Here is a 71,198-nt window from a genome sequence, read left to right as displayed (position 1 = left end):
TTACTCAGATTTTTTTTTATAGGCTTTTATTTTTTAAGATGAAGACTCAGAATATTTTATGAAATTTTTTTTTTTAATATTTATATGCATTTACATGTTGATTATATAGCAATACGTAATAATAAGCAGCAGTATTCTATTCATGTACAGTAGTCAACATTTGAAGTGGATCAAAAAAGTTCATCAAAGTTGTCCTAAGACAATTGTATAACTTTGATGTAAGGTTTTGATCCACTTCTGTTTAAAATAACTGATTCACAAAAATGAATGGAAATCTTCTATTGATTCTGGATAAAATGAGAAAAAAATATATATATCACGATTCTAAACAAAATAACATGTAATTTACTACTTACTTAAAAAGACTTCATTGTTTAATTACTGTATGAATCAGTTTTTGAAACATGAATGAATGATTAAATTATAAATATTTAACGGTCACTTGTCGCCACCTACTGGTGTAATTGATACCACCTTTATTTGAAGCGTCAAGTTACTTTCAAAGATGATTTGCTCTATTTTGATCGCTACCGTAGACATCAATGTTTATATCCGAACTTTCATCCCATTACTTCTGTTATAATCTGGGAAAACAGAAAAAATTATACTGTGTGGTTGAAAAGACTGTTTGTGAAGCTGTTTCATACCTATACATGACAACTGCTCTCTCTTGATCAGCGGCAGCGCCAACGCAGATCTGAATGTTCGCTGTGATCATATCCTAGGCTGCTTGTCAAAGGTTTAATAGACAAAGTCAAACAAAATCATATTCAATATATTTTACATTCAGTAAATTTACCGAGGGCTTCCAGACCTCAGCTTTAATGTTATAGCTGTGTGATTGCAAATTATAGTTGTGTTGCATGGAAATGTAGCTTGATGGAGTTTAAAAATATCATTTTTGGTCTCAGATCGTGCAGTACATTGGCGAGATCTGCCGCTATTTGCTGAACCAGCCAAAGAAGGACATGGAGCACCAACACATGGTCCGCATGGCCCTCGGAAACGGCCTTCGCCGGTCCATCTGGGAGGAGTTCACCAACCGCTTCAACATACCACAGATCGCAGAGTTCTACGGCGCCACCGAGTGCAACTGTAGCCTGGGCAACTTCGACAACCAGGTCTGTCCCAACAAAAGCACACCTTAGACTAAGTGTCTGTAAACAGCCTTTTTGAGTAGCACACACTTGCAAACCCACACAATAGTGAATAATGCATGTGGAGAAGGATATATAGGGTTTTAAGGGTTGCAGCAGTTAGTGTTGTGCATTACCATACCATTACCATTTTACAAGGCCATCTACAATATGTTCAGTAATCAAGCACAGGTGGTTATGGGCCATTTATGGTGCTGATTGAAAATGCACCTAGCTGTTTATTTTGCTCGACACAGTATTTCGTTTTGAAGAGTGTGAGGTGATTGTAACAAACATATGATGTTTTGACTGCAGACGGGGGCCTGTGGATTCAATAGCCGGATCCTTCCCTACATCTACCCCATCCGCTTAGTCAAAGTGGACGAGGAGACCATGGAGCTTATCAGAGGACCCGATGGAGTCTGTATCCCATGTGGTCCAGGTACAGTACTTGCTCACATTCGTGCTTAGTACACAGGGGAGCAGACAGAAAGTTAGCGGTTGATGATAAGGATTTTTTTGATGGCCAATTCTGATATTTACAACTTATTTACAACTTATTTACACACATATCGCACTATTCAATTTAAAGATAGTAAATAACATGCTGCAATGAAATGAATTAATTTGACTTAATATTTACAAAATCAGAAAAAAATTAAAATAACTTCATATGGATATTTATATAAAAAAATGATTTCACCTTAAAAAAATAAACCTGTAAAATAAACAGATTTATATTTATTAATATTTAGACAACACAGTCAGCATTCGTCGCCGCTAGTTCTTTGACGTCAGCTTGGTATGTCCCGGCACTGACATTCAGGCACTGACCTTCTTAGCGCTGTCAAAATAAAAGTCCCGCTTCTTACAGTTGTCCGCCAATATTGTGAATGCCAAATATTGACTGATATACAGCTCTTAATATGAAGTTATTTCACTTAAGGATTTATTTAGTAAGATTATGCCTGAAAAGGTTTTGGATTTTTTATCATATGTTAATTTAAAAAAAAAAGTATAATATGACTTGTTTGCTTGGTTTTATTGTATTTACAGTGAGGAAAATAAGTATTTGAACACCCTGCTTTTTTGCAAGTTCTCCCACTTATAAATCATGGAGGGGTCTGAAATTGTCATCGTAGGTGCATGTCCACTGTGAGAGACATAATCTAAAAAAAAAAAATCCAGAAATCACAATGTATGATTTTTTAACTATTTATTTGTATGATACAGCTGCAAATAAGTATTTGAACACCTGAGAAAATCAATGTTAATATTTGGTACAGTAGCCTTTGTTTGCAATTACAGAGGTCAAACGTTTCCTGTAGTTTTTCACCAGGTTTGCACACACTGCAGGAGGGATTTTGGCCCACTCCTCCACACAGATCTTCTCTAGATCAGTCAGGTTTCTGGGCTGTCGCTGAGAAACACGGAGTTTGAGCTCCCTCCAAAGATTCTCTATTGGGTTTAGGTCTGGAGACTGGCTAGGCCACGCCAGAACCTCTATTTGCTTCTTACAGAGCCACTCCTTGGTTATCCTGGCTGTGTGCTTCGGGTCATTGTCATGTTGGAAGACCCAGCCTCGACCCATCTTCAATGCTCTAACTGAGGGAAGGAGGTTGTTCCCCAAAATCTCGCAATACATGGCCCCGGTCATCCTCTCCTTAATACAGTGCAGTCGCCCTGTCCCATGTGCAGAAAAACACCCCCAAAGCATGATGCTACCACCCCCATGCTTCACAGTAGGGATGGTGTTCTTGGGATGGTACTCATCATTCTTCTTCCTCCAAACACGTTTAGTGGAATTATGACCAAAAAGTTCTATTTTGGTCTCATCTGACCACATGACTTTCTCCCATGACTCCTCTGGATCATCCAAATGGTCATTGGCAAACTTAAGACGGGCCTTGACATGTGCTGGTTTAAGCAGGGGAACCTTCCGTGCCATGCATGATTTCAAACCATGACGTCTTAGTGTATTACCAACAGTAACCTTGGAAACGGTGGTCCCAGCTCTTTTCAGGTCATTGACCAGCTCCTCCCGTGTAGTTCTGGGCTGATTTCTCACCTTTCTTAGGATCATTGAGACCCCACGAGGTGAGATCTTGCATGGAGCCCCAGTCCGAGGGAGATTGACAGTCATGTTTAGCTTCCTCCATTTTCTAATGATTGCTCCAACAGTGGACCTTTTTTCACCAAGCTGCTTGGCAATTTCCCCGTAGCCCTTTCCAGCCTTGTGGAGGTGTACAATTTTGTCTCTAGTGTCTTTGGACAGCTCTTTGGTCTTGGCCATGTTAGTAGTTGGATTCTTACTGATTGTATGAGGTGGACAGGTGTCTTTATGCAGCTAACAACCTCAAACAGGTGCATCTAATTTAGGATAATAAATGGAGTGGAGGTGGACATTTTAAAGGCAGACTAACAGGTCTTTGAGGGTCAGAATTCTAGCTGATAGACAGGTGTTCAAATACTTATTTGCAGCTGTATCATACAAATAAATAGTTAAAAAATCATATATTGTGATTTCTGGATTTTTTTTTTTAGATTATGTCTCTCACAGTGGACATGCACCTACGATGACAATTTCAGACCCCTCCATGATTTCCAAGTGGGAGAACTTGCAAAATAGCAGGGTGTTCAAATACTAATTTTCCTCACTGTATATGATATTTGTCTTTTTGTAATTGAATTTTTGCCATGAAAATAGCCTTAGATCAGGGGTGGGCAAACTTTTTGGCTCAAGGGCCACACTGGGTTTTAAAATTTGACAGAGGGCCGGCCCAGTAGCAGATTATGAAACACGATCTCATGAAAGTGCGTATCTATACCACGAATTTTATTTCTCGTGCCATTTATACGCCAAAAATGTTTTTTTGCGTGCATATGCTACGCACTGTAAACCCCTTGGTTAGGATTAGGGGTGCGGAGTGCGTGCCTATTACACGCCATAAAGTGCGTATCATATGCACGCGAAAACTGCGTATCATAAGCACTATAATTCGTGGTTATTCGCACTTTCATGAGATCGGGCTGAGCAAACACATTCACGTTGTGTCAACATCTGCGCGAAATCTAACTGAGAGACGACATTCTGACAATACATTTTTTATGCTAGATATCCCCCATTTAGCATGTTATGTTTTGAGGTTAATTTTTAATTAGTCAGATGTTAGATAATTATACCCTATACTTTTTAAATATTGTTTATCCTTATTATTATTTAATGGGCCTAACAGTAAATTAGAAACAAAACACCTGCAAGTGTACACTTAGAAGAGTAAAAATGACAGAAGGTTACGTTAATTCAACTTTATTAAAACTGCATATGGCAATCAACTTGCACTTCCAAAAGTCATACATTTGTGGAAAAAAAACGAAATAAACGAATATACAAATTTATTTTAAGAATAATAAAATAAAACATAAAAAGCAAAGGCAGATCAGAACATTTAATGAACAAAACCGGGTTCTGTACATGGCAGACAGGGGAGCGTAGTCGAAAGCTGGACGATAAAGGTCGGTAAACGGAATCAGTCAGGATACATCCACAAATCAAGAGGAGCAAAGAAACTAAATAGCAGACAAATCAAAGGAAAAACTAAACAGGTGTGCAAGCGGTTACCAAACTTTTTTTTTTTTTCTGTGAGTTTCCAAAAAAGGAAAAAACATTAACGTGCAACAAGTCTATGCGCTGGCGCTGTCTGTTTGGTTTCCATGGTGACGCGTCATTGCTTGTTACATGACACACCGCAGCCACAACAGCGCTGAATGAATGATGATCTGCTTTCATGTCATTTTTCCTTTTTTACATTTGTTAGCTATGGCATGAAATATCTGATATTCCGATTGTCAAATATATGCAACGCTATATATAAATATAAATATATATATGCAAAGTATTGCAAGAAAAAGGCAAAATGAATGCGATTTTAAGACAATTTTTTAAATACTTGACGGGCCGGATTAAACAGCCTAACGGGCCGTATGTGGCCCGCGGGCCGTAGTTTGCCCACCCCTGCCTTAGATGCTGACATGGCATTAAATAAAACAATCTTATCTATCTATATCAGTCGACCACTACAGAAAATGCAAAAATATAATTTATCGTCCATTTCCTTACTGTGTTTCTCAGGAGAACCTGGTCAGTTGGTTGGCCGAATCATTCAGAACGACCCCCTCAGACGATTCGACGGCTACGTCAATCAGTCAGCCACTAATAAGAAGGTTGCTCACGATGTCTTCAAAAAGGGAGACAGTGCATATCTGTCAGGTATTGTATTTTGAAACACTTTACACAACCGCACTCTTGCTTGCATACACTCAGCTAGATAATAGAAGTTGTTTGCTTCTCCTCTCTCAGGGGACGTGCTGGAGATGGACGACTATGGCTACATGTATTTCAAAGACCGCACAGGAGACACGTACCGCTGGAAAGGAGAGAACGTGTCCACCACCGAGGTGGAGGGAACTCTGAGCCGTCTGCTGGACATGAAAGATGTGGTGGTGTATGGAGTTGAGGTGCCAGGTAACGGCACATTTCTCCACCTTTTCTGTTTGGTTTTATCCTGTCTTTCTCTCTCGTTGTCTTTCCACAAATGACATTTCACCCTGTTTAAGAAAATCTTGGCTAAAATAGGCAAATCGATCTGCAGCACGCATAGAGTTTACTCATCAGGGACTATATCTTCAAGTGGAAGGAAAAAAAGAGGTTTATTTTTTATTTTTTATATAGCGCGTTTAACCAAGGCGCTGAACAATTTTTAAACTAAGCGGTACATTGAAAAGAAAAGAAAAAAAATTGCGACGATCTTAATTACACGGGTTTTTAAAAAAGTCTTAAATTATTTTATTATTTTTAAATCTTTAATATTATAATATTATTTTTAGGTTTGACTCATCTCTTTTCTTAAAAAAATGGTTTAAATTATGAAATCATTTATCATTTTATAATCTTAACGTTAAGTTTCAATCGTGGTCATTTTCCAGTTTTGGTTGTTACCCATAGACTACCCCACCCCACTCATATGGTTTTAATTGTATTATTAGTATTAGTTTATATATTGTTATTAGTTTTATAAACCCTGCAGATACCCTGATTGCACGACTAATTGGCAAAGAAATAAATGCACATGATACGATTTAAGATTCAAGTTAAAATGATCTTGTAACAATAAAGAGAGCCTCTCTAAAGACAGTGTTTTGCAGTGAACTGTTCCTTTTAAGTGTTTTGAAGTAACATGAATCACCGGGTGCCAAGCCAGTCTGTGGAGAGGAGAATAATTAATTTCAACAAAGCTGACTACAGCAGCTCCTGAAGGATTCTGGGAATACACAGCCAAACAAAGTCTTCTCTTGGCCTGGCTCTGGTTTTGCTTACACTAGATCTATAAAGATATGGCGGCAGAGTGCTGAATAATAGCTCACTACATTTGAGCCTGCCAGCTGAAAAATACACTCTCACCTTCAAAACAAAGTCATCAGCAGATCTGGAATTGTGGGTCTACAACACGTAGGTGTACGTGTACATCATACGCTGATAACCATCAAAATGTTTCAAGAGTCTAAATGCAAATCACTAAACCAATGACTCAAGAAAAACTTTTATGTGAGATTTTGAAATCATAAGGGTTTTCTTTAGCCTTGACTTTAGCATGAACAGACACACCCAAGACTGCAATGTTGAAAAAGCAGAACAACAATTAAAGTGTTCAATGGGCAAAAACCTTGCTGTGTTAATCTGGTTTTACTTAAACTGTGTTTTTATCTGGGAAAGGTCGTTTTTAAGAAATTTGGCTAATGTGATCCCACCTTTGTTTTCAAACATCTGTGCCTCCATTAAGCCTGATGTTATTATTCAGATAGTTTTTTAACTTTTACCAACTTGCTAAATTACTGTAATTGACCTCAAAGAGAAAACTAACTGCAGAAGAGATAAAGAGCAGTTTTTACAAATGGATGGTATAGCGCCTCTTGTGGCAGTGCTGAGAATGCATCGCATGAGGTTGCCTTTGTGTGATTCATATGGACGTTTTTTTTTTTATTTTTTTTTCAGGAGCTGAAGGCAAGGCAGGGATGGCGGCCATAGCAGACCCGGACCACAGCTCAGACCTGGCGAAGTTTAGCAGGGACCTGGAGAAAGCCCTGCCGCCCTATGCCCGGCCCGTGTTTCTGCGCTTCCTGCCAGAAGTGAACAAAACAGGTGAGATATGGCATGTCTAATCTCAGCCTCAGACAGCCCACAGACTGCCAACTGACCCCTGTCTGATGAATATTGTTGATAATAAATGGATAAATGGATTTAAAGTGCTGATTTTCCTTTAAATATATAACTAGGATTCCTATGGGTCCTTAAAATGTCTCAAATTCAATTTGATCAAAGGTAATGTCATAAAAAGTCTTAAATATCTTAAATAGTATAGCATAAGTCTTAAATATTATTTTAGGATATCTTAAATTGCGGACAGAAAAAAACGGGTATTGCGATATTATCTAATGTAATCATTAAACTTTAAAAGGCTGTGATTTAAAGTCCCCCTGTGGTGAAAAATCAAGTTATGTCTTTGTGGTGTTTTTAATTGCAAATTCATAAGTCGACACCATTGCTGAGTATTTTCTCCTTAAAACTGCAGTGACCCAAAGACAGTCTCAAAAATGCGGTTGTTTCTGATCACAAACTACCTTATAAGTTGTTGTAAGTGGATTTCTGAGCTGGTGTGAGTGATTGGAGGCGGGGCTAATTTGCATATTTATAGAGCCACGTATACTAAATGAAGGAAGGGTGTAGAGTTATATTCAAGCTATTTTAAGTCATGAAGAATTTTTTTCAAGGAAAAACGTTTAAATGTGTAATTTTGTTGATCAGTTAAGGGATAAAATTGACTACAGGGGGACTTTAATGAAATAAATGTGAGCGCTGCACGTTCAAAGTAAAATCGCAGCAGTGTTGCACGTTCTACAGGCTCACGGTTTCAGGTCAGTTCGCCATCAATGAATACTGCATATTTATGTTAAGCAATTGCTTATGATCTACTACTGATTAATTATGACACTTTTTGTTGTGGTGTTTATATTGTAATATGTTGTAGATGGTTATAAGAGTGCATATTAGTAGGAAAGCATAGAGTTCTGGTGTATTTTAGGCTTATTTAAAATGAAAAGAACTGCTTTTTCATTTTTTCTGGATATTATTGGTATTTTAGTCACAAAACAAACTGTATCTGGTGTTTAATTCCACCATGTCATAGGAAGGAAAGATTAATAACATTATTCTGTATATAGATTATTATTATTTTTCTCAGTGCTGTTTTTTTAGTTTTCGTGAACACACAATTAACAATGTACATTAATTAAAAAAACACAACACAAGGGACTACACAGCCTAAATCATAATAACAAACCAGCAAAGGGTTACAACAATATGTACTTTGGTAGTGCAAGTTAACAAAAAAGCAGTTTGATCCTCCTCTGTTATATTTTTAATATCACCATGTTCAATAAATATTAAGAAGGGGCTCCAGACTCTAAATTTGGCTTCTTTACCCTTAAGAATATGCAGTGCATTATATAGGTTTTACTGGTATTAGCTTGTGTGTTTTTTTTTGCCTGACGTTCAATTTTTTATTATTATTATTATTATTATTATTATTATATCAGAAAAATCAATTATCTATCAACATCTAATTCGTATGTATTGATATACTGATTGATATATTATTGATATATCCTGTTTATATATCATATACATCCTGTTTAATTAGGTAAAATAATCTGAGATGCATTATTTATTTGAGATTGTATTTATATTGGTTTGTTCTGCCTGGACATGCAGTATTCATTTTATTTGTGCAGGTTTTAAAGTTTCATTTTAAAAACTCTGCAGATACTCTAAACCCAAAGGGTGAACATTTTGTACTGTACTGTACTGTACAAAATCTAAAGTTTGAACATTTTTTACTATACAAAAAATGACTTATGGACCCTTGAACTTGATATATGGGGCAATACAGATAATTGAGCCAAAAGATGTGCAGTGTGCCATTGCATAGTATAAAATGCTAAGCATGTGGTTTTCTTTCAGGGACTTTCAAATTCCAGAAGACAGACATGCGACGGGAGGGATTCGACCCCAGTGTCGTCTCTGACAAACTCTACTTCCTGGACTGCACTAAGGGACAATATGTGGAGCTGAACGTAGAGCTCCATCGCAGCATCGTCTCAGGAAAGCAGAAATTATGAGACTACTGCCAACCTCCACGCATTCCCTCACCACCCCCGCCTTCAACAGCCCTCAAACCCCACCCCCCTCATCACCCCGCCCCTCGTTACCTCAACAAACACAGTGAGGGGCCGCAGGAACGCATTCTGGACACTTATTCAAGCCCCATATTCATTCTCATAGCCCACCTCTCTTACAACTGAGATGGGACTGAGGTGGTGTTCAGCCATCTTGAAAACAAAACAAAAAATTAAGCAATTTAGCAGACAAGAATACAAAAAACCAACAGCAAGGAAAGGCACAAGGACCAACTACACGTCTGTCAAATGGTAAAGCTTTCCCTTTGCCTCAGCTGCACAATGCTCGCCTGGCTACAGGATTCGGGACTGACACGCGTTCATTTTGACGGATCTGACTAGCGACTGCCATCGTAAATGCGCCACCAAACCATGCGGATCGACGTGCAATACAAACCCAGCACTGGCTGCGCACTTGTCAGCTGCCATGACTTGATCAATGCTGTTTATTTAAATGTGCACCAAATATATTTAAGTTGTAGAATAGCTCATCATCTATTTTCAAGTTCTGAATCTATATGCTGCATTGAAGACATCCATGATCGCACTGCTACTGTGTCTATTTTACCTCGCCGGACGTTAATGTGCAGCGTCAATCACGAAAGCTGATTTTTCACTAATGTCTATAGACCGAACAGCCCGGTGCGACATTGTGCAGAGTGGGCTTCATGGGTTCGCTTCGATTTGCTAGACGTGACGACCGTTCAGATCCGGGCGAGGACCTCCTGGACTCTACAGGACACTATAGTGGACTTTGCATAGAGGTGAATGAAAGTAGTAAACTACTCTGGTGCTAAAGAGTGAACATCCTCCCCATCTGCAAAGTGGCGCCAGACCTAAAAAAAAACGTCTTTGCTTCTTGACGTGAAGAGAACGGAAGCAGAGTAGAATGAAGGGAAAGTGATGTAGGCTATCTGTCACCTGGGTTTTAGTTTTTCTTTCAGCAGCATGAATGATTGATGCAAACAGAGCACTGTGCCTTACTGTCAGGTCACCACGTACGTAGTGTTATCGCTCTTGCCCTGTATCATTACTCTAACTGACCCTGGACGTCTCTTAAACGGCTAGTTTATTTTCTAGACCTAGCTTGTACTCCCCTCCCATTAAAAATTCCCATCATGCAAAGTGAGTCCGGCACTACATCTATGGGCATCCTTTCCCTTCCATGTGTATTTTGCACCATCTTCTCTTGCAAACTTTCCTGTTCTCCTTCGCCCACTGACAGCGGATTATTTATTTATATCGTAGCAAGTATTTAAGTGTGTGTGCACGTGTGATGAGATGATTTTGTGTGACAGCACTTGATTTTCTCCAGTCACTTTTTTGGCCACTATAAATTAACGTACGGCACATGTGTGGGAAAACATAGAACTTTGTTGACATTATATGGACGAGTATCATGAGGAACATACTTTACCAAAAAATAAATGTAAAAAAAGATTTATACTTTGCATAAAAATAATGAAGCCTATTTTGCAATGTTTTTCCATTATTTTCATTAAAAATAAGGATTTGTCATTACTGTAATGCAAAAAATCTCATTCTCATTACCATAATGCCAAAAAATGTATTCACATTAAAAATTTCATTCTAATTACATTACAAAAAATGTTAGTTCATTACCATAATGACAAAAAAAATCTCATTCTCACTACCATAACACAATTAATGCTCATTACCATAATAATACAAATCTCATTCTCATTACCATAACACAACAATTAATGCTCATTACCATAATGACAATAAAAATCTCATTACCGTGACAAAAGTCTAATTAACATTACCATAATGACAATAAAAAAATCTCATTCTCATTACCGTAACAACAACAAAAAATCATTTTCATTACCATAATGACACTAAAATGCTAATTTCCATTACTATAATGACAATAACATCTCGTTCTGATTACCGTAATGGCAATAATTACATTCTTATTATTGTAATGACAATAAAGTCTCATTCTTATTACTATTAATGACAAAAAAATTAATAATTCACATTACTGTGAATTACAGACAAAAAAAAAAAAAACATTTCTTATCAGAATGACAGTAAGATCTCATTCTAATTACCGTAATGACAAAAAAATTGAATTTACTTAAAAAATATGCTTGTGTATGTAATGACAAGAAATATTGTTCTTGTCAGGACATTTTTTCATTAGAATTAGCATAAATGAAATTCAGTACAACAATGTAAATAGGACTTCATTTTTTTTATTCATTCACAATATATGTTTCTTTTGGAATGAAGTGTCTGCCACACAGCTGTACACGTCATTCTTCAACTGATACTTCTAGCCAAGGGTGCAGCAGTGATGTCATTGGTTAGTCAGCCAATCAGATGCAGTTGTCTCCATCAAGATTCTTTTCCTGTTTTTATTGTTGTTTGTCCTTTCCTTGGGTTTTTTTAAATAATTTTGTAAAAGAATGGTGTAATGATTTGTTATGGGTTGAGCTTTATTTCTCTGTTAAGCTTGTTTTCTTTTTTCTTTTGCTCTGTGTGTGTGTGTGTGTGTGTGTGAGAGAAAGAGAGGGAAATTATATAGAGAAGTTATATTTTAGACACACTATGATGTCAAATCTTCTCTACAAACATTTCTTTCTCTCATGATATACTATGTGTTAGTGTTTGTGTCCTATGACCGCAAGAATCCTCACCGGGAATCTTTTGCCGAGGCCTCTCTTTATTATTTCTGTTGGATAAAGGAACCGTTCACCCCAAAAATGGAAATTCTGTGAGCATTTACTCACTCTCATGTCGTTCCAAACCTCCAAAAAGGACAAAAAAAAAATTCCAAATGACTTATTCCAAGTCTTCTGAAGCCATATGATACTTTTATGTGAGAAAACTGATAATCTACCTCCACTTCAGCTTTCAAATGTCCTTTCCATTTTGCATTTTAAAAATGCAAATCACCTTGACATCATCCTGGTGCATTAACAAGCCATTTTTTGAGTTTCAACAGAGAAGATTATCAGTAAATTACAACTACTTATATCGTGCTTTGTCTTTTTTAGAATGTGAATGAAGATTGTTTTATGTGTTCCAGAAAATAAATAAAGTCACATGTTTGGAACAACATAAAAGGGAGTGAATGATGACGGAATTTAAATTTTTTGATGGTAACGTCCCTTTAAAGTGTCATACAAAGACACACAATTGCAGACACACACAGACAACATTCAATTTCAGTCATTTCCACGTTAATGATGTCTGTTATGTTTTAATGACTTTTTTCATATATTGTAAAGGCATTAGCAATGTGAAATGCAAAAGCCAGTGCTGTGAATAATTTTGTATTTATTTATTTTTTTTAAATACATGTTTTTTTCCCCCACTGCACTATATAAACAGTCAGTCTGTTTTCACTCCGAACATGTTTTAAAGGATCTGTTAGTGTGTCGCTTTAATTTCCAGATGATGTTGTGCATGAAATGCGATGTTGTTCTCATGTCTGTCCACTAGGTTGTGGTGCTCGTTCACTTTCCTTCCATTTGCCATCCAAAATCTTGTTAATGCACCAGTATGTTTTCATTGATAATAAGGGATATTTAATGTTTAACCTAATTATGTACTGTGGATTTTGTTCTGTCAATGGCTTTAAAGCTACAAAGGACCATTAAGCATCATAAGTTATATTGTTTTTATCTTGTTTTATTGAGCACCAAAGCCAATGAAGATCTTGCATTTTGTTAGTTAGGGATTTCCCTAAAACAGTTTTGTTTATAAACTGTACAGATTTGTCACCCTTCTCAAAAGACTGATCATAAATGCACTTTTGTTTTGTCTATTTCTGTTCGGTACTCAGGAACAACATGCAGAGGCGGGAACTATGAGTGAGCTGGTGGCGTGTGTGTGTGTGTTTATGTAGAGGAGGTGTGTGAGGTGTGCCGCGTCACACTGAAGTCCTCTTGTCTTAAAGACTAGCTGTAAATCATGCTCTTTCAAAACAATGGCATCCAAGAATCCATATTAATAAAAAATATATTAATTCTCTGCAGTTGCTCCTGTTTGTTTACTTTGTATATGAAGCCGTGTTACTTTGAGGTTGTTGTTTTTTAGTTGCCGTTTTAGTCATTTTAAGTAAGATTCATAAAGGGACATTTATTTGACTTTGTGGGCTGGAAATCTTAATATTTTTAAGTTTCAAGCATGGCCTTCAATGAATGGTCCCTCTGTTAGGTGTGTGTTCTTGCGTGGGATTGGCTGGATTGTTGAGGGGGCGGAGCTAATGTGGTTGGCACACTGGATAGTCCACAATCTCTGGCTGTGTTCCTCTCTACAACGTAACCATGAAGATCGCCTTGGTGACCATTTCTTTGCTGATGCTCCTGACAGGCATCAACGCCGGAGTCCAGCCGCAGAAGAACTTTGACCTTCAGAGGGTGAGAACTTTAGCCTTACGTTTTTGGAGACGTGCCTTTATCTGTAGGACAGTTTCTGGACTAGTATCAAAACTTGAAAAGTGAGAGCAGGCTGGTGTTGTCTTGGAGTTAAACAGCTGGCTATATGAGGTTTGTTTGAGTTGTTGTTTTAAAGGCTGAAACACTGACATGGACAAGCTGTGGATGAGTTGAGGAGGGTAACGCTCGACAGGGCCAGCGATTGCATTAACAGCAGAGACAGTGCAGACAAACAGTCCTCAGGGCAAAGGTCACTCGCTCAGTGTTGCAACCAGAAACATCTGACTTCTGCCAAGTTCTTCAGGCATCTTCATGGGACTTTATGAAGAAGAGTGTTGGTTCTTGAGACACTGAGACAAATGTTTTGGTAGTTAATGAACAGACAGACTACACACGCTGTCCGATACTGATTGGACATTAGTAATCAGGGTTAATATTTCTGCTCTTTTTCCAACACATCCTTGTGAAATGATGCGTATTCTCTTGTGTTTGCTCAGTTTGCAGGGAAGTGGTATCGGGTGGGTCTGGCCTACGACTCTCCAGGCTTTGTGCCGTACAGAAACAGACTCACTGTCTCTATGGGCGTAGTGGAGCCAAAGGAGAATGGGGACGTCAACATGACCATGTGGAGTCTGAAGTGAGGGACACTCGTGTTCTCCTATGACTGTTCAGACAATAATATAATATCATTCATTCATTCTTTATTTTACCAGGTTAAAAGAATAATAATAATAATAATAATAATAATAATAATAATTACACATAATTTGTATTTTACATTCACCCAATTAAGAATTGAATATACTCAGAACAACAGCACTATTAGACTGTGATATTGCTTTTATACATTATTATTACAAGTTCATATTGAGAAACTGACATTTCAGACACAGCGTGGCCATTTATTTTGTTTTAGTTTTGATTCACAATTAAGTTATAATAGTTCTTACACAGCACACACTGTGATGATTCGTGTCTCATATTTCATAGTTAGAATAATTCCTAATAATTTATTTTGTTTTATTCTTTTATTTTATTATTCACTGTAATAATCCTTGTCTCATATCTCATAGTAAGTTCCAAATATTTTATTTTTTATTTATTTTATTTTATTCACACTGTGATAATTCTTGTCTCATATCTCATGGTTAGAATAATTCGTAATATTTTATTTTATTTTTATTTATTTTATTGTATTCACACACTGTAATCATTTCGGTCTCATATCTCACAGTGAGAATAGTTCTTAATATTTTATTTATTTATTTTATTTTATTATTCAGACACTGTGATAATTCTTGTCTCATATCTCATAGTTAGAATAGTTCCTAATATTTATTTGATTTTTGATTTCTTTATTTTAATTTATTCACACACTGTGATGATTCTTGTCTCATATCTCAAAGTTGTTAATAGTATCTAAAATTATATTAAAATATATAATATTATATTATATTGTATTCATTATATTATATTATATTCATTATATTATTATACTCAGACATTGTGTGATGATTGCATGTGATTATATGCAGGTCTTCTGGTTGTCAGCGTAAGGTCTACGTTTATGAGAAGACGTCAGTGCCCGGCGTATTCAACTATTACAGCACTCGTGAGTCAACAGTAAATATGAGACATTAGCATAATCAGATCAGACACAGAGAAAACGATACTCCAGTTCAGATTTGTACTGTCATCTGCAGGTCATAGAAGGGTGAAGGATGTTACTGTGGTGGAGACGAACTATACTGAATATGCGCTGGTCCTCAAACACAAGAAGATCAACAAGGAGTTCACACAAGTGTCTCTTTACGGTGAGCCTGAGATTAACAACAGCATGAACTTCTCACTTAAAGCATTTTGGGAGGGTGTTTGTGTTCTTCTGATTTGTTCTCACAGCCTGTAATTTGGCTGTAGGTCGTACTAAGAGGTTGAGGGCGGATGTGCTGGAGAAGTTCAGAGCGTACGCCACAGCTCGAGGATTCTCCAAAGAGTCCATCCTGACTCCACCAGCCGCTGGTAAAACAGGTAAATCACTCACACCTACAAGCTTTACTTTACCTGGACATGCATCAAACAACACGATATCAAACCATTTATTTTAAAGAAAGACAGAATACGAACACTTTTCTAACAAAACATTTCAAAAAGAGGTTCTTTAAGGTTAAAGAATAAAATAATACTGTTCAAATTGACGACAAAAGGTATTTGGAAATTTGTAGTTGTCAAATGGTGGCTCATGTTCACTAACAGGACACTTGGTTTGACATAGTTTGATATTTGATCTAATGCCCGGTACACATTGTATGACGGTACAAAATGTGTATTGATCGACACGACATGGCACTAAAACTTAAAACTACTCACCCAAGGTCCATTTGCAAGATTGGCAAGCCAAGTTGGCCTCTTTCCCTATCCATGACTGCGTCCATATCTCTTTCGTTCCTTCTCTTTTTTCACCGCACATTAAAAACACAATTGCCAAAGTGTGATTCATCTTGCTCTACTTGTTTACCTCTAGCACATGCTGAGGACGTTTTATTCTTCTATACTAACTTGTGTCGTAGCCTATGATTCGATCGGTGCCATCGTACAGTCTACATACATGTCAGGTTTATTAGGCTAGATCAATGTCGTGATTGGAATTAATGAAATTACATATAACTCGGTGAGACATATTGAGACAAGTGTGGCCGAAGTGTCCAAATACTTTTTCTTTTAAGACTATACATGTATGACAGTGGACACACAAATATCTGCTATACAACAAGCGATCATCAATGACTTAACTTTTCTTCACAAACCATTTAAATGTTTATTTATTGTCTAAACTAGTACTATTTTCAGCAAAATTCTCACAAAATTTCTCATTTTTGTTTCTTTTCATTTTAGAAGACTGTCCATATGGAAATTAGGTAAGCAAGAGCTTTGAATCTAGTTTATCAAACCCCTTTTTCTCATCCGTAACAACCTGACTAGTATTCATTCAGTTTGGAAATGTTTCATAGTGTTTCTCATCACAGTTGATGTGTCTCTGTTTCAGTTCCTAATCCCATTTAGAGCTGGACTGGAGGCCACACGACACACATTACCTTAATGTGCCAAAATGATGTCCGTTTGTGACAGTTTGTAAAATTGTAACTGAAGTCATTTGTTTGCTGTGCTATAAAGCTGACAAAACATTCAACCTAGAGGAGTGGAAATACAGAAATAGGTCAAAAAAATAAAACACTCTTGTTTTTGTTCACGTTGTGTTATTCCCATTTGCCATTATAGTTTAAGTTTAGCATAAGAAATGAAAGTTAATGTGTAAATATGTGGGAATTTTAATGTGTGTGTAGTGTACAGTTACAGTAGCCAACATCTCTTGTGCTAAAGATTGTCTCAATATAGGCTACCGTGTCTAACGTTACTCCAGACGTGAGCGGCGCGACGCGAAAAAAGCAAACAGAACCCATTAGTGACGCCGTTATATTTCTGACGTACTTCAAATGCTCGCGCTACTTCTGAGACGAAGAACATGAGCGGTCCAGTGTACACCATAGATATATATACATAAATGCCTCATTAGCGGCTGTTTCTATACACCTCTATATATAAGCCGTCCGCCATATTGGAACGGTCAAAGCCGGTCCGTGAACATTCGAGAGCAAGACGTGGACTGTGCGTCTACCGTAGTTAATGCATGTATGAATATTTATATCTGATGTTGTGATGTGATCTGAGCTGTGATGGTGTGGCATCATTGATTCTCACTGTGAGCGACGACATGCTGACCATTCCAAGATGGCGGGAGCGCCGACGTGTCTGGAGCCATCGAATATGGATTTATAGCCTCTATATATGTATATATATGTGGTATATCAACGGCCTCAAGCTGTCAAACATGGCAATTTTTGTGACAGATGTTTGGTAATAGTAAATAAAAATCTAATTATGTGAGGGTATGTTATTTGTTGCAGAGCAGACAATATTTATATATTTATTTCATTCTACAAAGTCACTCAACAAAAAAAACCTGAAAATTAAACCTTTTTGACTCTTACATAGGCTACTGAATTGTAGTAATAATCTATTATTCAATTATTTAACATAATCATGTGATTTGTCAGAGTTTCAGCCAAAACAAAAAGGCACAAGTTGGAGTCAATAGACTGATAAGAAGAACTTTGTTCTATTTGTTTTGTTGGAATGGTTTTGGGGGTGGTGTTGCACACATGGCCTGCAGGTCGATGTCCTGTGGATGGAGTGGTAGTGGTTCTCTGGCTTTGGGATCAGAACTTCATTCGGATCACAGACAGACAGAATGATGCGTGTTGTTCTGGTGTTCCTGCTGCCCCTCCTGGGACTGTTGCATGCTGGGCCTTTGCCCGATGAGCCCGTCCTCGAGACCCAGGAGAACTTTGATGTAAAACGGGTAAGTGTTTCCTTTTGGAAGTTTAAGAGACTTTTTATGCATAGGAGACCAGGATAAGTTTTCATAATTTTTTACAGTTTCGATAAAGCTGATTTCTATCTAGACACAAAAATTCAAATGCATTGATTACATATATATTATGTATTGAACACTTCAACCATTATTGGTTGGGGAAAAAGGACTTTTGACCTTTTGTGACAACATGCCCCAATGGTCACACTGTATGTCACAATGGGAACTTATTGTTTATTGACACTAATTTTAGAACACCACTTTTCAAATTGAAAAAATATATGTATTTAAAAGGTTTCGTTGCACTTTACTAATATTTTATATTGTAATATAAAATATTATTTGAGAAAAAATGTATATAAAACAAAAAAGTACATACAACCTTTTAAACATGAAACAAATATGAAACAAAAAGTTATGAATCAGTTTAAAATTAGGCTTGTTATTTGCATTTTAGCAATCTTTCATTTTGTAATTATTAAAATACAATATTTTGAGAAAAAATATATATTATAACATGAAACAAATAGAAGCTAAGCAAATCATGAAATAACCAAAATAATAATTCATTTTAGTAATATAATTATTGTATACAATTTTTACATGTAAAACATTTGTGCTGCCGACTAACCTAACATTATGCAAAATGTTCAGTTGAAATCTATTGCTAACAAAACAAACAAACAAAAAATATTATATTGTAATATTACTTTATAGGTCTTAGTTAATTTGGTTGCTTTATACACATTTCAATAACCTTTTATTTTCTTCCATATACCACCAGTGTTAAGATGAAATCTGCATTAAATGACTTTCTGGCTATTGCACAACATGTAAATAACTATGCAATATTTTGCCCTGTTGCACCACCAACCAGGGAGACAGACTAGTGGCGGGAAACTGAACAAAGGAACATGAGACAAATGACAACTAACTGAAAAGTCCATGAATACAGTGGTGACAACCACGTTTTGTTGCCATTACACTTGGCTGACACTTTTCTTTTCATTCCTGTTATGAATATGCAGATCATTTTATTATTATTTCTCAACAAAAATCCATATGACAAAACAAGCATGAAAATTGTTACGGTTACACTTTATTTTACGGTACTTGTACTTACAGTGTAGTTAGGCCTACTCAAGAAAGTAGGTAACCTGAAGTCAAAAGGTTTGAGATCCACTGATCTAACTGACCTCTAATTGACCCTCTTCCGAATCTGACACCTCCGCTCCACCTCTGGAAGTTCATGGGAAAATGGTATGATATTGCGATAGCGTCCACGTGCCCTTGGCTCAAGCGTCATAAGGGAGAGGCATCCATCGGCTCGATGGAGCTCCAGCAGTCCAGTGGCTCGACTCAGACCATCAGCATGACCCGCATCGGCCTCAGGTAACACACACTCATGCAACTAACAATAGAATAATATTACACCAAGGGAACAATGCAGCCAGTGTGTGAAACTCTTTCTTTTCATACCCTCAAAAGCAGTTTGTGTGTCTTGAGACCCAGTATGACGGTATTATTGGTTTATTTTGCAGACATGACACCTGTAAATCCATCAGTGGAGAATATCAGCTGACCAAAACACCTGGAAGATTTCACTACCACAGTGCCAGTGGGTACAACACCACAGCTGTCAATCACTCGGTTCATGTCACTGTTATCTGACTGTGGTTCGGGTGTCTTTCGAACTGTAGAGTGGAACTCCGATGTGGACACGTATGTGGTTGACACGAACTACGATGAGTATGCGCTGGTGGTGACGTATAAACAAAAAACGGGCGGGGAAAAATCCACAGCTGTGAAACTCTACGGTAAAACAACCCTTTTCTTCTTGGGAAACATTTCAACTTTTTTTCACAATTTCCATAATTTCTTGATGAGCTTTGACCTCAAATCAAGTACTTTAAAAAATAACATGCCAAATATGGGCATGCATTATCGATTATTTCTGGGGATTTTACTTTTTTTTTGCCGCTAATATTACCCACACCGGATGATAAGGAGTTTGTGATGGTTTGATGACTCGCCCTAAGAAAATAGCAAGGAATGTGAGGCAAAGTTGCCACCACAAGTTTTAAATGTATGGAAACAAACAATTAATTTAGCTAAATGCTAATGCTAACATGCAAATGAAAACAGTATGAGACAAAGAAGTGTGTGGTAAGACACCCTTCTATGATTTTCATCTTTTGTTTCTACTCAAACTCTCTCTTAATGACTTTAGTTCAATGACTATGTTCAAAATAGAATGGACTACTACATAGTGTGTGTGTTTAGTCTATGTTTAGAGCTTATATGAGCCTACTGTATGTTTAAATTACATCACATTGAACTAAATGCTGTTTAAATAAAAAAACCTTTAGTATTTTTAAATAAATGAATGCCATTCACATGCAATATGTGGTCATGTGACTACAACATGGGGTAGGCTACTGCTGTTTTAATGGGCTGCACCCGAAATTGCATAAATCCGTACTATATAATAGCCCAGACAGCAAAATAGTGTCGGCCCAGATCCACATGTAGCCTACCAGATGTGGCCCGGATCTGGGCCGACAATATGTTGCTGTCTGGGAGGCGAAAAGCAGTATAAGAAAAGAGTAGTGTCCGAATTCACAGTGTCCCATGAGGCCATGAGAAGGGATTTGTGAATGGCTGTGAAGTGACGCAACTGACGCTGGTAAGGTCACATGACAATGACGGATGTAGTACATTACATTCATACTACATAGAACTTTTTAATTGTTGTGAAGTAATTACTTATTCAGAAGAACTACCGTTCATTATTTTCTATATAATAATATCAGGCAGAATACAGTATTCAGTAAGTAATCAGCGTTCAGTTCTGAACATAGACAGCATGAACACATGTTTGTGCTTGTGAACTATAATGATCTTGTTATACTCCCCCCGTAGGACGTAGCATGCAACTGCGGTCCACTCTCATCGAAGACTTCAAGACTCTGGTGGCTAAACAGGGAATGAGTGACGACACTATAATTATCAAAAAGAACAAAGGTATCCTCATGACACGGACCAGTACCAAACACTCCTTTTATTCCGACCATATGTCATTATTGTTGCCTTTCTGTCCTTCTCTGTGTCATCAGGGGAGTGTGTTCCAGGCGAGCCGGTCACACCAGAGCCACAGATCCAGGTGAAGAGCTCGCCATCATCACAAGACATCTAAACAATACTCACAGCATAAACAATCAATATTGTTTATTTCATTTTCAAGTAGTAATTACTCTTAATTAAAAAAAATTCAATCCTGATAACATTTGAACAATTTACTGGTCGCTATAAAAGTGCTTATGTGAACTCTACTGAAGCCATTCATTAACTAACAAACAAGCAAACCATGAGGGTGAGTAAATGACAGAAATGTAGTTTTGATTGAATTATTTGTTTAACTCGTAGAAGCTTCATTAATAATCCGGTAGCATTTTATTTTACAGTCCTGTTCCGCATGTAAATACTATGTACTTCCCAGACTGCAACATAGTGTCGCCCAGATCCGGCCCACATCTGGGACGCGTGGAATCCACATGTACCTGATGTGGCCCGGATCTGGGCCGACACTAGTATGCACTAACCCTAGATTTAACCTCAACCCATGTAGTTACCTTATATTACCAGTACTTTCTTGGGTAACTACACTGCAAGTACACGTACTCTAAAATAAAGTGTAACCAGTGATGCTGTTATCTGATTGGCTCATAACAGAGGGCGAGGAGGAATGTGGTTGTGGTGCCCCCTGAGGAGGGATCGGGCGACGACACGCCCATGTTCAGAGGACCTGGTGAGTAACACTGCCACTAATGGGCGTTTGACAATTTTTTTTTAGCAATGTATAAGAGAAAGTTTATATATTTTGGGGTATATTTGTAGGTTTTGTGACTGGATGGTAACCATTTTATTTAATATGTAAGTAGTAAATATGTCAGTAGTAATCACAAAATTTTTGAGGCCATAAAAAGACATGTTAAATAATTAATTAATAATTAAACAAATAATTTAAAAAATGCAGTTTAAAATACTTTTTTGGAATATATTTCCTGTTTGGATGGTTATTGAGGAAATGTGTCTTGCTTATTTGGGCAGGCTTCAAAATATATATATAAAACTATGAAAAATAAAAAGATTCCCTTTCTATGTGCATTTTTTTTTTTTTTCACTATTAGTTTTTAAAGGCTGCATTTATTTGATCAAAAATACAGTAAAAATTTTAATATTGTGAAATATTATTACAATTTAATAAAAGCTGTTTTCTATTGTAATATATGTTCAAATGTAATTTATTCCTGAACAAAGCTGAATTTTCAGCATCATTACTCCAGTCTTCAGTGTCACATGATCCTTCAGAAATCATTCTAATATGATGATTTGATGCTCAAGAAACATTTATTATTATTATCAATGTTAAAAACAGTTTTGCTGAAATATATTGCTGATTTTTGTGGAAACTGTGATGCATTTCTTTCAAGATTGATGAATAGAACATTCAAAAGAACAGCTTTTATTTGAAATATCTACTTTATAAATGTCTTTACTGTCATTTTTTAGCTATTTAATGCTTCCTTGCTGAATAAAAGTATTAATTTCTTTCAAACCAAAAATCTTACTGACTCCAAACTTTTGAACAGTAGTGTATCTTACATTGTTTTTACATTATTTTATTACGCGAGAAAGAGAACGCAGAGTGAGGAATGATGAAAGTCAATGATCATTGATTTGATATAGAAAAATATAGTTTCTTGTATAATTACATTATGATTAAAGACTAGAGTTTGATATTGCTTTGATTACAGTACAGTGACCTGTGTGTGTGTGTGTGTGTGTGTGTGTGTGTGTGTGTGTGTGTGTGTGTGTGTGTGTGTGTGTCTGTAGAAGCATGCAAGTCCGAGCCAGATTCCGGTCCGTGCTTCGGGATGATACAGCGCTTCCATTACAACTCGTCCATCATGACCTGTCAGATGTTCACCTATGGAGGCTGTATGGGGAACCAGAACAACTTTGTGACAGAAAAGGAGTGTCTGCAGAGCTGTCGCACTGAGGGTGTGTGTGTGTGTGTGTGTGTGTGTGTGTGTGTGTGTGTGTGTGTGTGTGTGTGTGCTTTATATGATTGATGAGGACACAAATTTGCATAATGACATGGATATTACACTGGTATTACAGCATAAACATGGTTAAAGAGGACATTTCCTGAGTCCTTGTAATTAAAGTGGCTTAAAAAACATACTAAACGTTTTAACAAAAATGTAAAAATGCAGATAGTTTTCTGAGATGAGTAGGGTGAGGTTTCATTACGCCTATGGAAAGTCCTCATAATGATAGGTGCCAACATATGTGTGTGTGTGTGTGTGTGTGTGTTTATGAGACCGTTGTTTTTGTGTGTGTGATTCAAAGATGGATTACGGCCCAGCTGAGTGGCCCATAGTGACCCAGCACACACTTCATCTTGGTGTGGTCTTAATATATAGTGTATTTTGTCCATCTAGCTGCCTGTAGACTGCCTATGGATGCTGGTCCTTGTAAATTATCCATAGACCTGTGGGCCTTCGATTCTTCTGCGGGAAAGTGTGTGTCCTTCACATATGGAGGCTGCAAGGGCAATGGCAACAAGTTCTACAGCCAGAAGGAGTGTGAGGAATATTGCGGAGTCATGATGAGAAGCGGTAGGACACACACATTAAACTGGGGGGAAAAAACAACACATTTTTTTTGTTGTGTAATTTTTTGTTTTTGGATTTGCAGGAGATGACGAGTTTCTCACGGTGAACTGAGAATGGTGTGAATAAGAAAGGAGCATTACTTCGTTTTTAAAACAGAAAAGTGCAACATGGATCTGTTTCCAAAAGGCATTTACTTCAACATTAACACAATAAATAGAAACCTGTTAAATTGTCTGGTTGTGCAGTTTATTTTTATTTACATTTACATTATTTTACATTTTAAGATGCTGTGGTTGTTGTTGTTGTTGTTGTTGTTTTAATTAATCTGCTGGAGCCAAGTGAGCCCATTTCTTTACTGACTGCCACTGGTTCTGAACAGAAGCCTACACAAGTCCATGATCTTTTAATGATTATGCAGAGCATCAAGATGATAAGTTTTAAACATAAAGCAAATGTAATAAAGTAGGCCTGTATTTTTAATTGTAGGCTAATTTTAAACTGTATAATAGCTGTTTTAACTTGTAAAATAAGTTTGAAGTTTCAATTTAGAGTTAAAATAAATACATGTGTACAACTCTTTTTAGCAAAAGCAATTTTTAAAAGCAATGTAGACGAAAACTATTCAACGTTTATTTAAAATTACATGGGGTACTTTTACTTTAAGTTCAAGTACACGCATTTGACCAGCCAATGGGATTGTAGCCCGCGCAGTGAGTGCACTTTATGCGCGAGAAGAAGTTGGGAGGGACTGTGCAGTGCGCACAAAAATTATTCCATGATGGCTTTCTCACTCCTGACGCTGTCGACGGAGAATCTTCTTCAGAAATTGAAAGAATCCGGAATAAATATCACCGAAGCACAGAAATTCAGAGGTATGTTTAGTTTTAAGTATTGTGAAAATCCGTTGGTTCCCTTTCGAGTTGAGCACTTGACATAGCGTCTGTAATTAGGCCTACTGACGCGTGAGGGAAAACCTTTCTTCGAAAATACTGACCTGACAAAACCAACGTACTGTTATTACGTTTTAAACTTATTGTTATTACAATTATTTGTATTTTTTAGCCATAAATTAAGATATATCTTTTAGCATAACTTATAAGGTTAACTACTATACCGCGAGACCGCGGCCATAGAAACCCACTGTATTCCGGACATCACGGTAGGGCTCGACATTAAGCCTTTTTATGTGCTTGTCCTTTGGACAAGTAAATCTGTCATTCACTTGTCCGAGTAAAAAAGTTGCTTGTCCGGAATTTTTGTGCGTGCGTGCGTGTGTGTGTGTGTGTGTGTGTGCGAATTAAATTAGAATAGCCTAATAAGATAATATAGGGCTGTTGTTATACCCTAGGTAACGTTAGGGCTGATCAAATTAAATCATTTACATTGAAAATTTACAACTGTATTAAATAATGTTATGAGATTGTTTTAAATATTTTTGAATATACAAATATGAAACGTTGGAAAGAATGATACTTTTAAACATGAAAGTAAACCGCCAGTAGGAGGCGGCAGGCGACCGTCTTAATGAGCGAGTCATTGAGTCATTCATTCAAATGATTCGTTCAAACAACTGATTCATTCAAGAATGAGACAGATGTTTATGAACGGGTCATTGAATCTTTGACTGAGCCAATTCGTTCAAAACGCTGAATCATTCAGTAATGAAACACGGTTAAGTGTTGCTGTGAGATGCGTTACGGTTCTGCTGTGATCTTTGTTTGGAACTATTTTCGCGGCTGAAACAGAACAAAAACCAATATTCAAAAAGTCAATATTGTGTCTAAAATGTAAGTGACTTAATTTGAACTGTTTATTGAACTGTTGTTATGAAAGCAATGTCACATTTTCAGTCGTGATGGTAGTCAGGAAAACGACACTCGTCATGTGAGGTTGCTAAACTGTATGTTAAAAATATTCAAACACATTTTGAATTTTGGCACTGGCAGTATGTTGTTAACTGTGTTTAAACTGAGTTTACAGTTGTTTGGACTTCTCCTCGAGAGGCTGCACGAGCCTCAACAGCGCAACCTTGTTACCGTCAGTAATACATTTATTATCCACTATCAATTGCAACTTACAATAAATATAATACAATCAGAATCATTCTCTCATTTTAGTGATTCCCTAGTTATTTTTTTGTTATTGACGTTTAATCGGGCTACTTGTCCGGTCGGGCAAGTAAAATTCTCTTTTACTTGTCCCTTCAAAAAATCCACTTGTCCCGGACAAGCGGACAAGCGTTAATGTCGAGCCCTGCACGGTATTCCGGACACTTGACCATTCCCCGCAAATTCTATAAATAAACACTTTCAGGTCACGGCATCTATATATATCCGTGTCATCTTTGCCTCCTCCTCTTTCGATTCCGATCAACCCTATGTTTCCAGAGCCAGTCGTTTCTAAGAAATCAACGTGAGTTTCTAACGTACACCAATGACTGTTCAGAAAATGGCAGGGGGAGGGTTTTCCGGCAGGACAAAAGGAAGAGGGTCTCGAGAATACCTTGGCTCTTAAAACATGATCACCCACCAGAAAATGACAAAAAAACATTCTTATGTTCTTATAAAATAATTATGAGTTACAATTTGCAAATATTTGTACTTTTTTAAGGGATATACACGTTCAATTAATCTCCGTTAATAATCTGTTAGACAGAACTTTATTATATTAAATATTAATCAAAAATGATTCACACCTTCACAAAATCCAAATATTCAGTGTAAGAGTAAAAATGACATAACATTATTTATAGTAAGTTTATTGATTCACAGCTTATTTAGAGTTTTGACCTCGACAACCCAACTGCATTTACCGCAAACAGTAAACTAAAAGATTGTTTTGGTTGAATCGGTTCAAAGGAGTCATTAGTTCGCGAATCGGACGTGTCATTAGCGGACTTGTACACGTTGTGTGATTATCCCGGCAGTTAGGACATCGCACAAGATTTGTCAACACAGAAAACATTTCATCATAGTTTTGTTTTGTTTATTGAAAGTGTTTTTCATGTCAGCTGAATGAGCGGAACGCTTTTCAGAGAAGATAAGGCAACGTAATTTTTTTTTTTTTTTTTTTTTTTTAGCACAACACCCAGCAGTAATTCAGGAAAAAAATACCCGAATGCTCCACATGAAACTGGTCTTCCGATCTATTATCATCGTGTCAATTCTCAATTGATTTTGATTAATATGCGCAAGGGAGCGAGAGAGAGCAAGATAGTTTGAAGACGGTGAGGGTGCGCGCGCGCGACCGGGCCTCTCTCTCTCTCTGCTCGTTATTTCAGTAATACTGTCACCCTGTCACAAGCGCAGCAGTCATCTACATCACTCACCGATCAAATAAGGCTTTGGCGAGACAAAAAAAATCGCTTGTGAGAGAGATGCGTGAGTGACAGAGAGACTGAGGGAGAGCAGGGAAAGGAAATGCCGCTGAATGAACACGCTGCGTGTTTTAAATAGCGTAAAACATTTTTTTATAACGAAACGCAATTTGGCGGCTGGTGTTGATTCTGTGGCGCACCGCCACGAATTAGTCTATGTGTGGGAAACACTGCTTTAAGCAACAGCCTCTGGTGGAACTGCAACGGAATTCTGGCGTTGTATTGCGCATGCGCGAATTTAACTGCTACTTTGCGACGTTCTACTGTAACGGTCTACTACGGGAGAACAGCTGATTTGCCGGAGTCGCTACAACGTGAGAGATTAAGTATTGCTTACACGGTAAATCCAAGGTTTTTAGACTTAGTTACATCATACAATAGTAAAAACTACTCTTCTGACAAAAGATTGTCATGTAATGCCAAAAGTAATCCTTCTCTTGCTTTTTTAAATGACATTTTTTTGTATCTCAAGAAATGAATTAATGCCGCGTTGCGCTGTCCTGTTTACGGTTGCTTAGTGATTTTTACGTTCTTGGCTACGGCGGTGTGACAGCATACTTCCGGTCGCCGTAGCCGTTCCATTCGCAGCTGTTGCTTAAAGTCCCCATTAAGTTACAGAAAAGCTTACAAATGCATGTCTTCTTTTGTTAACGTTATGTTAGGGAAGAATGTCAGGGAAAAAGAGATACAGCAGGGAAATGCTAGACGTAGCATTAAATGCTGTAAAGTCAGGAGAAAGTGTGAGGAGTGTCTCACAGAAATTTGGGATACCAAAGTCTACCCTGTCAGACCACAAGCTGGGGAAATCTGAATGTGGGCCTCATCCAAATAGGGCCCTTACCCTGGAGGAAGAAGAATCTTTAGTCAATTATATTGTTTGGATGGCAGATCATGGTTTTCCCCTAACAAGAACCATTGTCAAGTGTCTTGGCCTGGAAATAATTAAAGAAAGCAGCCAGAAGACTCTGGTCAACCTGGAGACGGGGTTGAGTGACAACTGGTGGGTCCGTTTCAAAGCTCGCCACCCAGAGCTGACCACCCGGACACCGGACTCCCTTGATAGGGCCAGGGTCCTTTCTGCAACACCTGAGGGAATAGATAATTTTTTCATGTTACTTGTAAAAATTATCAACCTCAACAGTCAGCTGTGAAACTGTGATGAGACGGGCTTTGGAGATGAGCCAAAGTCGAAGGAGAAGGTGATCTGCCAGAAGGGAAAGCGCCACATCTACCGGCAGCAGACGACCACCAGGGAGCACATCACTGTGCATGTAGCAGTTAGTGCAGCTGGTGAAAGTGTCCCTCCCTTCATAATATATCCCCGTTGCCTTCCCAGTGTGGCGTATGCCTTGGGTGGGCCAGAAAATAGCCTTTACGGCTATGCAGACAAAGGCTACATGAAGGCAGAGCTGTTTTTGAAATGGTTGGACCATTTCATTAAGTATGCCCCTCCTGCACGGCCTCTATTCCTTATAATGGACCAGCACGAAACCCACTGTGGCCGTCAAATAATAGACGTCTGCAGGGAAAACCAAATTGACATTCTCCTCCTACCCCCCCACACAACTCACATGCTGCAGCCACTGGACATTAGTGTTTTCAACCCCCTGAAAGGGAGTGTTCAGCACCCTGGCCAGTCGCATGGGCCTGGTGAGAGGAGACATGGTGGTGGGCAAGAAGCACTTGTCCTCTGTGCTGAAACATGCCTATGAAAAGGCCGTCACAGCAGCCAACGTCAAGGCAGGATTCCGGAAGGCAGGCATCTATCCTCTGTCAAGAGAAGTAGTGGACATGACACAGGTTAGGTTCTTCATTGTATTCCCTAAAAATATTCCTATTAATTGTGTTATGCAACTTAAATCTAACATAATGTGAAGAATACCAGTTTTTAACTTGAGCACTCTATCTAGATTGTAAAGCTCGTGCCCACTGCAGCTGCTGTGCCCATCTCCTTCATTGCAGCCGATGCTCCCACCTCCTCCACGGCAGTAGCTGCTCCCTCATCTGCTGTGCCCAGCTCCACCACAGCAGTGGCTTCTTCCTCCTCTGCTGTGCCCACCTGCTCCACTTCACCTGTCTGTCCTACTTGCAACAAAAGTACAAAAAATTACTTGGTGGAAACTGGCCTCATTCCACAATATTTAGCGGACATCCTGGTCACACCCACCTTTGGCCAGAGAGCGGAAGGGATACGGCGTTGGGTGCCACTGCAAGCCTTGACAACCTGGAGGCCAAAGAAAAAGAAGAACAGAAGAAGAAAAGGAAGGAGGAACAGGAGAAGAATAGGGAAGCAAAAAGGGATACACAGGCTAAGGCAGCAAGAAGAGGAGCGCCTGCAATGGATGATGGCAGCTACTGTTCAATCTGCAAAAGCACCTTGCCACCAGGGTCCAACGCAGAGGTGGATGAGTGGATCCAGTGCGACCTCTGCGAGCTGTGGTTCCACATGGCGTGTGTGGACGCAGACACTGTCCCTGACGGAGAGTGGCTGTGTCACAAGTGTGGTGTTGTAAGAATTGAGAAATTAGGAAATGCCGGACAGTCTGGTTGGGGAGCACCCAGACCCTGAGAGGACAAAGGACCTCTCTGGAAATTACCATTTGAACTCACCATTTGAGAGGCAAAGTCTCACCTCAGAACACATCTCTCCCCCTCTTCCTCACGCCCCCTCTCACATGCTCTTCCTCACTCCCCCTCTCACATGCTGAGACCATATGTAAATCACCTAAGAAAATGTATAGTCTGATGTGAATGATTATCACAGAGTATTTTTCATGTTTGGTATCATTTAAAATGTCTCATTGCGACTGGTACAAATGTCTCATTTCCAAATAAGTAAAACAAAAGGTAATAAGGTTTTTAAGAGTTTATGGATAACTGGCACACAGGGAGGGGATGGCCTCTAGACCAATGGTCTCCCTACACCCAATGGTGTAACCTCTTGAATGCAAATTTATTTTGTTAGTACATGCGTCCAAGTGAAAAGGGTCTTGACTGTATAATGAAATGTAGCAAAGGGTTCGGGCCCTTTCTGTAACTCAGATTCGCCCGTGAGGCTGAGAGGGAGACCTCTCTGCCTCATGTATTTCTTAATGTTGGGTTGCATCTCTTTTCTTTATTCCAGAGAATTTGATGTTTTGTATCGATTATCTTTGAATTGCTTATGAAATTGGCATGATACATTTACCTGACATAATAAATTGTTACATTTGATTATTCTAACTGACTTTTACATTATTTTCATTAAAGAGTTAAAAGGAATAGTCAAACATTCGCTCACAATTAATGATCCACAGATATCATTAAAACCTTTTCATTTATGGAGTCAGATGAAATAACGAGAGAATACATATTCAAATGTATTGCATTTAATCAAAAAATACTTTGCCTCGAGAAAAGGACAGTAACACGTTAAGACCTTCCGTGCTGGTCGGATGCCTCCATTGGGCCGATCGAGCGCGAGCTTACAGTGTCACTATGTAAATAGATGTAAATAGATATAGATAGATAAACAGATAGAATAGATAGATAGATAGATAACGTTAGATATGGACATAGAAGTCAGCAATAATATAAATAGTTTCAGATAAAATAATGTAAAAAATAGTTTATACACACATTATTATTATTAACGTTATCCATCATAATCATCATCATACATTCACACAACACTATAATTTCTATATGTACATATCAGTCATTATAAATTGTTATTGTTAAAATTAAGTTATGTGTTAATGGGTTAATTTAATGTTATTTGTGTTCATTCTGTTTTTGTGTTTTTTTAACGTTAATGATCAATTTTATGTGGGGAAATTAGTTCTCTTTTATAATAATTAAATGCGTTCAATAATTCACCAAATTGGCAGAATTGTGTTTATTTACGGTAAATTAATCCTCCACATGGCTTTACATGAGCAGTATTTCTAGCTATAACAATATACTAAGATGATTTAAAATTCTTAAATATAACGTTAACGTTAGAATATAATGGTATCGACGTCAGTTTTCAGTTGTGCACCACCATTTTAGACTGCCATGTGCTTCACATGAGCAATCGTCGATTAAAAGAGTGTATAGACGCTTATAAATAATAAATATACAACATATGAAGATTAATATCATTATTTTACAAACTTATAGTTGTTAAAATGTATGTGTTTTATATTAGAAATGACTTCTTCTTACCTGTCCAAAACACAGTGAGTAGAAATTTTCAGCCGTCCGGTACACCGTGAGTCCTCACGGTAATCCGGACACTGCGTCTCCCAGCAGTTTTTTCAAGATTTCTCCAAAATAATTACTCCAAAATGTGTCAATCAAACTTTGGAACGTGTGGAAGGCATGTCCCCAGAGACAGACGAGCCAATCAGGTTTATCTTTCCGCGGATTGATATCTTACGGGACTTTTTACTGTGCAAAGTGTCTGGAATACAGTGAGTCTACGTTACTCTACCGCGAGACTGTGGCCATAGAAACAGTTCAAACCCATCGCGTTTTGTGTAAAAAAAAAAGTCAATGTAAGCCAACAGATTTATAAATTCAGTTTCCCAGAATTTTCGAACAACTCTTACTTAACGTTAAAGGGGCTATATGTAGTTTTCAGCGGCCTCTAGCGGTGATGTTTCAGATTGGAACCAATACAAATGACTCAATTCTCCATGACATTTGTTCTTCTTTTTTAGAACCTTTGGTTTTGTTTTCAAAGAAAAGATATAGAAAGAGAAACACATTTGTGTCTGTCTGCCGCAAAAGTACTAAAATCGTTCCAAGACAATTTTTGCGAAGGCAGCCAGAAATCATCTCTCTGCTTGCAGTGCGTCAATCCCGCTTTTCGTCAAGGTAAGTGTATACACACACGCACGCACCACATTATACGTCATCAATAGCGGTTCACTTCCGCGATTTGGTACGATTGCGTTCATATCAGCAGTGAACCATACTGGAGTTCACATGAACCGTACCCCAGACCACCCTTTTTAAGCGGACTCGAGTTCGGAAGACAGCGTTCACATCATCCAAACGAACCGAACTCTGACGTCATTCGAACCTGAGTGCACACCAAAAGTGCTAGTGTGAAAGCACCCTTAGTGTTAGCAGACTCCATGTCATAAGTTGCAGTGTCGTCACTGTTGAGTGCAAAGTCAGTAGACGAGGCGAGAGGCTGCGGAGCGCGCATGCAGGTCTCAGTCACGTCACTGAGCCTTCACATAGAAATAGGAATACTTGCTTTCAGAGGTAATAGCAAAACCCGCCAAGCGGATCATTTTAATGTGAGATTACAACCCCTTCACACACAGGCAATAAAAAAAGGATTAATTTTAGTAGAAAAACTAGCCCCTTTAACTTACCCGTGTTCATCCCGGAGGCGAGCGAACGCTTGGCCTGTTTCTATTTTAACGCTTCTAGTCGGTCTGGAATTAAATAATTTACGAATATCATCCGTGTGAGTTGATTTTATTTATATCAGTTTTATTTGGTAACGTTAAATATTTAAATAACGTTCTAAACGTTAGTCCATGAGAGTAATAATTTAGTCCTGTCAGTCATCACAAGCGAACTATGTGAGCAGCAGTCAACCGAGGCGAGGGCTCGGAGATCGAGGCGTCCGTCAGCATCGAGCCCCTCCTAAAAAAAATGGAAAGTGAAGTTTGTTAATCATTTATCAAAACTGGTAAATTTGTGAAATAATTTCTAATCTTTGAGCTGCTCATTTAAATAAGTTTGCTTCTAATCATACACTCAGAAAAAAGGTAACGTTAACCGTTACTCTCTGTACATATTAGGCCTATTACTTCAAGTGTACATATTGGTACCTTTTGACTTTTGTACCTTAGGGTACTGCCCCAGTGACAGCTTTGTACCTTTTTTCTGAGAGTGTATATGTACAGTTATTATAGTGTGTTTTTCTAAATTAAAGTCATATTTTATACTGATGATTTTCCATTGAAAGTTTAAAAATTATTTTTAAAAAGACATTGATTTTATTGTTGTTAACCTCAAGCTCACATTGATCATTCTTTCTTTTCTTTTTTTCAGAAAATTAGGTGGACGGGGAAACAGATTGTGGCCTCACAGAGAACATTATCTCATTTATTTCAAGGCTCCTTTAAAAAACAGTCCAAGTTCAAAAAATTGGACATGAGATGAAGGAGGTGATAACACCAACACTAGAGCCAGTGCCAGCAGAATCCCACCAACAGACTTCGACTACAGAAATGCAAGTATAACATTGATTATTGTGTATTATATTTGTCTCATGTTTAGTGGTCTTAGGTGAAAATGGTCATTTTGACCCTCCTCCACAAAATAGTGGATTACTCAGTCAATATTCATTACATTTAATATTTAGGTTTTCATCAATATTTAAGTTTGTCTTTTTTCAGAATTTTTTTTTTTAACAAAATCACAAATATGAGCCAGGGAAGTTTCTGAAATTTGGTCAATTTGACACGGATTGACTCATTTGCATAATACCTTTTTTAAGGAATTAATTGTGCACAATGTTGCAGCTTTAAATTTAATATCTCTCTTTGTGATCATAAAAATGTAAGGTAAGGAAATAGTGAATGACATATGGTTTTGAGGTTTAACTTTTACTATTATTATTATTTTAATTATTATTGTTCTGTACTTTTAAATTTGATCCAATAGGAGATTGCTGTCTGTGGCGAGGGGGGCGTGGTTCTGCAGAGTCTGTAGCGGGAGAGAGAGGAAGGAAGCGAGCGGTGAGTAAGTGGGTCAAGTGCAGATGATGAACACCTGTGTCTGATTTCAGTAATTGGCGTGGAGAGACCGGATATAAGCACGACCGGGAGAGAGTGTGGGAGAGAGAGAGGGACTGGGACCTCGTGTGCTGCTGTGGACTGAGAGAAGCCGTCATTTATGTGCTGAGTTATGGACTGAGTTTGTGCTGTGTTTTTTTACACGGTGAACGCGCTACGAGCGCACCTTTCTGTTTGTGTTTTCAACTTGAGTAAATAAACGAGTGTCCCAGTCATCGCCGACCCCTTGTCTTCTTCCTTCCCTCATTACGAGAACTGAACCTCATCACACTGGTGCCGAAACCCGGGAGGGAAGAAGAACGCCGCCGCCATGCAGACCCCGCCAGCAACGCCATTTGCGGATATCATCCAGTCGCTCGCCGGTCTTCACCAGGAACAACACCAACACCTGCTGGCGATCAAGGAGGAGCAAGACAAGCGGTTTGAAGCGCTCCTCCGGTCCCAGCATGAAGACCGCGAGCTGTTCCGGAGCTGGGTAGACCGGGAGGTTCGGGCCATCCCCCCAGCAAGAGACTCATCATCGCAACTGCCTCTCAACAAAATGGGTGCCCAAGATGACCCAGAGGCATTTCTGGACCTGTTTGAGAGGTCAGCGGAGGATCGGGGATGGCCCAAAGCGGACTGGCCAATGCGGCTGATCCCATTGCTGTCCGGGGAGGCACAATTAGCCGCACATCAACTGCCAGTCCAGAATCTCCTGGTCTACCAAGACCTCAAGCGTGCCATCCTACAGCGGGTCGGTCGGACTCCAGAACAACATCGACAAAGGTTCAGATCGCTGACCCTGGAAGAGTCCGGCCGGCCCTTCGTCATGGCACAACAGCTCCGGGACTCCTGCCGCAAATGGCTGATGGCCGACCAAAGCGACGTCGAGGGTCTCATCGATCGTGTGGTACTGGAGCAGTTCATAGCGAGGCTACCGAGGAGAACTGCTCAGTGGGTCCAGTGCCACCGCCCGACGTCGCTGAACCAGGCCATCCAGCTGGCGGAGGACCAGATGGTGGCGTGCCCGGGGGTCGGCGAGCCCCTCCCATCTGCTTCTCTCTCTCTCTCTCTCTCTCTCCCCCCTCTCCTTCTCTCTCCTCTAGGCCGGTGCCACTTCCCCGGACGCGTGGAGGGTTCCAGCCGAAACCAGCACCACGCTGGAGAACGGGCTTCCCGACAGAACCTACGGTGACACCCAGGGCACCTCCCAGGGGAGGGAGCTCGATCCCTGGGCAGTTCTCCACCCAAAGTGCCCCACCGCTCTCTCCACGCCAATCCCTTGATCCGCTTCCTGCCGCCGGGGTGGCGGTAAAGTCTGGGCCGGCCTGTTGGCGTTGCGGGGATCCGGGACATTTCATCGACCGGTGTCCAGTGATGGAGGTGGGGACACTGATCCGGGTCCCCGACGCGCCACAGGCTGCCCTCGATCAAGCTGGCCTGTACCAAATACCAGTGAGTATCAAGGGGGGTATTTATCAGGCTTTGGTGGATTCAGGATGTAACCAATCCTCCATACATCAAAGCCTGATTCAACCTAGGGCATTGGATAATAGCCGCGTGGTTAAGGTGCGGTGTGTGCACGGGGAAGTGGTGAGTTATCCTATTTTGCCTGTGGAAATTCAATTTAGGGGAGAAAAGCATAGTGTAGAGGTGGCAGTTAACCCGCACCTCCGGCATCCGATAATTTTGGGGACCAATTGGCCTGCGTTTAATCAATTATTGGGGTATTTGTGTGCGGATGCCTCTTGGGGGAAAAGAGATGAGAGTGGGATAGCGGTTGCCCAGTTGGGAGAGGCTGATCCGGAACCTCTGGGGTCTGTTTCGGGGGAACAGAGTGCTCCAGAGCAAACAATCCTCACAGAGCGCGATGACTTTCCCCTGGAACAGTCCCAGGATGAAACGCTGAAAAATGCATTTGATCAGGTTTGCTCTATCGACGGTCAGCGTCTTCACCCTGAACAACCGCTCTCCTATCCATATTTTGCTATTTTGAAAGATAAGTTGTATCGGGTGACCCAAGACGCCCAGACAAAACAAGATACAACTCAATTATTGATACCTAAAAGCCGCCGGGAAATGCTTTTCCAGGCGGCTCATTGTAATCCAATGGCCGGGCATTTAGGACAAACGGCTACACTTAACCGTCTCATGGCCCGATTTTTCTGGCCGGGCATTCACGAGAACGTGCGCAGGTGGTGCGCGTCTTGTCGTGAATGTCAGTTGGTGAATCCACCGGCCAACCCAAAAGCACCATTGTGCCCCCTACCATTAATGCTGGTCCCCTTCGAACGAATTGGTATGGACCTCATCGGGCCATTAGAACGGTCAGCGCGGGGACACCGCTTTGCTTTAGTCCTGGTGGATTATGCAACACGGTATCCTGAAGCAGTGCCGCTCCGCAGTATTTCCGCGAAAAGCGTGGCGAGCGCACTGTTTCAACTAATCTCCCGGGTGGGAATTCCGAAAGAAATTCTCACCGATCAAGGCACGGCGTTTATGTCACGTACTATTCGTGAACTTTACGAATTATTGGGCATTAAATCGATCCGAACCAGTGTCTATCACCCACAAACGGACGGGCTGGTGGAACGGTTTAACCGCACGTTAAAAACCATGATTCGAAAGTTCGTACACGAAGACGCCAAAAATTGGGATAAGTGGTTAGAACCCCTCTTGTTCGCTGTACGGGAGGTCCCGCAAGCCTCCACGGGGTTTTCCCCCTTCGAGCTTCTCTATGGACGTCAGCCCCGTGGGGTGCTGGATGTCCTTAGAGAGACTTGGGAGGACGGACCTTCTAATAGTAAAAACGAAATTCAGTATGTCCTGGATCTGAGAACAAAACTCCACACGTTGGGGCGGCTATCTATGGAGAATTTGTTACAGGCACAGGATAAACAGAGTCGGCTGTACAACAGGGGGGCTAGACTGCGTCAATTTGCACCGGGAGATAAAGTGCTTGTATTACTCCCTACGTCAAGTTCAAAATTACTCACGAAGTGGCAAGGACCCTTTGAGGTCACACGGCGAGTTGGGGATCTCAACTATGAGGTAGCTCGAACAGATAGGGGCGGAGCACATCAAATTTATCACCTCAACCTACTAAAAAAATGGTCCGAGGCAGAATCAGTGATGCTGGCGATGGTAGTGAGCGGAGAGGAGGATCTCGGTCCAGAAGTGAGTTCAAAGTCACAATCTCTCGCTCTGGCCCCTGGGGGAGACCACCTCTCACCCTCCCAGCTCACTGATGTAAAAACAATACAAGCAGAATTTGCTGATGTGTTCTCGCCCCTGCCTGGTCGAACGAATCTCATTCAGCACCATGTTGAGACCAAGCCGGGCGTGGTAATTCGCAGTCGGCCGTATCGCTTGCCTGAACACAAGAAAAAAGTGGTTCAGAGCAAATTAGAAGCAATGCTAGAGATGGGAGTAATAGAAGAATCCAACAGTGACTGGGCGAGCCCGATAGTTTTAGTTCCTAAAACGGACGGCTCAGTACGGTTCTGTGTGGATTACAGGAAGGTGAATGCTGTGTCGAAATTCGACGCATATCCAATGCCCCGAGTTGACGAATTGCTTGATCGGCTAGGTACTGCTCGTTGTTATTCGACACTGGACTTAACTAAAGGTTATTGGCAGATCCCCTTGTCTCCCATGACCAAAGAAAAAACAGCTTTCACAACGCCGTTCGGATTACACCAATTCGTTACTCTTCCGTTCGGGGCTCCAGCGACTTTTCAGCGTCTGATGGACAGAATTCTCCGGCCGCACGCTGCATATGCCGCTGCTTATCAGGATGATATCATCATCTATAGTGGTGATTGGCAGCGACATATGCAGCATTTGCGAGCTGTACTGAAGACGCTGAGAAGGGCTGGGCTCACGGCCAATCCGAAGAAGTGTGCAATTGGGCGTGTGGAGGTCAGATATCTGGGTTTCCACTTGGGTCATGGACAGGTGCGTCCCCAAATTGATAAGACTGCAGCGGTTGCGACTTGTCCAAGACCCAAGACCAAAAAGGAGGTTAGGCAGTTCCTGGGGCTGGCGGGATATTATAGAAGGTTTGTTTCTAATTATTCGGACCTCGCCAGCCCGCTGACTGATCTAACTAAAAAGGAAGCACCAGATACGGTTCAGTGGACGGAGCAGTGTCAGCAGGCTTTTACCCAGATAAAGGCTGCTCTGTGTACCGCTCTTACATGCTCCTAACTTTTCTCTCCCTTTTTTGTTACAGACAGATGCATCGGACAGGGGGTTGGGCGCCGTCCTGTCCCAGGAGGTGGAGGGTGAAGAGCGGCCGGTGCTGTACATCAGTCGGAAGCTCTTGAAGAGAGAGACGATGTACAGCACCATAGAAAAGGAGTGTTTGGCCATCAGGTGGGCCGTTCTCATCCTCCGGTATTATCTCCTGGGGCGGGAGTTCACCCTCTGTTCGGACCACGCTCCCCTGCAATGGCTCCACCGCATGAAAGATACCAACGCGCGGATCACCCGGTGGTATCTGGCGTTACAACCCTTTAAGTTTCAGGTGATCCACAGGCCGGGTGCACAGATGGCTGTGGCCGACTTCCTCTCCAGGAGGAGGGGGGGGGAGGCTGCAGGCCGGATGGCTCCCCGGCCTGAGTCGGGCGGTGGGGGTATGTGGCGAGGGGGGCGTGGTTCTGCAGAGTCTGTAGCGGGAGAGAGAGGAAGGAAGCGAGCGGTGAGTAAGTGGGTCAAGTGCAGATGATGAACACCTGTGTCTGATTTCAGTAATTGGCGTGGAGAGACCGGATATAAGCACGACCGGGAGAGAGTGTGGGAGAGAGAGAGGGACTGGGACCTCGTGTGCTGCTGTGGACTGAGAGAAGCCGTCATTTATGTGCTGAGTTATGGACTGAGTTTGTGCTGTGTTTTTTTACACGGTGAACGCGCTACGAGCGCACCTTTCTGTTTGTGTTTTCAACTTGAGTAAATAAACGAGTGTCCCAGTCATCGCCGACCCCTTGTCTTCTTCCTTCCCTCATTACGAGAACTGAACCTCATCACACTGTCATTGGTGAGAATTCATCCTCTATTGAGGGTCATGTGAATGTCCTGCATATCCAGTACAGCAAGATGCGAGACACCTTGGTGGTCAAAGACCGAATGCAGCGAACTTTTGCATGGCGAAGGAGGGAGATAAGAGATGGGATGACTGTGGAGGATATACTTAAGAAATACCCTTTCTTAAAAACACCCTCAGGGGTCAGTGATATCACCGATTTTATATCAGTTCTCAGCTTAAAATAAATGTTGATGTAAGTTAAAAGTATACTAAACTGATCATTTACAGTTATAACTCTTTTGTAAAAACATTTCATTTTCTAAACCCTCAGGTGAACAAATATATGTCCATTCAAGCTTAGAAATATTTGTACAATGATATTACTAAAGGGAAATTGCAATGAAAGAGGCAACATAGAATATTAACATATATTAAAAAAATTAGTTCATGTGAATAATTAACTTTCTCTTTCTGTCTATTTTCAGTTGTGTGATGAAGTTGACCGAATGCATTCATCAACTCTCAAATCTTAAAATTTGTCCTTTTAAAGCAGGGCTTAGTAATTTCGGGATTTCTTCGCTGTATTCTCGCTTTTTGCTCGCAGGTGTCTCTCTAGAGCTCCCCCCACAGCTTCGGAATAGATATTTGACAACACTGTTGTAAAAACTCATTGGCGATTCTCAGACACCAGAGGCTAGTAGATCAACGACATCAAAGCAGATCGGACATTCTTTAAAACGTCTTCTTCATTCGGGTTCGAACAGCGTGAGGGAGCGCAATAATGACAGCATTTTAGCAGATTTCTTTTGGCCGTAAAGCAATTCGTTACATCGCGAGACCTGATATCACGCGATACTTCCTGACGCGGCGGCCCGCCGGCTCAAAGTTGCAAGTGCGGATTTTCCGCTCACGGGCAGGGGGGTGCGAAACGACCACCATTCAACCCGAAATAAGTAATATAACCATTCCAGTGACTCCGAAGCTGTTCAGTTAAGGTAAAAAAGTTACTTAGTTCACCTTTAAGGGCACTGCCCCAGTGACAAGCGTTTTGTACCTTATAATGGCAAATTTGTACTCCATACAGCACATTAAAAAGGCCAGTATGCTCTTTATCATTTATTAAACATTCAAAATTACATTTTTCACAGGATGAACATTTTAAGCACTATCACAATGTGTCATAACAGGATGCATATATTGAGCAATTTTACTTCAACTTTTTATATTCATTTATACATTTACATTTTTTTTTTTAATTTAACAGTAAGAATATTAAGCTTAATATTATATTAAGCTTTTTTTCTAAATCAGTACATTTCATTAATCTTTTTTTTTTTTACCATGTAATATAATATGTTAAATCAGTACTAAATCTCATTTTAAGTACATTTTCTACTTTTAAAAAAGTTTTGATTGTAACTTTATACCCTTAAAACATTTGATCAAAAACACACATTTCACCAAACACAGTACTACACATTTCATTTGAACTTTTTAAACATTCTTGAGGATCAGAAACAATTTATTATCAGCAGAGTATCTGTCAAGGGCCTGAAAGTCCATCTCTTGCCCTGGTTTCTTAATACTGCATTCAAAGTCAACTTTGACTGTGTACGCATGGAAGTGTGAATCATACGACATTGGTATTAAAAACTTGCCACACAGAAAGGATTTTCTTCTACACCTTGTGCATTGATATGGTTGTGGCATTTTCAGCACAGGATATTAATTATTCGGGTGACAGTTATTGGAAGGGGCTTGCCACCCATCTCAGTAATCTTTGCTATGGCATGCTGCAGGAAGGTCAATGTGTTCTTCATGTAGGGTGGATAAGCCAAGTTGAAAAAACACTTTGACAAGGACTTGAAGCCTCTTGGATAAAGCCATTTTCCAGTCAGTTTCTACCAATTGTATGGAGTATCAGCATCAAACTGTGAGAAGAAAAGAAAATGTTAAACATCTATCAGTAAAACAATGCAACATCTATCAGAACTGAATAACCGGACCTTTATCAGAGTATTACAAAATGACAGTTTAACAAATAGTTCCATACCTCTCCCAATGTGATGAAGCTCTCAACTTTCTCTTTAAAGATGTGGGGCAGAATCAGTGCTGCACGAAAGTCAGAATCTATTGTAAAAAATAAATAAATGACTCTTCAATAATTTAATATTAGAAATTGCCTGTTTTCATATTCATTTATATCCATAAGTAACTTCCTTTACTCATTGTTAGTCATATTTCTGCAATTTGCTAAAAACAGCAACTGGAAATATAAACAAATGTTGCGTAAAATGCATGAAATTGTTTACAAGCTGGTTTCAAGTGAATACATGTTTTACCAATGATACAATTTGCGCATGAAAGGGCAAACCCAAACAGAAAATTAAGATATAACTGACAAACTGTTTTCTGGTGTTTCTAACAAATGTGCAAAACAGCCATATATACATGTACATATATATATATACAGTATATACATATATATATATATAAAAAGCTATCGAACCTCTTTAGAAAATTTGGACTGAACCGCTTCATATTGATTAGTTCATGAACTCTTTATAAACTTTTTGAAGCAACAAATTGGAATATCAATGGATGGACAGAAACCTCTCAGATTTAATTTAAAATATCTTCAGTTGTGTTTTCGAAGATGAACAAGTCTTAGTTACAATAACGCAAGTAATTGATTACATTTTTAGTCGTTAGTCCATGAGGACTGTTAGTCCACTCTTTTTTTTGAACGTATAAAAGAGTATAAAAAGTTGAAGTAAAATTGCTCAATATATGCATCCTGTTATGACACCTTGTGCTTAAAATGTTCATCCTGTGAAAAATGTAATTTTGAATGTTTAATAAATGATAAAGAGCATACTGGCCTTTTTAATGTGCTGTATGGAGTACAAATTTGCCATTATAAGGTACAAAACGCTTGTCACTGGGGCAGTGCCCTTAAAAGGACAAATTTTAAGATTTGAGAGTTGATGAATGCATTCGGTCAACTTCATCACACAACTGAAAATAGACAGAAAGAGAAAGTTAATTATTCACATGAACTAATTTTTTTAATATATGTTAATATTCTATGTTGCCTCTTTCATTGCAATTTCCCTTTAGTAATATCATTGTACAAATATTTCTAAGCTTGAATGGACATATATTTGTTCACCTGAGGGTTTAGAAAATGAAATGTTTTTACAAAAGAGTTATAACTGTAAATGATCAGTTTAGTATACTTTTAACTTACATCAACATTTATTTTAAGCTGAGAACTGATATAAAATCGGTGATATCACTGACCCCTGAGGGTGTTTTTAAGAAAGGGTATTTCTTAAGTATATCCTCCACAGTCATCCCATCTCTTATCTCCCTCCTTTGCCATGCAAAAGTTACAAGTTACTTGATATTGATGTACCATATAAATATAAAAATATATGTATAATAAAACGATCAAAATGTATCATAGCATCTCTTACATATGATGCAAAAATATAATTGATTATCAGTTTGTTTAATGGTTTATCTTCTTCAGTACAGTAAATTTCCCCACTGAAATAAAGATATGGTAGCCAATTGAATGATAGCACAGAAGTGCAAAGTTTGTTTACAATATGAATTGTGATGTGAAAAATGTATTTTGTTGTACTTGATTGTTATATATAGTGTCTACATGTAACTAAAGGTCAGAATATATATATTTATTCCTTATACATATTAGTATTGCTTATTTTAGGTTTTTGATAACTGTTTTTATGTAAAAGTGAACTGTAATAAAAAATTAAATAAGTTATTCTAATTCCTATTTCTTCTAAATCCTAATCTAATTACTATTTTCTTTTATACACAAATTTAGCATTCAGTTCTTTTCATAACAGGCAGTGAGCAAAGAAGTGGTTTCTGTTGAACAGGAAATAGATACGTCAACCCACAAAGAGCAGATACATTTAGAGCAGAACAGGGAAGACTGAAACAGACACAAAACAAGTGAGTTATGTAAACATGTCCAAGATGATATTAATATTAGTCAGTCTTTTCCTTGGGAATATTCCTTCATTTGTATTGTCAGAATCATCTAAACCGAGTGAGTATGGTATAACTGCTATTTTTAAAATATAATGTTGTTTTTTCTTTATTGATTAGTTATGACATTATGTTGCCTTTACAAAACATATAACAAAAAGTATTTTTTAAAAACCACATGGTTTACCAAAGTAATTTCTAAACGACTTAAATCAGGGTAGGGTACGTCATCTTTTTATTCATTTCCTCCCCATTTTGTGGTTTTATATAAAAAATGTAAAACTATGGAAGTAATGTGGTTGTACAACATTTAAGATGTTAAAATATAATATGTTAACATATACAGGGCCTAAAAAGTCTTGCCACAGAGTTTATTTCATCAGAAGAGGTGACCATTCAGTACTACTCAGGAAATTGTGAAGTTCTTCAGCAACTTGTCGCTGAGAAGTTGACAAAATGTTCAGACGATTGCTTTCCAAAATGTCTGATCTGCTATGATGTGTACACGCAACATGAGCTTAGGCTACAACCTTTTCTGTTTAGTTTTTTATACAAATTACTGAATTAAAATAGTCTAAGAATTCTTTTGCAAGACATATGAGTTTACTTTTAATTTTAATCAGTAAGATTGAATAAAAAAACACATTTCCTGTTTGTATACGTGTCTGTCTGGTCCTCTGGGGCCTCATCTATAACCGTTTTGCGTACGCACAAAACAGGCCCTAAAAGAGGCGTACGCCACTTCCAATGCATAAATTGTGATTTATAAAAACACACTTGACGGGAAAATTTGCGCACCTGCACGCATACTCTGACCCATGCTTACGAACGTTTAGCAGACGGAGCAGCCCAGCAAACAGAACGTTGGCATAATAACGTACCCAACCTTCTAACAACGTTGTAACAACATGGCCAAAAGGTTTCTATAACTACGTTGTGTGGTGAAGGTTGTTACAGCGTTGTCACAGTGTTGATATTAAACCACTGTTCAAGGCCATTGCTTAAGGTTGTGACACGTTTTAAAATTCAACCACCCGTTTATCGAAAGCTAAATGGTTCATAATTTGAGTGCTTTTGACCGCCGTATCAATATTAAAACGCCGTCTTCATAACAAATAAGTGCCGTCAGGGGATAAGTTAACGTCACATGCCGCCACTCGCCGATAGATGTTAAATTGACGCCACTCAAAATGCAGATTTATGAGCTCATCTACATCGCCTCTCCTCTACTGAGTTTGAGGACTCTATGGCAAGTCGGAGAGGACAATCCCGTTTGGAAGAGCGCAAAAATGGCAAGGAGAGGATTTGTTTTGCGGTGTAAACACACTGTAAATGACTTTGAGTGTGAAGTGTAAATGTAAATGAATTTTGTTCAAGAAAAAAATTAAATAAATAAATAAAATAAAAAGGTCTAGCTTTAGATCCGGCGCGATGTAGTCTGGCTCGCCCCTCCCGTTATCAGAGACCAGAAAAATGTCTAGAGTCAAATAATTTCAGATGTCTAACGGTGATTAGGGATCGCATAAATGCCCAGCTCATTTGCGCATAAATATCCCTTAATTTCCCTTTATGCGATCCCTTAAATTCATTCATTAAATTATATTTAAATGATATAACAAAGTTCGGGAGGAGCACGTTCAGATAATCAACCAAATCAGTATGGGATGAGTTAATCAACTCATTGAGTGCGATAGGATTGAGTTAGCCATTTGGCTTAGAACTAGGCTAGTAATGTCGCTGTCTTCACGAAGTGCTGAAATGTTAATGTATCATCATGACATGGCCTGTCTGGAAAAGAAGACCCAAAAGCTGTGAATTTGTAGCAAATCAAACTTTATTTTTTATGGGGTGGCCTGTCTGAGTGTGTGACTCCCGGCCTAATGGTGTCCCTGACCGGCATTAGCCTAAATAATTAGTAACATTAAGCATTTAAGTTAACTGAAATAAAGCTGAAATTAGGCTAAATAAAATTGGCCTATAATATTCGTTGCAATTTTTTTAATGAAAATTAGAAATGTTGCCTTGCAATAAACTGAAATAAGTTAAAGTTGAAGCTCTAAAATTATGAACTGGAAAGAAATAAAAACTTAAACTAAACTTAAATAGCCTCTAGCTAATGTAACCCTGAACATGTCAGAGTAAGGCTGCACCGACTGTATATTTCCCCCAATATACATATTTAATGCCTAACCCTGATGTTCAGATGTTCACCTATGGAGGCTGTATGGGGAACAACCAGAACAACTTTGTGACAGAAAAGGAGTGTCTGCAGAGCTGTCGCACTGAGGTTGTGTGTGTGTGTGTGTGTGTGTGTGTGTGTGTGTGCTTTATATGATTGATGAGGACACAAATTTGCATAATGACATGGGTATTACACTGGTATTACAGCATAAACATGGTTAAAGAGGACATTTCCTGAGTCCTTGTAATTAAAATGGCTTAAAAAACATACTAAACGTTTTAGCAAAAATGTAAAAATGCAGAAAGTTTTCTGAGATGGGTAGGTGAGGTTTCATTACGCCTATGGAAAGTCCTCATAATGATAGGTGCCAACATATGTGTGTGTGTGTGTTTATGAGACCGTTGTTTTTGTGTGTGTGATTCAAAGATGGATTACGGCCCAGCTGAGTGGCCCATAGTGACCCAGCACACACTTCATCTTGGTGTGGTCTTAATATATAGTGTATTTTGTCCATCTAGCTGCCTGTAGACTGCCTATGTACACTGGTCCTTGTAAAGCAGCCATACCCATGTGGGCCTTCAAATATTCTGCGGGAAAGTGTGTGCCCTTCATATATGGAGGCTGCAAGGGCAATGGCAACAAGTTCGACAGCCAGAAGGAGTGTGAGGAGTATTGCGGAGTCAAGATGAGAAGCGGTAGGACACACATATTACACTGGGGGGAAAAAACAACACATTTTTTTTCATTAATATTATTTATCTTATTATCAAAACTGTAAAGAGAAGCTCATATTGTGATACTTGTGTAATTTTTTGTTTTTGGATTTGCAGGAGATGACTAGTTTCTCACGGTGAACTGAGAATGGTGTGAATAAGAAAGGAGCATTACTTTGTTTTTAAAACAGAAAAGTGCAACATGGATCTGTTTCCGAAAGGCATTTACTTCAACATTAACACAATAAATAGAAACCTGTTCAATTGTCTGGTTGTGCAGTTTATTTTTTATACATTTTAAGATGCTGTGGTTGTTGTTGTTGGGGGTTTTTTATTAAATAAAATTAAATAAAATGTATCTAATTTAATTTTAATTAATTTAATTTAAATTAAATTAAATAAATAAAAATATTTTAAATGTATTTTATTTTATTTTAATTTTAGGGATGTGCTCTATTTTCCTCTCACTGAATATTTTCCCTGGATTCCCCAACTGACAGTGTCCAGGAGAGGTCAGTGTTGTCTACTGAAGGCGATCCTCTGAACAGCTCTAGTCTTTGCAGTTGTGTGAAACCGCCTGCTGTTCTGATTTCACTGCTGATCTGTGACCAGCTTTATGGTTCTTGTAACAATACTGAAGCATTACGTTCAGGCTTATAAAGCTGATCCTGCATATTATGGGCAGTTTGGTAGTTTGGTACTTAATGGTAGTTTGAGCAAAGTCCCCAGCAGGCCTGCCAGGCTTCCTGCCCGCTGTTTCTCAGAATTCACGGCTGGTGATGTTGCTGTGAGAATGCTGGGAATATCCGGAGAGGAAAAAGGAACTGACGGCTTTCAGTGACCTTCCGGCCAGGGCCACATCACCTGCTCACACACACCCTCACACAGAAACAAATACACTGAAGCCGTAAACGAGCATGTACAGTGGCTCCAAAAAATATTTGGACACTGAATGCATGCCTAAAATATCTGGATTTCATTGCATTAGTTTCAAAATATCAAACCAAGTTTGCGCTCAAATGTTGCTGGAGCTTTTCTCAGAATTAACTTCATGATTTTAGTGGCTGTATGAAGTCAGTTCATGTCCTAGCAGAGTAACTACAGTTCCACTAACCTTGTTCCACTAAACGTTTGACAACAAAAGTGTCTACAGTATTAAAGAGGTGGTATAATGCCCTTTTCACATGATGTGAAATATGTCTTTGATGTCCCCAGAGTGTGTATGTGAAGTTTTAGCTCAAAATACCTCCCAGATATTTTTATATAGCATGTTAAAGTTGTCACTTTTTGAGGGTGAGCAAAAACGCACCGCTTTTGTCTGTCCCTAAAAATGCAAATGAGCTGCTGCTCCCGGCACAGTGGGCGGAGCTTCAACAGCTTGTGTCCTTTTACCTCACACAGACATGCACTGAACATTTCAAAAACTTAACCTTTTATGTTCAAACTGAAGTCATAAAGCTGGAGAGACTCAAGAAGAAGTGACAAAATTTCTGAATGTTAGTTGATGTAGCTGATGTGTAGTTATCTTCTAGCCATTTATTAGCATATTCTGTCTTGATAATCTATAAATCACGTTCCCGGGGGCGGGGTTTATGTACATTTTAGGGTTAGTGATGTCACTTACCCTGGAGGAATGTCGTGTTCAGCCTACCAGCCGTTTGTTGTAGTCCTTAAAAAGCAATTTCTTTAAAAGCAAATATCTCCCTTTGCTTTGAACTTTGAGCATTGTAACTTTGCAGATGTTGTTTATGCTCAAACAGCAACATTACACACTAACTAAAGTTAGAAAAGTGAAATCATATTCAACCACCCCTTTAATACAATAAAACTGCACAAGATGTGTAGTGTGTACATATATAAACACACAAACATCCGCACTTACCAGCACATGCTGATGCAGCAAACACAAAGCTACAGCACACTCATTTTCACATAACACATTTTCAGTTTTACCCAACCGCACATTGCAAAATCTGAACTTCTTTAGAAATCACACACTTGTGTGTCATATGCTACAGGTGTTTGCACAAAAAGCACTGTGTGAAAACGCAAAAACAAATGTGAGCGACCGCCCCTGTCTTCACTACCAGTTCTACCAGAAAGACTCGGGAGGCAAAATAATGCAACAACATTTATTAACAGCCCAGCAAGCAAGTATTGTGATATAAAGTTCTTTGGCGTAAGCCCCGTCCGTAGCTCGCAATCCGAGGGTATGGAATCCGCATTTCCTGCCTGAAGGCGAAGGCAGGGGCACAGCCGACCCCCGGGAGGTATGGGAAGGGACCATCCTGGTGGTGGTGGGGAGGATGGAGGGGAATGGAAGCGTCAGCATCTGCGAATTCAGACGTGTAAGAACTGATCTTTTATCCTACAAGTATTCGAACACTATTGGATAGATGAGAAGCTAATAAGTGACGTAACAATTGAGTCTTCCCGGCAGAACTTACACTAAAGCTTTCATTTGATTTCAACCCGCATCCACCTACTGTGTATAAATGTTTATTAGTGATTTACTTTAAGACATGCTACCAGCGATCATACTCGCTGGGGATGGAGATTTAAAAAAATAATGTGTATCTCATCCTGCACTTTTTGTACAGTGGACATGAATGACACCTCAAATCATGCAGCTTGTTGTGAAGAGATGTAGTATTACTTTTACCACCCTGAACACAACTGCATAGCAACACCCTGGAAACTACCTAGAACACACTAGAGCAACTCCACAGCATTAATACAATCAAACTGCACAAGATGTGTATAGTAACACCCTGGAAACCATTCAGAACACATTAGCAACTGCATAGTAACAATCTGGAAACCACCCAGAGCACATAACTGCATAGCAACACCCTGGAAACCATCCAGAACACGTTAGCAACTGCATAGCAAACACCCTGGAAACCACCCAGAACACATAACTGCATAGCAACACCCTGGAAACCATCCAGAACACATTAGCAACTGCATAGCAACACCCTGGAAACCACCCAGAACACATAACTACATAGCAACACCCTGAAAACCATCCAGAACACATAACTACATAGCAACACCCTGGAAACCACTCAGAACACATAACTGCATAGCAACACCCTGAAAACCATCCAGAACACATTAGCAACTGCATAGCAACACCCTGGAAACCACCCAGAACACATAACTGCATAGCAACACCCTGGAAACCATCCAGAACACATTAGCAACTGCATAGCAAAACCTTGGAAACCACCCAGAACACATTAGCAAGTGCATGACAACACCCTGGGAACAATCCAGAACACATTAGCAACTGCATAGCAACACCATGGAAACGACCTAGAACACTTTAGCAACTACACAGCATTAATACAATTAAACTGCACAAGATGTGTATAGTAACACCCTGGAAACCATCCAGAACATCTTAGCAACTGCATAGCAACACCCTGGAAATCATCCAGAACACATTAGCAACTCTACTGCATTAATACAATAAAACTACACAAGACGTGTATATTAAGACCCTGGAAATCATCCAGAACACATTAGCATCATGGGTGGAGAGTTTTACAAAGGTAAGCACCAATCACATTTTCCTCAGAAAACGTATAAATATACTTTATATCGTATGTCTCATTGGTGAAACACTCTGGCACAGCTGAAAGGTGTTACACATAATTGAGCCTTCTTACTATATACATGTTGAGTCATGAAGTCAGATGAGTCTACCAGCTGTAGAGTTCCTGCAAACCTTTGATGTGCATGTTTCCCACAGGGTTGCAGTGGTCTGGGTAAATGAAGGATACATAAGGCATCTTGTGTGCGTCTATGTGTGTGTGTGTGTGTGTGTGTGTGTGTGTGTGTGTGTGTGTGTGTGTGTGTGTGTGTGTGTGTGTGTGTGTGTGTGTGTGTGTGTGCGTGAGACTCGGACCAGTTTGTGGTGCTTCTTTGCTGTGGGAAGACTGCTGATGTGTAAATATGAAAAGAGTGTGTGAGCGTCTGCGTGTGTACATGTGTCATGTCTGTTGGCAGCTCAGGAAAAACGGTTTCAGACCGCTGAACAGGATCAAAGCCAGTCAGCTTAGACAGAAGGGTTCACTTCTCCTTCGAGATACACACATGGTCACACACATATACATTTTCACACACATATTCAATCACACCCAGACTTTCCCACAGAGGGCCACTTTGAGTGAGCAGCTATGCAGAACTGCATAGCACACACACACCCTTGAAGGTATGGTTCACAGAAAAATGTAAAATTCTCTCATCATATATCAGCCTCAAGTCATTCCAAACCTGTGTGACTCTTTTTTCTGTGGAACACAAAAGAATATTTTTTTAAAGAATGTCTCTCTTTTCCATACAATGAAAGTTAATGAAGTCCAGTGTTATTTTGGACACCATTGACTTTCATTGTATGGACAAAAAACAATAAAGATGATTCAAAATATCTTCTTTTTTGTTCGACAGAAGAAACAAAGTCATGGAGGGTTGTAATGACACGAGGTTGAGTAAATGTTTTGGGTGAACTATCCCTTTGTCCCCCTTTCCAGTTCCCATCCATTGAAACAGCATGGAAAAAGTCTTTGGAATTTCTTGTTTTTCACAGAAGAAAGAAAGTCATGCGGGTTTGGAACAACATATGGGTGATTAAATGATGAAAGAATTTCATATTGGTTTGAGCTAATTATTTAAACCAGTTTCACTATGTCAATACATGCATCACCACAAGCACTCATTGCAGAAAAACATAAACCACACAGAACATGATTGACCAGAGATGAATTGCACCTCTCTTTTCCATAGCAATTAAACACAAGTTCAAGCAAAAACACGAGTGGGGAAAAAAAAGGGTGCTCGGATTCCTTTCTCCGTCTCCTTACAGGCTCTGAGCTCGACCGTGACCACAGGAAGAGCGAAGCCACTGATTGGTCATTGAGTCTCCACTCAAGCACATTTGTCAGCTTGGTTGTGTACATAATAAAGCCCTCAGCAGGTTAGAATTAACTTTGTCAAACACTTCCCTTGCATATGATCAAAGCTATGCCCTCTTCCTGTGAAGATTTGACCTTCCTTTCATGTCTGACTGCTTCTTTTATTAAACAATAACTTAGCAATGTATTGACAATATTAGAGGTGCCATTTTCTTTCGTTTTTTATTACTATTATAGCTTGTTGAGACAAAGAAACTGCTTCTGTACAGTAGAAAATAAATCTAATGAAATTGAGGCTGTCACTCTGTAGAATAGAAAAACAAATCTTAAAAAAGGTCCTAGGACATATACTTGGGGTATACCTTTCACCATCCATTAATAATACATACGTTTATTATGAAAGACAACCAAAAGTGAAAGAGGGACCCTTAATAAGTAAGAAAGCCTAGTAGGGGTTTCTACAGTTTTTACCCCTCTCTGTCCCCATTCGGTCTTCCCTAGTTGATCCCAACCCCCACTCCTCTCTCCCACCCAGACATCTCTCTCTCTCTCTCTCTGTCTTGGGCTGTATGGGGCAGCAGAGAGAAGGGGAGATGACAATGGAGAGAAAAGAGGGTTGCAGTTTGGGGGTCTACTGAATAGTCCCATTCAGCCTGCCCAGTCAAACAGAAACGCATCTCCCCACTCACTTACAACCCATAGTTTCACTGCAAACAACCAGGGCTTTATTCCCCACAATCACTTGCCAGCGCACACACTCACACTTGTGTAGCCCAAAAGGAGTGACGGCATGGCCAGACATACGTACATACACGCACTCACCCGCAATCAATAGGACGAGCACTGGGGTGACACACATAGCATATACTCAGCTTCAATGTGGAGCAGAAGTGGAGCTGGTGAGCGAGATCTAAAGTGCTCTCTAGTGCTGTGTCGACATGTACATGGTCACATGGAATGATCACAGAATCAATGGAGGACATGAGAGTGTTGACGTGGTGGTCAAGAGGTTTGTTGCAAGCAGTTGTTTTCAAATGCAAAGGACACTTTCAAACCTGAAGAACTCGCACAGTCAGCAACAAAAGATGATTTTAAAGCAGGAAAAAATGTTGCTGATGGAATCACACTGTTGGTCGCAAGTTACTTAAAGCTGGTGTGAAATGGAAACTCGCCAATCTATTTTCTAAATGAATGTTATTGATCTTACTGGAAACGGTTCATCCACCATGTTTGTTTTCTTTTTCTTGACCTTGTACATTTTAATTAAAATGTCAACTTGATCTTCCAGTGAAATGACAGTCTTCTCTCTAGTGATATATGTCAGACTTCTCCAATCATTGAGTCTGCTTAAACCCCGCCCCTTTTGTATAATTAAATGCAAGCTAGGGTTCAGATCTGCCTTCATCCAATCAACAACGATGGACAGAACCAAGTCCAGCCCTATTTGTTTTGTTTACGATAGTCCGTTTCACTTGTACATGCTTCACAATACAGAAGAAAATATCAGTCGCTACTCTAATCTCAACTTTAAGGATACATTTTGGGATGTTTTATGAAACCCAGAAGATGATATAGTGTGTATTTTTGCACTTCAGTTCATTCATATATGTGCTTTTTTAGAATCTAGATTTTTCCTCATTTTATCATTCGTCAGGTGAAAATTGAAGTTTGTATTGCTTAGAAAAGTAAAAGCACAGCTCTCTTTAACAAGCTGCACAATCTGAGGTATCATTCATGTTATAGCTTGTCAAGAAAATAAAGCTATTGAAATTGAGGCTGTCACTCTGACTGTAAAAAACTTTTGTTTCAGATGAGCTAAAGGTACAACAAAATAAGGTCCTAGGACATATACTTGGGGTATACCGATCACCATCCATTAATAATACACATTATGGGTGGTGGGATTTTCCTCATTTTATCCGGGTGAAAACTGTAATTCGGATTGCCTAGAAAAGTAAAAGCACAGCTCTCCTGAACAAGCCTAACAATTTGAGGAATCATTCATGTCTGTAGCGCAAACAGTGTGAAAAGAACCGTGTGGTTATTGCACCAATTTTAGTTCATCCTTACTTTTCACGTGATAAGTCCACTAATTACCTTTAGTGAAATCTGACTTTCTGAAATCTGATGTTTCCCTCACATCGATGAACTCAGACATGGACGAAAGTCACATCAGAGCGTCCAGCTGGGTGAGGTCAGTGACCTCTGGTTACAGAGACCTGAACATGTGTAGAGAGGAGAAAGTCTGACCCCAGTGCTCGCACCCTACTCCTTAACCTCAGCTCTGTGTGTGTGTGTGTGTGTGTGTGTGTGTGCGCGCGCAGGGGAGCGCCCTGCCCTTGAAGCCTGTTGCACGAATGCGTCGCTGACCAGACATGCCCTCCTAAACACACACTCACACACCCACACCCTCCCTCTTTATGGTCTGTTCAGGAATGAGGCAAACAGCAGTGAATGAGACGCACAATAGCAGAACAAAAGGTGCAGGCAGCAGGAGGGTACAGCGATGTGACAGGGCGAGGGCTGTGTGTACGTATGCATGTGTGCGTGAGTGTTAATGCGCGTATGCTCCATATGGGCGCTCCCTCGCGCAGAAAGGCAGATGTCACATGAGTGGCCCCGCCCCGCAGGCCATTGGGTCACGCCGCTCGGGGACACGTCTAAATAGCTGAGCAGGAGCGAGGATGGGGCCTCTCCCCAGCTGCCTGCTCCATAAACACATAACCATATTCATGCACTGAAGCGCCCGGGTTCCCCTCCTGCTTTGTTAGTGCTCTTTTTTTAATGTTTGTTTACTTCTCCATGCTGATTTCTGCTCGATTGTCCTCTGTCTATCATGCTTACCGTGAACACACTTCTCTCTCTCTCTCGTGGTAAATATCACACTACATGTTTGTGCATTTAGGCTTCTGAAGTACAGCAAGTTTAAAATAGTTTATTGTCATTCCAATGGTATAAAAGTACATTAAAAGCAAGATACATATATATCTGTATTAGAAAAGCAAAATGTTGTTTGACCAGAGCAGTCTTGCATATTAGACACGACAAAGAAATGACTGTAAACAATACAAGCACTAAATGCTGACACACTGTAAACAATAAATGAATGTAAAGTATCAATAATGTACATGCAATATTTTTATATATATGTAGCTTTAAGGGTGTTGTTACATATATACACTTTGAGTGCCATATTGATTTTATTAACGGTTTCTACATGCATAAGTATGTATAATGGTACAAGTACAATGCAAAAGTATGTATAGTAGAACAAAGTGACAATTCATAGTTTGATGTGTTAAATGAGACGACAGTAGAAGTCATTCAAGAATTCACTCACACAAGTTTTCATTTTGGCATAATTGGCATTGTGTGTTCGCACACACTGTATTTTACATCTGAAAGCATTAATATTAAGGTTTAAAACCAAGATCAGTGTTCATGTCACCTATTATAAGCAGCTTGGGGCTTGTTGTTTTCTGGTTTTTTTGGAATTATAAATGAATACAGTCACATATTTGGGCTTGTTAGTGCTTAACCATATCACATTACATATTGGCTGCTTCATTGTTATTAGGCGAGATGTTTCTCACTGTTGCAAGTCACTTATTTAAGGCTTGTTTTGTCAGACTAGTTTCATTATTTTTATAGGAAGTATCACTTATAAAGATGCGTCTGAACTCATAATCACAGATTTCAGTCTGTCTGCAACATTCAGAAATGTTTGATGAATGATAAATGGATTTTTGAATGGATGAAAGCGACTTTAATTAGGCATACACTCATTTTTAATGCACTTCAGAGCCCTGTGCATAGTTATAGTTAAGGAACAGTAGTGGATATTTAACTGCAGATTCTAGCCAGAATCAATATGTGTCTTGGATGATATTCAGGCCTTGGATTGGGAAATCCTGTTTAAGCAATTACAGGAGAGATGGTAAAGGTGTGGGCCGCCATGTAAAAACTGAAGGCCAACACACACACTGTGTTAAGTAAATCTTTGCTTGAAAGTAGGGCAGGATTATTGTTACTCTTCTCACATGCCTTTATCTTTATTTTGATATTTCTCAGCTCTACCAAACCTCAGTTTATTATAATGCTACAGAGTCGTGTGTATGATTCCCTGTCATTTCCCCATCTCTCTATTCCTGAGGTTCATTAGCATAGCAGCTGCTGAGTGCAGGGTGTGTGAGGTGGAGACGGCTGGTGTGTGCGTGTGTGTGTGAGTATGTTTTGGAGGGGGTAAATGTAGGGGGGATCTAATCAATGGTGGTCCGTCTGGGAGCTGAATAGCGATGAAGCAGAATCCAGCAGGCTGGACAAAAAAAAGAGGAGAGCATAGAATAGAACGAGAGAATGAATGTGCTTGTCACTGTGTGCTTGAAAAAGCACAGAGCGGAGCGAAAGAATGAAAGAGAGTTCAAACAGGAGAGGAGGGTAAGGAAGGACAGGCCTTGCCACCTGTCTCATTCTCCCTATATTTTTCCTCTCGGTTGTCAATACGAGAGAACTTTGTATTACATATTTAATATTGTATTAGTGGGTTTCTCATATTAAACTAAAGTAAGCAGTTTTCTTTGCTTTGACAGTGTTCAAGAGCACAGATTTTTTAAATCTAGATTTCCGCCTATATCACCTGTTAGTCAGCCCTACATCTTCTCAATAATATAGGACAAGGACATTGTAAGTTGTAATAGTTTTACAGAGAAAAACTGTAAACACAAAAAAACTGTAAAAACTGTTTTTCATTGCAAGTTTAATGAACCAAAAGAGAGAAATGGTTCTGCACAATTAATAACATATTAATAACTATTTATATATAATATTTGTTTATATAAATGTATATTTATAATATGTATAACTAATATATTAAATGTAATATATTATAATTTATATAATATTGATTTTAATTTAAATTATTCATCTAGAGCTAATTATTTTAAATAAGTTAAGTAAATTTGATGCTCCAAAACTAAATACAATGTTGGTCTGATTATAAAATGTTACAGTGTTGGTCTGAGTACCAAAAACGAACAATAAAACCATCTTTAACACTATAACTCATTCCCACCAGCAGAAGAGTGCATTTATTGGATTATACTGTGTTTGAAATAGTTGTGGTCATGACTAAGCCATTGCAATAATCATTCATCTTCATTCCCTTCTGGCTATAATGTTCCCTGCCTTCTGAGAATTCGCAACAATTTTTGCGGCCACAAACATGTTTTTCTCTGCATGTGTGTACTTGCACCAGGGCAAGCAATGTTGTGGGGCCTTTGTGGAATCACACAGGAAAGTATGTGAAACTACCGATGTGAATCTGTCCGTGCGGAGAGGTCGTTTTGATCTCTGAAGCACTTGCGATGGATTTCCACAACTCTGTTAAGGTACGGGAAAACAAAACATTCCTGCGCACCTAATTACAAACAAAAAAAGAAGAACCTCCAACTCAAAGCCTCCACTTCACATTCTCCGCTCTAGAAGAGGAGCATGTTTCCTTCTCACTCTCAAGTACATTCACAAAATTCTTTTTCACATTGTTGGGTTTACACATCCCTCCCTCTCTAGCTAGCGGTGGGGGAAGGCTAGCGCGCAGAGCGACGGGACTCTGTTAAAATCATTTCCAAATTCCTGCGATGATGTGTGTCGGGACTGAGGCACATGAAGAATCTATTAGGGGGCCTCTCTATTGCACTCTGGGAAGGTGGCCAACTCAGCCGCCGGACAATGGAAATCCAGCTCAACAATAACATCCTGCCCGGGGAATGGAGGGGGGCATGGAGGGGGGTGGAAACAGAGAAGGATGCCATTGAGGTCACAGGCTTCTAGTGAGGGTTGTCTTCAAAAGCATGCAGTAAACTAGGTTTACCTGCAGAAAACACCAGGCACTCAGAGCGGTTTGCCTGTGTTCTGCTGCAGTTCGGATTACCGTTGCAATGAAGCAAGCTCTGGGCGATGTCAGATCAAGTTTTGGGCTAATTTGTGAATTTCAGAAATGCACGAGCTGGACATTGCACACTTTGCACTAATACATCAGAACAGCAACAGAAATCAGCACACCAACTCTCTCGTTTCATGAATGCATGTGTTTCGAAGTTCACTTTCACTGTAAAAAGTGATTAGTTGACTTAACTTTAAAAAAGTGAGGAAACCTGTTGCCTTAAAATTAAGAAATAAACTTCATGCGTAATTGAAAAAATTAAGTTATGTGAACTTGACAATTACACATAACTTAATTTTTTCAATTACACATGGTTTATTTACTCAATTTTAAGGCAATGGGTTTCCTCACTTTTTCAAGTTAAGTAAACAAACCTCATGTGCAATTTTAAAAAAAAATGTTATGTGGAATTGTCAAGTTCACATAACTTAATTTTTTCAATTACGCATGAAGTTTATTTCTTATTTTAAGGCAATGGGTTTCCTCACGTTAAGTCAACTGATCACTTTTTACAGTGTTGGAAGTCCAAAAGAAACTGAGGCAGAACTGCATGAAAATGAACAATTAAAAGTGCTTGATGTGTGTTTTCTTAAGTTTGTAAAAGTATGAAGCAATGCTATGAAACTCCCAAAGAACAGAAGGGCAGAGAGCTGCTCCATGCACAGAGTAACATAAAACCCACGCAAACACACGGGGAGGGGATCTGTCTTTAAAACAAAATTACCCACAACCCCCTGCACTCTTTTATCCAGCATATGAAAGGACTAGGCCAAATGAATGACAAAAAGGAGAGAATGGAAACTGGGGTCAGGTTGGCCCAGAGAGGAGGCCCAAACCAGCCCAATTCTTCCTTAAAGATAGAAAGAAACTCTCACAGCCACACATTGAGGAAGGTTTAATTATTTCTTTACTGGCTTGAACACACACACACAAACACACACACATACATACATACAAAAAAAATATACAGCACTCATATTCTCACCACACATGAATCACAGTGTTACAAATGTTCAAAAAAAACCTTACAAACAAAACAAACACACACAAAAAAGGAAAAGATAAAGTCAACACAGAAGAACATTCGCATCACTCATAAAACTTTTGCTCGCTGGAGACACAAGATGAAAAATAACTTGGTCCAGATAAAAGAAAAGAAAAAATACAACAGCACTTTTACTCATTCATATACACCTATCCAGTCATTTAACCCCCATGCCATAAATGTTATGACAAATAGTGGGATAAAATAACTATACATCGTGCAATTTATTTTTGTTACAATGATCTTACCATCACAAGTATTATTCCCCTTTATTAACATCAGGAGGAGAGCACTTCAAATAAGAAAGTGCTCTGAGATATCAGCGTCGATATATATCCATATATACCATATATGTATACACATACACCCGGTCACAGAGATACAAACATCTTTGCAAACGTAATGTTATACGATGTAACACACAAAAAGAGACAATATAACCTGGAGCTTTTTTTTTTATACAATAGTATTTTGTTGTGTTCCTTTTTTCTATTTAGAAAAAATAAAATGTTGACCTGAAGTCAACGAATTAACAACAGTCATCATCAGTGCAATATTTTCAACAAGAGTAAAAATATCAAGTTTAAGACAAGCGATGCATATTTGTTCTGCCTATACCAATCGAATAGATGATCATGAGAATCACATCTGTGGTGTCTCCAGGTGTACGAGGAGCTCCTGGTGTGGTTCACCAGGTTGAGCGACAGGGGCTGGAAACATCAGCAACACCACTGAACTGTGGCATGAGTACAATCACACATGCTCACACAACTGCATGGGGCTTCTCGCAAAAACAACGACAAAAAAACTGAATCTAACTGATATTTGTCCTCATTCACTCACCGTTGGCCATTGTATCAAGAAAAAAGAAAAAAAACTTACATAAAAGCAGCATTGAAACAAACATCAGGTGCCATGAGTCTTAAAGGCGGCAGGCAGTCTTTTTGAATGAATCTGTCAATGTTTCCTGCAACAGAAGTCATAGTCTTCTCAATGTTCATATAGTCCTGCTCAGTAGTAACTATTGGGTAAGCCTCAGCTCCTGCAGTTACCCGACCAGGCACTAGGGGGCGTAAAAGGCTCCACATATATGTGCAACAAAACTCCCTGCATTTAATAGTCATGCAATGCATTTCACTTTTTGTAACTGAAATGGAAACAAAAAATGGCAATGCAAAATTAAGCACTTGGCTGAAATAAAACCTACAATGTCTCAACCATGCTTGACGAAAGGAAAAAAATGTTTCGAATAACCAATGGATCTTAATTTTGGTTCACGGAGATAAATTGTCCCGAGTGAAGATTATGTAAAAAAAAAAAATGGCAATAAGAAAATATCAAGTACAATTACCCAAACAGGGCATACTGATTCTATTGAGCACTAGTGGGTAACTGAGAAGGGTTAAGGAGAAGGCTTGAGAAAGAGAGCATATGATATTGTCGAATACTTTCAAGTCGAGGTAGCTGATGCAGAGAACCAGAATAAAAGTAGAAGGGGACGCATTTCCCGGGAGAGAAAAAAAAAAAAGAAAAGAAAAAAAAGTTGTACACGTAGGGGGGCCGTGGAGCAGAATCTCCACACGGGACAGTTTAGCCTGTAACGAGTCCGAAGCAGCTTTAGGTCACCCTACATACTTTTACACTTAGGCTATAGTCTTAAAAATAACCACAACATAATTTAAATGCATCATCTCAATGTACCTTCATAAATAAAAAGACAAACCCAGCCTGTATTCACAGTGATGACCAGGGTGTTAATTCAAAAATACTGAAAAGAAGATTATAAAGTGTGTCCCAAAGGCGACTTTCCTGACGTTTTGATACAAAAAAAAAAAAAAAAAAAAAAAAAGCAAAAGCAGCGGTTTTTAGTAACACGTTAACCATAGACGTGGGTCGCACTGGCCTGAAAGCTGTGTGGAAGCCGTCTGCTAGGTGAAGGCAGAGCACAATACACTACTTGTACAGAGAAACACAGTAAAGCTATGTGTACAGTACTTAAGAATAAGTCAATTGTTATTTCCGAGGACATATTTCAGCACTGGTCACCAATGCCACACGATCTGATTGATGAAACGACTTACGGTTTGTATTAAAGACAGTGTTTAGCCAAAACAGAGGATCATGGCCTTCATTCTGGAGTTCAACTATTCCAGCATTCAGCCACAGCATCAAGTGCCATCTCGATTTCTCCAGGTGGACAGGTCAAGAGGTCAAGCCCTGGGTAAAGCCACACAGTCCAGATCTGATGACTTACACATTCAATAAAAAGCTATAGTACCAACGCACATCCCCAAACAGTTTCTCGTCGCCAGATCTGACCATATACGTTACTCACGGGAAAGAAAAAGGCTACAGCCCTCATATTTTGGTTTAAGGTACAAGGGAACTTCGCCGCCGTCTGTCGTGTCAAAGCTTGGCAGATCAATGCTAGTTTCAAACGAGCCCGGTCTTTCCGCGTGTTTCTACCGGATCACCGCGCGCCGGAGGAGTACTTGGCCTTGGTGATGAGGTATAACACGATGTCTTGGTGTCCTCCAAACGCGGCGATGTGCAACGCGCTCCATCCCTCTCGGTTCGCCAGCCGAATATCGGCACCGAATTTCACCAGAAGTTTCACGAGCTCCAAATTCCCGTCGATGACCGACTGATGCAGAGCCGTCTGTCCCTCGGGGCCGAAGGAGTTGACGTTAAACTCGCAGTTGGTCATGTTCTGCAGAAGCGAGTGGAGCTCCTTCGTGTTGCCTTTCTTCACCGCCTCCTGGAAGACTCTCTGCGGCGCCGAGCACGTCGATATCTCCGCCTGGCTCATGATGCTTTAACCGCCTCTTTTCGCCGTTACCGTCTCGTGTACTTGGATATAGTAGCGGCTTTACTGGACTAAAACCAGTTTAGGCGCGTGAAACTAGCGTATATCCCAAAAAAAGGACAAGTAAACGACACACTTGGTGTGTAAAATGCAGTCACTGACTATGGTGTATATATATCCAAAGACCTAGCGAGAAAGTTCAATGATCCACAAGGTGCAAGTCTCCGTGTGTGTGTGTGTGTCTCTCAGTAGCAGCACCAGGTTATGGCAGAATATGGAGTTATTTAGTGTGAGAAAGGAGGCGTGTGAACGGCGGTATCTCCGGTTAAGCGCATCGAGGAGCCGTTAGGTTTAAAGACGTCTGAGGTAAATTTACCTCAAGAAATGCGTCTCTCGCGTCCCGCTGTGGTTTATTTGGCAAGGGTGACTGAAATAAACACAGAAACTGTTAAAGGACTATCCCACGTTACATCTAAAACTGAACAAGTAAAGATGTACTTGCCTATTTACGTGTGGACGGGTAGAAGTGACTCAAATAACGTTAACTGCCCGCTTGCCCGCTTCTGTTTGTCCGTCGCGCGGTCCCGGTAATTCTCTGCCCAGAGCTGCGTTGCCAGGGGGATATTTTAGACGAACTACTTTGCATAACAATACATCTCTATTGAATCAAGCATTGTGGAATGGGAGGGGTTGTGCGATGCTGATTGGCTGAGGGGTTGGCTTGGGGGAGTGGCCACGCGTTGAAACTGAGAAATGGGCGTGTCTCGTTGCCCAAACATCCCACCGTAATAAAACGACTGCGTTATTAGGTTATTATGTGTTAATATGCACACATTCGAGAGAGGAAAAATCTTTAAACTGATATAAACAACCACTTGAAAGATGGATATAACTCGACAGCAAGGCTTGGGTTGGGCTTTTATTCAGAAACCAACAATATTGTCTTAAATCTTGCCAAAAGCAATCCGTACGCAATTTGGGATCATATCTCTAAGTATTATATAAGGAAAATATTCACCTGTTACGGTGTAAACATAAAGAGAGACCCACAGGCAATTTTTCTCTGAACCTTAAAATACATTGGCTTCAAAAAGTATCTGGATCCTTCTTCTTCTTTTTTTAACTGCCATTCAGATGAAATCAGATTTTCCCAATTATTGTTCTAGATCACTTTCCTACCTGTCTACACCAAATGGCAATAACCACTTCTTTATTGGGGTTGCTAAAAAGTAACACGAAACACCTTTCTCTGAACCATTAGACTTGTGAAGCAGCCATTCCAGCTGTTTTAAGTCAATAACACAGTCTGTGCGACTTCCTGTGCGCGTCCACAGAGGTGCGCGTCGCGCGCGGTGTACAAAATTCCCGGTGTCAAGAAGATTCAGCCTACTCTGCGCATGCGCGAGGCAGGAACTTGAGTGACACGCATAGCAGCTGTACCGTGGGAACCGGACGACTGCAATTTCTGCGCAGCGCACTCGCCTTTCCTCACACGCCGCAGTTTGGCGTGTAAAGCCACACACACACACACACACACACACACACGCAGTATAGTGTGCAGCCGTTTGCTCCATTTTACAGAAGCTTCAAACATTTGATCTGCCAAACTGATCTGTTTCACTTATAACCGCTCGTGCGTGCGTTATAACCTGCACGTAGGCTACTTTTTAGTGACTGTTGGTGACGAGTTTAAAACGGCTTAAACGTAAATTGACATCGGGGTGAATTCAGGTTGTATGGGACACTTTTTCCCAGTCATCTCAATGGCAAAAAGTGTGCCAATCAACCTGAATTCACCTATAAATTGACAAAGATCCGCAAATATTCAACAACAACAAACTATTTTTCGTTTGTTATATTATTGTCATATTTTTTTCACAGTTCCTTATTACTGTAGTTTCTGAGGTTTCTGAGTGAAATAGTTACTACCTGTATTAGGCTACTGTATTCTTTCAATTTGCATATAGGCTACAACTTGTATCCTATGTGTCCTTATAGAAGAATACAGTAATACAGCCCACAATAAAACATATCTCTGCCTGACTAGTTTACTACACCTCTGTCAAAAAAAGTGCTCAGAATTACTTCAGATGATCACTGGCTGTCAAATGAAGTCAATATGTTGCCTAAGGGTCTGCAACCAGAGTAAAAATGTGTTTTACAAAAATACAATATTAAATTAACTTCCACCAAAGCTAAGTTCGGACTAAATGTTTGATTTCCCCACAATATAATGTGTGTAAAATTAAGAAAGTAAAATTCAAATGCGATGTACAAATATATGACCAGTAACATCCTTTGCTATGTTTCACCCATTTATTTTAACATAAGGGGCCTTTGCTTGCTCTCGGATAAAGCCTTGTTAAAAAATTGTGAAAAAAATTCTTGTTAAAGGTGTAGAACGCATTTATAAATAGACTATTAAAAGCTAAAGTTAAAGATTAGATAAAGTAATTGCAGTCGCATTGCAGTGGTTTTGTCTGTCTTTTCTTTGAAACTGGCCTCCGAATTGCAAAGGCCGCCGCTGTATTTGACACTATACATTGATATTTAATGGCTTTGCAATGTATGCCTCATAAAGAAGATAATTTGGAATATGCATGTTCAATGCAACACTCAGTTTTATACAATTTGATTTATGCTTGTATTTAAGTCTTTTTCATGCCAACTCCCAGCTGTCCAAAGATTAAAAACTGCGGGTAAAAGTTCACTAATCATTGGTTATGAGTCGGATATAGAGTTCTCATGTTAACATTCTTTTTGTACATGAAACTCAAAACTCAAAAATAAACCGTGTGAAACCAGACACACACAGACTCACTGGTTCAACATGTGGAAGTAATAACATGTCCACATTATTAATTATTTGTAGTATCTTAACATGTCTTTTCCCCTCCATCATATATCCTTTAATCTCTCATGTGTGAATACCGAATTTCAGGCATTCTGTTCTGAGATGTATCCCAGATTTCAGTACGCTCACAAATTATATTTCAACTGGCTAAAGCATAAAGCTTTGGGAAGTTTTCTTTCCCAAGCAAAACTTTCCCGAGATTTGAAAGAATGAAGCGATGTGCACTTGTGAGGTATTTGACCATGTGTGAAACAGAAGTGTTCTTTAAGACCTGCCAGGGCTAAAATATCCCAGCACATCTGTTGGCTAATCAGAAAGATGTGTCCGTGCGCTGGCCTTTTGGAAAATATTTGCTGAGAAAACGGAGGGCCTCTCCCAGTGCCTGGTTATCTCTGGACTCCGGGAATTTGCACACTTTCTGCTACTGGTAGTTAGATTTTCCTACAGTGGCCCCCAAAAAGCTTCGACGCTTGAGGCATGCTTAAAAATGTACGAATGTCACAGCGATTGACATCAAAACTAAAGTGGAATTTAGGAAAAGCCAATGCATCGTAAAAGCCAACGCTTTATCGGATTCAGACCAAACTTGGTACACGTCGTCACAAGCATGACCTGAGGCTACATGCTGTGTTTCGGCGCAGCACCACCTACTGGTCCGGAGATATGAAAAATGGCTATTTTTTCTTATAGCTTCTGAACAGTTTGTCCAAAAATCATAAAATTGGTCTCGTTAGATTCAGGGCAACATGCCGAGTCGACTGATATCCAATTTTACCATATCGGCCATTTTGACTGTCGGCCATTTTGAATTTTGTGCTAAAATGCTGTATTTTAAGAACGCATGAACGGATTGTTACAAAACTTGGTATGGGTCATCAGCACAATGTCCTGAAGGAGCGTGAGAAGTTTCGAAACAGCGCCACCTAGTGGTGAATTTTTTTTTTTCAAATGCTTATAACTTTAGGTGTGGTTGACTTATTTTCATGAGACTCATCTAATTAGACTCCTGAATCCTTGCCGAGTCCTACGATTCCAAACATGCTAGGTTTCGCCTTACGGTTTGTGTAGCGTTGTGATTTAGCGCTTAAAAAACATTTGGCTATATCTTCGAAACCGATTGTCCGATCGAGACGAAACCACTGTCAGAAGTTTGGAAACATAGGTCGATAGCTATCTGCCAATGCCCAAATGCGAAAATTTTGATAGTAAGGGGTAGTAAAATTCAAACAAAGTTATGTGTCAGTCATTTTTTACGTGTTTTTTCATATAAATGTCTATAACTCTGAAGCAAATTGAGATATTTTCACCAAAATTGACACACATATGTATGGGCTCACTCTGAGGACACATAAAAAAAATTGTGGGACTGAGCCTCTTGGTGGCGCTATAATAGAACAAAACATGAAATTCCCATTGACTTCAATACAGTTTTGTGAAATAAAATGCTATACTAAACAAATGCATTGGTGTAATATTACGAAACTCAGAATGTGCCATCAGCACCATCCCCTGAAGGTACCCAAAATATTTCGAAAGTTATAACAAAAAGTTATAACAAAATTTACAAAAAGGCTAATAACTTTTGAATAAATCTGCCTATTGAAATGCCACTGGCCTTAATAGATTCCTTGGGTCAAGCCGAGAACATAGATACCAAGTTTTCCTTATTTGGCCTAACTTCTTGTCCGCCATCTTGATTTTCAGTCAAAACCTACTTTTTCTAACTCCTCCTAGACCGTTTGTCCGATTTTCACCAAAATCGAATCGTATCATCTCCAGACCGTGCCGACTAAAAGTTATGGATTTCGTGTCGATAGACGAAACCGTTTTCGTATAGCGCAGCAGCAAATTTGAGGCATGATGCTAATAGCACTATTCAGGCTTTATCTCTGCAATGCCTTGACATATTGACACCAAACTTTGTATGTGTCATTGTCACTTCACTCTGATCACATCAGTTTTGTAACTGCGCCACCTATTGGTCGAAAGTGATAATCCATTAAATCATATTTTTAATTATTGTTTCTATGATTTTTCAGGCATTTTGCCTAAAATCCTCTTTAAATGTCTTTAATTGCTCATTGTTGCAGTTGATCTGACACTTTCAGCCATGTCTTGTCGTCTTATTCTGCTTGGCCCCGGTAATTGCTGCTTGCAGCTATATTTTTTCCATTGTATTTAATCATTTTTTCTTAATTTTTAGATGATAATAAGTAGATACTGTTGAAAATGAAGACAAAAAGTGTTGTGTTGTGGTTGTCAAACATTAGTGGATCATGTTATAATGTGATGAACTACACCTACTCTGAATGACGCCTATGTGAACTTGAGAAAAAAACTGACTTCACATCTACTAAAAATAACCAGTTCATTTAATATCTATGCAAAACTGTTTTAGAAAAGTTAAATAATTTGAGAGAAAAACGTTAGATTTATTTGAAAAAAAATATTTTCGCTCAGAAATTGCTTGTAAATTTCACAAATTATTACAAACTGCAAGTTAAATTAAACATGAAATTTTGATGTAGTACGACTAAAATATGAATCTCGAATAGGCCCATCTTTGAAAAATTACAGTGAAAATGTGAAATTTGAGACTTTAACTGTCTGAATACTTTTTAGGGTCACTGTATACTTCAGAGGGTCACTTTTTTTTTTTTTTAAGTTGTATTCCTAACCACATAAATCAAACCTGAATGGGATTTTTAAGTAGTTGAAGTCAACATCAAAGCAACAGGCTCTAATGAGGCGCTAACGGAGCCGCCGCTGAGAATATCCTGTGAGCCATTTGCTCAATGTCAGACGTACAGTACTTAACAGGAAGTGTGTCATTCCACCTGGGCCTGTGCCACCGGGTCACATTTATCAGAAATATAACCCAGTGAGAGCCAGCTAAAAACTCCTCCCAGTGTCAACGGGTGCAAAGATGCCTTATTAAAGATTAATACGCGTCGTAAAAGCTGGAAAGTCGATCTCTGTGGCATATAAATCTCTGAATGCCTTTCAGATTAACCCTGTTTTATTCAAATCTCAAAACACAAAGTTCAGATTCACATTCAGTTCCTCGCAGGATGAAGTGAAAATATTTGGTGTTTCTTTATGTTAGAAGAACGCTCATATGGCTGTTTGTAAATATGCATGAATGTTTGTGCACAAATAAATGTTATAATCACAAAAAATTAAAAGTATGATATTGGTCTCATCTAATTTGCAGCTGGAGCCAGTTTTCAGTATATGATTCATTGGCCTTTTCCCTTCCTTTTAATCAAGATACGAGCTCTTCGTTCCAGTTTTTTTAATTTAAACATACTGAGACTATAACTATTAATAAATATAGCTGCAAGCAGCAATACGGGGCCAAGCCCCTGAAGGGGCTGTAGTGCAATGCGGAGCCAGAAGAGCAAAAACATCAGAAATTAAATGTACATGTAAATGTACATCAAGCACAGCAAGTACTGTAAGCACAGCAGCACAGCAAACATTTAAGCACCAACAGCAGTGTGGAGCCAGAAGAACAAAAAGAGCAGAAATTGAATATCCATGTAAATGTACATCAAACACAGCAAGCATTTAAGCACCAACAGCAGTGCAGAGCCAGAATGAATTGAAATGAAAACCTTATACCCAATTTTAAAGTTGCCCCACACAGGATTCAAACCCACGACCTGAATTGTTCGGGATTCATGACACGTGGTTTAGCAACTTGCGCCACTCAGAGGACAGAAGTTGCAGAGGAGAGGCTTCAGAGTAAGATTAAGCACAAAAAAATCATGTTAACCAGATTAGCATGCTAAAATAGCTTAATGCTAATGTAGATTATGGTTAACCTGATATCTGAAGAGCCACATTAGAAAGAATGGCATTTGGTTAGCATTTTAACCAATGATTATGCTAAGCTAACTAGCATAATGCAACAAACACAAGCTAGGTCAACTTTGGAGACAAATATCTTGAGAACGGTAGAGAATATCACAAATCTGTTCACTCACTTCTGTGTGGCTCAGTCCAAAGAACATCTGATCAAATTTTGGGCAAAATTGAGCAAAATTTAAAGGAGGAGTAGCGAAAAAACTGTTTTTTATTTGCTCCAATTTGACGGACAGTCACATTGTTGGAAAATGACAAATGAGATATCGTCAGAATCTGCATAAGCCACGGAACATAATGACATAAAGAAATCAAAATTTGAACAATGTTTTCAAAAGTTATAAGCGTTTTTGCATAAGACCTTATATCTCTGGAACACTAGGTGGCGCTGTGTTCAATCTTCTCATGGACCTTCAGGACATTGTGTCGATGATCCATACTAAATTTTGTGAAGATATGTCAAAGAGTTTAAAAGTTATTGCAAACTATGACAAAATTCAAAATGGCGGACACGTGGTTCATCCGATTTTGGATTATTCGGTATCCACGGATTCGACATGATGCAAGGAATCCATAGATACCACATTTATGATTTTCTGACAAACTGTTCAAAAGTTATTGTCCAAAATATCTATTTTTCATATCTCATGACCCGTAGGTGGCGCTGTTCCCAACTTTGGCATGGAACCTCAGATCATGCTTCCGATGAAGTGTACCAATTGTCATTTCGATTGATCAAAGTTTGGCTGAGATACAGCCTCTTAGCCAATTTTGGGTGGACCTCGGTAAGTTTGCGACATCATAACTTTTTTTTTTCCAGTATAGCAAAAAATTCTGTTCAGTCATTTCTATGCGGCTCAGTCCAAAGATCATTTGAGCAAATTTTGGAGAAAATTGGACAAATTTTGAAGGAGGAGTAGCGAAAAAACTGGATACTGTACTTTTCAAAATGGCCACTACTGTAATGGGCGGAGTCTTAATGTAAGGTATTGGTTGTGATCAGCATGATGAGTGGAATCAGGTGTACTAAGTTTCATGTCTCTAGATCAAAGGGTTCAAAAGTTATAACCATTTCAATGTTGAATTTTTGAACTGGTGGTGGCGCTATGGAGTTGGTGCTGGAGACTCAAAAATTGGTCCAATTACTATTCATTACCATCACTAGAAGTGTACCAAATTTCATCATTTTACTATGTACGGTTCATAGGGCTGCCATAGACTTCCATTGGCGGAAGAAGAAGAATATTGTTATTCTGACAATTCCAATTACTAATATAGCTGCAAGCAGCAATACGGGGCCAAGCCCTGCAAGGCAGAGCAAGCAACAGCCGCTGTAGCGCAATGCGGAGCCAGAAGAGCAAAACATCAGAAATTTAATGTACATCAAGCACAGTAAGCACATCAATTACAGCAGCACAGCTAGCATTTAAGCACCAACAGCAGTGCAGAGCCGGAAGGAATTTAAATTATTATTTTATACACAATTTCAAAGTCGCCCCACACTGGTCTCGAACCCACGACCACAATGGTTCGGGATTCATGACGCATGGTTGAACCACTTGCGCCACCCAGAGGACATGTTTTACAAAGCTGCAGAGGAGAGGCTTCAGTGTGTGAATGAGCACACAAAATCATGTTAACGAGATTAGCATGCTAAGCTAACTTAATGCTAATATAGCTTATGATGTGGTACATCCAATGCTGGCAAAATAGATATCCTCAGATTCGACATGACGCAAGGAATCGATAGACACCAATTTTATGATTTTGTGACAAACTGTTCACAAGTTACAGCCTCTGAACCAATTATGGGTTGACCTCATTAAGTTTGCGACATCATAACTTTTTTTTTCCAGTATAGCAAAAAAATCGGGGACAGTACTTTTATGCGGCTCAGTCCGAAGATCATTTGAGTACATGTTTGGACAAAATTAGACCAATTTTGAAGGAGGAGTAGCGAAAAAACTGTTTTACATTCACTCCAATATGGCGGCCAGTCACATTGTTGATAAATAACATATGAGATATCGTTGAAATCGGCATAAGCCAAGGAATATATTGACATAAAGAAATCAAATTTCAAGCAATGTTAGCAAAAGTTATAAGCGTTTTTTCAAAAAACAATGATATCTCTGGAACACTAGGTGGCGCTGTGATCAAATTTCTCAGGTACCTTCGGGCCATGCTAATGATGATCCATACCAAATTTGGTGAAGAAATTTCAAATAGTTTAAAAGATATTGCAAATTATGACATCATTCAAAATGGCGGACACGTGGTACATCCCATCATGGCAAAATCGATATCCACGGATTTGTCATGACCCAAGGAATCGATAGACACCAAGTTTATAATTTTCTGACAAACTGTTCATAAGTTATTGGCCAAAATATGCATTTTCCATATCTCATGACCCGTAGGTGGCGCTGTTCCCAACTTTGGCATGGAACCTCAGATCATGCTTCCGATGAAGTGTACCAATTTTCGTTTCGATTGATCAAAGTTTGGCCGAGCTATAGCTTCTGAACCAATTTTGGGTCGACCTCGTTAAGTTTGCGACGTCATAACTTTTGATCAGAGAAGAATAAAAAAAATCGGGGACAGTACTTTTATGCGGCTCAGTCCGAAGATCATTTGAGTACATGTTTGGACAAAATTAGACCAATTTTGAAGGAGGAGTAGCAAAAAAACTGCATACTGTACTTTTCAAAATGGCCACTACTGTAATGGGCGGAGTCTTAATGTAAGATATTGGTTCTAATCAGCATGATGAGATGAATCAGGTGTACTAAGTTTCATTTTTCTAGATCAAAGGGTTCAAAAGTTATAACCATTTCAATGTTGAATTTTTGAACTGCTGGTGGCGCTATAGAGTTGGACCTAGAGACTCAAAAATTGCTACAATTACTTTTCATTACCATCACTACAAGTGTGCCAAATTTCATCATTTTCCTATGTATGGTTCATAGGGCTGCCATAGACTTCAAGAGGAGGAAGAAGAATAATAATAATAATAATAATAAGAAAACTAACAGATACAATAGGTGCCATAGCCCCTTCGGGGCTTGGCCCCTAACTATACATTTTGTTGCAAAACCATAGTAACTACAAGACTAATCCAGATTTTACTACAGAATTTGCAATAAAACCATTGTAATTAAAAGATTTGCCATGATTTTACAATAATAACCATGGTTTAACCATGAATTTTGTAGTTAAACCAAAATAACTAAAATCTAATCTGGTTTTACTACAGAATTTCCCGTAAAACCATTTATTGTAACTAAAAGATTCCCATGATTTCACTACAATAACCATGGTTTAACAAATTTTGTAGTAAAACCATAGAAACAACAAAAATAACCTGATTTTGCAACAGAATTTGCAGTAAAACCAATGTAACTAAAAGTATACAGTGATTTTACTATAACTGAATATTGTAGTTAAATAGTAACTGCAAAAACAGAATTTGCAGTAAAACCAGAAACTGCTAAATTAAATACAGCACCTACAGCTTAACTATGGTTTTGTAGTAAAATCATAATAAACACAAACCTAAATTTGGTTTTACTGTCGTATGTGTACTGACTCGTTTATCCTGTGGGAGAAATAATGAAGCATGATATTATAAAGAAGTCATTTTGCTTTGCATTTTACTCCATCCGAGTCAGTCCAGTCCAGCACACTGTGAATGGAGGCGCGCAGGGGGAGCGTTCAGGGATCCGCCAG

The 71,198-nt window shown here is 39.3% G+C and overlaps 6 protein-coding genes and 2 long non-coding RNA genes across 8 annotated transcripts in view; 6 read left to right on the top strand and 2 right to left on the bottom strand.

Moving 5' to 3' along the window:
* Positions 1–13,433, top strand: part of slc27a4 (solute carrier family 27 member 4) — a 23,851-nt gene extending 10,418 nt beyond the window's left edge. Inside the window, exons 8-13 of the mRNA XM_084103652.1 lie at positions 912–1,121; positions 1,452–1,578; positions 5,269–5,406; positions 5,497–5,661; positions 7,189–7,335; positions 9,214–13,433. Coding sequence (XP_083959778.1) covers positions 912–1,121; positions 1,452–1,578; positions 5,269–5,406; positions 5,497–5,661; positions 7,189–7,335; positions 9,214–9,371 — 945 coding nt within the window. The 3' untranslated portion in view covers positions 9,372–13,433. The remainder of the gene's footprint in view (positions 1–911; positions 1,122–1,451; positions 1,579–5,268; positions 5,407–5,496; positions 5,662–7,188; positions 7,336–9,213) is intronic.
* A 222-nt stretch (positions 13,434–13,655) lies between these two features.
* On the top strand, positions 13,656–17,087 carry ptgdsa (prostaglandin D2 synthase a). The gene is made up of 7 exons (XM_084103656.1): positions 13,656–13,822; positions 14,338–14,477; positions 15,376–15,452; positions 15,544–15,654; positions 15,758–15,868; positions 16,733–16,755; positions 16,884–17,087. Exons 1-6 carry the CDS (start codon positions 13,730–13,732, stop codon positions 16,753–16,755), a joined length of 555 nt encoding a protein of 184 aa, XP_083959782.1. The 5' UTR covers positions 13,656–13,729; the 3' UTR covers positions 16,884–17,087.
* Positions 17,088–17,996: 909 nt separating this feature from the next.
* Positions 17,997–24,182, top strand: ambp (alpha-1-microglobulin/bikunin precursor). Its single transcript, XM_084103653.1, has 10 exons — positions 17,997–18,257; positions 19,516–19,661; positions 19,811–19,887; positions 19,970–20,086; positions 21,192–21,293; positions 21,386–21,432; positions 22,002–22,077; positions 23,166–23,333; positions 23,777–23,953; positions 24,033–24,182. Exons 1-10 carry the CDS (start codon positions 18,147–18,149, stop codon positions 24,059–24,061), a joined length of 1,050 nt encoding a protein of 349 aa, XP_083959779.1. The 5' UTR covers positions 17,997–18,146; the 3' UTR covers positions 24,062–24,182.
* Positions 24,183–28,816: 4,634 nt separating this feature from the next.
* LOC311075933 (uncharacterized protein) lies at positions 28,817–30,546 on the top strand. Its single transcript, XM_084103655.1, has 2 exons — positions 28,817–29,126; positions 29,237–30,546. Exons 1-2 carry the CDS (start codon positions 28,968–28,970, stop codon positions 29,837–29,839), a joined length of 762 nt encoding a protein of 253 aa, XP_083959781.1. The 5' UTR covers positions 28,817–28,967; the 3' UTR covers positions 29,840–30,546.
* A 1,465-nt stretch (positions 30,547–32,011) lies between these two features.
* LOC311075932 (uncharacterized protein) lies at positions 32,012–39,066 on the top strand. The gene is made up of 4 exons (XM_084103654.1): positions 32,012–32,168; positions 33,366–33,546; positions 33,981–35,548; positions 38,846–39,066. The coding sequence occupies exons 3-4, from the start codon at positions 34,718–34,720 to the stop codon at positions 38,846–38,848; spliced, it is 834 nt and encodes a 277-aa protein (XP_083959780.1). The 5' UTR covers positions 32,012–32,168; positions 33,366–33,546; positions 33,981–34,717; the 3' UTR covers positions 38,849–39,066.
* A 1,451-nt stretch (positions 39,067–40,517) lies between these two features.
* On the bottom strand, positions 40,518–49,844 carry LOC311076782. Its single transcript, XR_014604704.1, has 3 exons — positions 49,712–49,844; positions 41,173–41,249; positions 40,518–41,050 (listed from the first exon to the last, which is right to left on the bottom strand). It is a non-coding gene; the product is annotated as an uncharacterized lncRNA (long non-coding RNA).
* On the top strand, positions 43,062–46,301 carry LOC311076769. The gene is made up of 3 exons (XR_014604699.1): positions 43,062–43,203; positions 45,843–46,019; positions 46,155–46,301. It is a non-coding gene; the product is annotated as an uncharacterized lncRNA (long non-coding RNA).
* A 7,942-nt stretch (positions 49,845–57,786) lies between the features above and the next one.
* nrarpa (NOTCH regulated ankyrin repeat protein a) lies at positions 57,787–61,376 on the bottom strand. The gene is made up of 2 exons (XM_084105549.1): positions 61,251–61,376; positions 57,787–61,175 (listed from the first exon to the last, which is right to left on the bottom strand). Exon 2 carries the CDS (start codon positions 60,749–60,751, stop codon positions 60,413–60,415), a length of 339 nt encoding a protein of 112 aa, XP_083961675.1. The 5' UTR covers positions 60,752–61,175; positions 61,251–61,376; the 3' UTR covers positions 57,787–60,412.
* Positions 61,377–71,198: the final 9,822 nt, after the last annotated feature.

Source organism: Abramis brama (assembly GCF_963993115.1).
Source record: "Abramis brama genome assembly, chromosome: 25".
NCBI lineage: Eukaryota > Metazoa > Chordata > Actinopteri > Cypriniformes > Leuciscidae > Abramis > Abramis brama.
This window is presented reverse-complemented; position numbering and strand designations above follow the sequence as displayed.

What these genes read in the sequence shown, in the direction of transcription:
- ptgdsa (XM_084103656.1), top strand. Translation starts at nt 13,730, where the DNA reads ATGAAGATCGCCTTGGTGACCATTTCTTTGCTGATGCTCCTGACAGGC. An exon ending in AGAACTTTGACCTTCAGAGG is followed by an intron (nt 13,823 to 14,337) that starts GTGAGAACTTTA and finishes GTGTTTGCTCAG; the next exon opens with TTTGCAGGGAAGTGGTATCG. An exon ending in ATTCAACTATTACAGCACTC is followed by an intron (nt 15,453 to 15,543) that starts GTGAGTCAACAG and finishes TGTCATCTGCAG; the next exon opens with GTCATAGAAGGGTGAAGGAT.
- ambp (XM_084103653.1), top strand. Translation starts at nt 18,147, where the DNA reads ATGATGCGTGTTGTTCTGGTGTTCCTGCTGCCCCTCCTGGGACTGTTG. An exon ending in ATTTCACTACCACAGTGCCA is followed by an intron (nt 19,888 to 19,969) that starts GTGGGTACAACA and finishes TTCGAACTGTAG; the next exon opens with AGTGGAACTCCGATGTGGAC. An exon ending in GCAGAGCTGTCGCACTGAGG is followed by an intron (nt 23,334 to 23,776) that starts GTGTGTGTGTGT and finishes TTGTCCATCTAG; the next exon opens with CTGCCTGTAGACTGCCTATG.
- LOC311075933 (XM_084103655.1), top strand. Translation starts at nt 28,968, where the DNA reads ATGGGCCTGGTGAGAGGAGACATGGTGGTGGGCAAGAAGCACTTGTCC. An exon ending in AAGTAGTGGACATGACACAG is followed by an intron (nt 29,127 to 29,236) that starts GTTAGGTTCTTC and finishes CACTCTATCTAG; the next exon opens with ATTGTAAAGCTCGTGCCCAC.
- LOC311075932 (XM_084103654.1), top strand. Translation starts at nt 34,718, where the DNA reads ATGGCCCAAAGCGGACTGGCCAATGCGGCTGATCCCATTGCTGTCCGG.
- nrarpa (XM_084105549.1), bottom strand. Translation starts at nt 60,751, where the DNA reads ATGAGCCAGGCGGAGATATCGACGTGCTCGGCGCCGCAGAGAGTCTTC.